This window comes from Scomber japonicus, chromosome 11 (assembly GCF_027409825.1).
Source record: "Scomber japonicus isolate fScoJap1 chromosome 11, fScoJap1.pri, whole genome shotgun sequence".
In the NCBI taxonomy this organism is placed as follows: Eukaryota; Metazoa; Chordata; class Actinopteri; order Scombriformes; family Scombridae; genus Scomber; species Scomber japonicus.
The window spans coordinates 10,176,565-10,248,472 of NC_070588.1; the positions used below are offsets into that span (position 1 = coordinate 10,176,565).

Genomic DNA, 71,908 nt, shown 5'->3' on the forward strand with positions numbered 1-71,908 from the left:
GGTGATCCCGGACGGCAACTAAAGATTTACAGAGACACATTTTGAGAAGATCTGGAGAGGAGTCGAGAGAGACAAAGTTGGATGAAAATGTGCAGCAGCTGTATGGAGACGTTGCAGCTGTGACCTCTTTCGTTACCCTTGTTCTCTTTCTCAGAATGATCATTCTCAATGTGTTGTGTAATGCCATCATAAAGTTACAGTATGATTTGCACACATAAGCCTAAAACCTCGCTCAGACTGCCCAAATTTCACAACTCAACCTTCGCTCTCCCATTTTCACTCACTACTCTCCCGCTGTCTCTTTAGATTATTCATACCACTTGTAATCTTGAACTCATAATGAAATATTCTCCAGAGATTTCAACTGTTCAACTTCAACTTTCTAGCTTTAAAACTTTCTTTATCTCTTCTCGTAATTTCTTCCATGGACTTTTTCCCTCTCATTTCTGTTCCTCTTTTTTTCTCCTCCCAGTTCAGTTTCACTTCAAACATCCAAAAACAAGACTGGAAATTGTATTTTTGTGAATAATAAGGGTCATTGTCTGCATCCTCTATTCTAAATATGATAGTGGAGAAGTTTACTGCAGTCAGGACAGACATACGCTGTAAATGCTGCACAACAAGAAACTTTGACACCCTCTGCATAAGGCCACCATCATGGAAAGGTTTAATGTAGATAGGTTTTGTAGAGTCTCATTTGACCATCTTTTCCTAGCTTGGGGTTTTATTGTTTCAGTCAAATGGAAATAATTGTTGTAATTACCATTGTGACCATCCTGTGTGATCCGCTTCACTTTCAAATCACCTTTTAAAATCTGTCTATTTAACCATAAGAATGTTTGTGTATTTTTTACATCAAGCCACAGTGAGCAGTTAACTTGCACAATAACCAGATAATGACTTTAAACTGGGATTTCCAGCCTCATGATCATTCATCACAGCACTGTAGTAGCAGATGTGTTTTGGAGATGGTAACCACAGGGGCATGTTTTGAGTTTGGGGCACTCATGAAGGATAGAAATGAGAAGAATTGATGTATATAAAGGATTAAGCTTTAGGGGGAAAAGCTGTAACCACTACTATGTTTTTGACAGACTTAGGAAGTCAAAGTATGAAATTCTGGTATTAGATGAAAGAATCACTCACAGAAGCCACCAACCAGGGAACGTATTTAATCTGGTGGTTCAGTGTGACAGTTTTTATGTAACATAACTATCTCACTACATAAGTTTGATATTGGAGTATGATTACTTCATCATTACAGCACAATTGCGTGACACTCCTGTTGTTTTCTTCTCCCCTGCTATGAGGCCTGAAGTTCATTGTCCCTGTGTGGAACTAACTATGCAATTTTCTGCTCTCACAAGTTTTAAGTTCAAGTTCAACACAGAAATTTACTGTCACCGATTTCATGGGGGATGAAAGATGCATTCAAGGTGTGAAATTGCTGTCAAATGACCTTTTCACCTCTTCACCTTTGTGTAACATCATCATCTAACAAACATGTCCATATATAGGAGTTATGGGTTTAGGGGGAGATAAATGGAAAGATACAAAGATTCACCTCAATAGGAGGATACTTGTATATGCAGGTGGTTAGATAAGCAGAAAGTATCTAGGCCTTTGATTGGAAACATATGTGGAGGACCCCCGCTAAAGCTGAATACTGGTCAGGATGAGTATGTACATCTTTTGAAATAACATGACCTATTCATATTGTATAACAAGAAAATATATGATGAGTCTTAAACATGTATGTCAGCCAGTACCACCAACAAATTTCCCAGACATACAGATGGACAAAATACAACAGATGGGTCCTCACACTAAGGCGTATCAAATTAAGACATGCCCCCGTAACTGATCATTGTCTAGCGTGGAGCAAATGGTCAATAAAACACAGTGTTAAAGCCAAATGATGTCAATGTAAACTTCCTCTAACACCTTGTGTGTATCACTCTCATAGATTTCCTAACACATAAGATAATCTAGACAGCCTCTGTAGGAGAGCTAGCACTCCCCTCTCACCACAGCTCCACAAACTTGATTTAAGAGCTGACTGATGATTAATCTATTTTACCGTTGAGCTCATGCCATAGCGGAGGAAATGATGACACCCCCAATGTGCTGTTCTTCATTATTGTTATAATTGGATAACTTTGTGAGCAAATTGCTTTAGAATGTGAACTACACATTAAATGTCAACACCAAACCGAGTAGTGTCTCAAGTTCTTGTTCGTCAAAGGCGTCTCTGTTGTTCGTCTCCTCTGTTTGAACAGTATCAAGTTTGAGTAATTCAAATCCACCATCAGATCTACTTTCTGCTGCTGATGGCATTTCTTTCTTACAGTCATCTTGTGATTCATAAAAACACAAGACATCATGAGCTGGAGGTCTGGAGATGATGATGAACTTTTTTTCTCCTCATACTTTGATGGCATAACATGATTTCCAGATCAGTTTTAATTGAATACTCAAGTGAACACTCAATAAAAGCTTGTTACAACTGAATGAAATGTAGAATAGCTGATGTGAATAACAAGGAAACAGTAAAACAAAGAATTGCTTTTATTAGATTGTACAATTGGTAAAGAAAACAAAACTGTAAATCAGATCAGATGATTTTTTTATGTGTCATACAAAACCCTGTTTTTAATGACATCACATGTTTTGGAAACACTACAATATACAGTATGTTTTTTTCCTCTCTTGGGTTTTGTTTTCAGTTTGTGTTTGACTGTATGATATTGACTTGTCAAAAGAAATTCAGGGACTGACTATAAGCGAGGTGCCTGACGACATGTTAAGTTACAAGAGACATATGAGTGATTGAGTAAAATAGAGGCATTAGGTTTTCATTTATTGGTCCCTATTTACAATATTTACAACAGAAAGTTAAACCAAAATGTAATAAAGAAAATTCAACCTTAATATTCCAACTGATAAAACAAAACATAAATGCTTAGCTGACATAACAGGGCTGCCCCCCACCCCCCACCCCACCAACAAAAAAAAAGATAGCGCTCCAACCTGTGGAAATGCACAAACTTTGACTGTACAAGTAGTAACACTTGGAAGTACATATCATAGCGGTTGCTAATGAAAATAGATAAACAGATGAGGAGCAGCCCTCTTGCTTAATATGGTGTTGAAAACTTGAACAGGACAAGTACAGTGCAAATGAGCCAGTGAGGGGTGCATCTGGCATACGAAGGGGTGAGGAATCAACAGATGATAACTGAACAGGAAGGGCAGTGATGAGCAAGCAAGAGAGAGGAAGACAGCATGAGTGACAAAAGAGTGGCCCCTTGACTTGGCATATTACACAATTTTGTATCACAGAAGAGTCACTTTAATAAAACCTTTAGACATGTAAACGCTCTCCAGGCATTGAAACTTAAGGCTACTGGAGATTTTCCAGACGCTGACGCCATGTGACCTAATTCTTGCAGATCACATACCCCAGCTGTGTAAAACCTATAGGCCAATATTCTGCAGAGTATCAACTGCAGCAAGATTTGTTACTTAAATGAGCATGGATCAATAATGAAAGATGACTAGATGATGTCATTTAGTAACCAAGACACAGATATGATTGTATGAAAACAAAGTGGTAAACAAAGAGGCTTTTTAAAATCATTATCATTTTACATCCTGTTTAATGAAATATCAATGGGGTGGTGGAGCGTGGTCTGATAACTATCAACAGTGAAATATTTGACCTTTGAAAATGGAAAAAACACAAGAAAGACATTTAACTAGGGCTTCAACTTTTGATTATTTTCTTGATCACCATTTCTGAAAGGTCAAGATGCAACTTAAGATGTTTTGTTTTGTGTCAATCAACAGCCAAACATCCAATGAACTATCATAGAGGACTAAAAAAACAAAAGAAATATTCACATTGAAGAAGCTGGAATCTGAAAATTTAAGCAGTATTTTGAAAAATGACTCATCAATTGATCAGTTATAAAAATAGTTGCAGATTAATTGACTTCATGTGAATCATTGCAGCTCTAAACCCATTCTGAACTCACAGGTCCTTTTACTGTAGGTCATTTTCTGCATAAACTATTACAATATTAAAGCACACCAGATTTTTCTTAAACAAATTTTAGGTAAACTGAATCCATGTCTAAGATAACAGTAAAGTTACTGGTTGTTTGTTTATTGTATCCATTGATGACATTCTGTAGGTAGAGAAAGGGAGAGTCAAGAGGCCAAGAGGTTAAATTAAATCACTTTAAAGTGAACAGTTTGATTAGTGGTGGTGAGGGGGGGGGGGTCAAAATCTGCTATGGCTTTTATGGTTTAAAAGTTCCTTTACCTTAGCATAGCAAGTTGCATGGGAGTATTTTACTGTATGTGACTACCACAAATTTTGACATAACATTTGTTCAAACAAGGCAAAGTAAGAACAGAGTTTACAACTTGGAATTTGCGAAACCATCTTTGTCTGCTTCACTTCATGCTGCGTGGGTAGTCTGTCTCTTTTGTTGCACCTCCCTCCTCCGGCACAAAGTAAACCATGCCCAGATAAATCACTCCCACAGACTGGTAAACCTGCACACTGGGGCCGCAGACTGGAGAGGAGCACACTGAACGGGAAGATCAAGAACGAGGCATTGATTAAGAGCTAAGATTTGCACCGGAGCCGACCTCTCTCCGTCTCTGAAGAAAATTAACTTTGCACAAGGAGAACCTGTAGTAAACCGCGCTTTGCATCGATCGAGTGCATTAAAAAGGAGGCTATGTCCGGCAGCACCATAGCCAGGGTGCTTGTTGCGCTCTGTATCGGGAGCGCGGTGAACTGCATGCCCAAAGGGACGCACAGGGATCGGCGACAGTCTCAGCAGCATCACGTCTCCTCAGTATCTCAGGGTACGTTTGTTTTATTCAAAGTTATAAATCAGATGGATTTCATGCAGCAAGGGTACTGTTTCCAAATCTTGGACAATCGGAGGTCATTGGGGGGGGCTTTGTGGTGTTTTAACAGTTAATTAGAAAAAATGTATTTTTGAAGAGTTAATTGCCACTTTTTGTTGTTGCCATGGGATACAGAGTAATATGATACAGTAACTACAGCAGAGTGGTAAAACGTTTAGAAACATCATAGTGTAGGTGATTCATTGTGTAACCGACTTATAAACATCACGAAATCATAATCATAGTTTTTTAAAAGTAATCTCGGATTTTAGGGGCAGTGTTGGTGTAGTTTCCATTCCAACAATTTTTCAGATCTCATCTGTGTGAATACTGTAAGGATCAAAGCTGCACAGAAAAAAAGGGAGGAAAGAAAAAAAACCCCACTTGGATTCCAGTTGAAGCTTAAAAAACGAATAGAATAAAGGTTTTGGGGGGAAAGGAGATGTTGATGGCATGTGAAGTCCTGAGATGTGAACAAAGAACATGCCTGGTAGGGGGGGGGCAAGTGGATATTATTCTCCACTTTGTGCAAATGATTTATTACTCAGGGTGGGGGCCCTTTGATGTCAAGTTAACAGTTTCACAGACAAGAGTGAAGTCCTGTCCTACAATGAAATGTTGATTCCAAATGGGATGAATCTGCGTTTTGTCTTTTAAGCAATGATAATGGCTGGCATGTGTTTTTATTGTTTGAATTAGACCATTTTTTCCAGTAGCTGCATTTGGTTTTTCCAGTTTGTAAAAGGACATGGTAACCAGGTAGAGTGTTTGTGGGTGTGTATGGGTGGAGAGTGTTTTTTTTTCCCCCTCACATTTTCCCTGTGCTGTGTGTGTGTTGGTGTAGGAACAAGCAGAGTGGGTGCTTTTTTAATTTGATCTCCTGCTGCTTTATTCTAGCTTGTGTCAAACTAACAGCATAAAAAAAAATCTGTCCTCTCCTTCTCTCTCCTGCCAGATGGCTGCTTAGAGAACGGTCTTTTCTATGGCCTTAATGACCAGTGGGAGCGTCCATACTTGGGCAGTACTCTGGTCTGTACCTGCCACGGAGTCGCTGGTATCAAGTGTAAAAGCAAACCTGAAGGTTAGTTTGTGTGTAAAGATTTAATGTAATAAACTTCTTCCTTTGTATCATTTCCAATAGTGTGTCCCTCTTCCTTAAACAAAACCACACATATCCTTTTCCTTTTTGTTTTCTCCCTGTAGCAGAAGAGAGATGCTTTGACAAGATCAACCAGCAGTCCTATACTGTGGGAGAAACCTACGAGAGACCCAAGGATGGCATGATCTGGGACTGTACCTGTATTGGATCTGGGAGGGGCAAGATCAGCTGCACCATTGCCAGTAAGTTGGTGTGTTCGTGTGCCTACTCTAGGAGGAGCTGCCCTGCTGGCTGCTGCCATTAACTGTTCCAACCCCAGACCACACATCCTAGCTCATGTGTTTCTGTGTATCCCCTGGCCTACCAGACTGATGCCAGTAAACTAGTTAATCTCCATATTCTCCATGGCTGATTAACGACTTGTGCTGTGCAGCTGTGAGTGGTTAAATAATGGTAGAAAATGTCTTAGTCTGTGTTTCTTTTGTTTATCTTCTTTGGCCTTCATTCCCTAAACTAATCCTTTTTTCCCTCTGTCCACCCAGACCGCTGTCATGAAGGTGGAGCTTCATATAAGATAGGTGACACCTGGCAGAGACCCCATGAAACAGGAGGCTACATGTTGGAGTGTGTCTGCCTGGGTAACGGCAAAGGAGAGTGGACCTGCAAGCCTGTCTGTGAGTCATTCAAACTCTTAACTCTTAACAAATGACTGTACCTTCCCAGTTGGGTCATTGGCTAAACATTTTGGATATACAGGGGTTTGATTAGTAAACATAAGTAGTTCAGTGAGTGTCTTGTTCCCTACAGCTGAGCGTTGCTATGACAACTCGGCGGGAACATCCTATGTTGTTGGGGAGATGTGGGAGAAGCCGTACCAGGGATGGATGGTGGTGGACTGTACCTGTCTGGGAGAGGGAAGTGGCCGCATCACGTGTACCTCCAGAAGTAAGAAACCCTTTATTTATTTATTTATTTATTTATTTGCATTGATCCATCGCCTCCTTATGATTTATTTTTCCATATTTGCTTTTTGTGGAACAATTTGGTTTGTGTCATTGGACAGATTAGAGTCACTTGGACAGATTAGAGTCACACAGCATTTACTTTTTGTCTTGTAAATGCACACATGTAATTCTACCTGTCAAGAACAAACAAGCTGAAACATTGCTGTTGCTGAACAAGTCACATGCGTCTACATGCGTATCAGTATAATCCTCCTCATCGAATGCCACACATATATGCTCTCTAGCCTTTACTGCCAGGTCTAAAGGCAAGGTGTGGCTGATTTGTTGCAGGACTTTAACAGGCTGTGGAGGAAGTGTTTGCTAGTTGTGTTTCTAATTAGAAGCATTACTTACATCCTTAATGGGACCAGCTGATGTAACAGATGAAAATGAATGCAATTCCCTATTGGCTAGTTGTCACATGCATGGCTTCGGGGTGGCCTTAGAGTTTTTTTTGTGGGTGTCATCAAGAGATTGTTGTCACACATGTGTTCAACAACTTATCAACAAAGTTGCAAAACACAAACTGCTGGCATTCAAGAGGAATCATTCCCCAAATAATCACTGCAGACTTTTATGCAAGCACCACATTTCCTTCTTTGTCATCAAAACAATAACTTCATGATCTCTTTCTAATTAATTCATCTTATTCCCTCCTCTCCTAGATCGTTGCAACGACCAGGATACTATGACCTCCCATCGTATTGGAGATACCTGGACCAAGAGCGATGCCCGAGGCAACATGCTCCAGTGTCTGTGCACAGGGAACGGCCGCGGGGAATGGAAGTGTGAGCGACATGCCTCACTTCACACCACTGGCCTAGGTGAGAACTGATAACGTGCTAGTCCTGCTGTCTGTGCGGAGAGAAGAATGTATACCAGAGACAGATGCTGGGAGAAGCGGGGGGTGTGAAGTGCCAAGTGTCCAAGTGATGAAGTGAGAAAGACGGGTCTTGTAACTCATGATTTTGACTGCATGAGAAAGAGAGACAGGAGTTAGGGGAATGACGAGGGAATGTTATAGGGGAAAAATGTGCTTGAAGTGGCTTGAAGTGATTATTGGGTGCCAGACAGAAACACATGCTCATAGTGACTCAGGGACAGTAAAAAAAACGGAAATGGAAAGCATATTTCTTTCTGTGGATGTGACATTCCCAGCGAAGGTCTCGTGCAGGCTAAATGAAACTAAGGCAATACATAGACATTTTGCGAGTTATACTTTCATATTCAAAGATGTTTTTTTCAAACATTTGAGAAGATTGTATGTGTTCTTTGATATTATTGCTGCCTATGAACCTAATCTTACATTTCATTTCAGGAACCGGATCTCGTGTTGTCACTAACATCCAGCCTGTGGTCTACCAGCCATCCACTGTGTCTCAGGTTCCCCAGGATGGACCCTGTCGGTCAGATTCAGGACTGTCATACTTTATCGGCCAGCGCTGGATGAAGACCCAGGGAACCAAACAGATGATCTGTACCTGTCTGGGCAATGGAATCAGCTGTGAACAGTGGGGTAAGAGATTCCCTTTTGTCTTACAAATTACAGATGTCTTCAACAATGGCCATAATTGACAAAAATGTGCCTATGTTGTCAAAAGTTGTGTAATATTTACTATGTTCATGCGTGTTCCTGTCTTTTTCTAGATGGACCAGCTCCAGTATACGGTGGCAACTCCGGCGGTCAGCCCTGTGTGTTCCCCTTCGTCTACAAGGGAAAGACCTACCACTCTTGCACCTCTGATGGACGCAGTGACGGACAGCTCTGGTGTTCTACCGCCTCCGACTTTGAGGTCGAGGAGAAATATTCCTTCTGTACAGAGAAGAACGGTGAGCTGACGATTTGTGCTGAACTGCGTGATTTAAAAAAATGGTGGTTGACTGAGACAGAGTCTTCCACTTGATGCGGGAATGCTAGCTAGCAGCTAAGACTGAAAATAAGTTCCTAACTTGTCAATGTTATTTGAGTGTAAATGATCAACAGCTGGTCGATAGCAAATCTCCCAATTCATTTTTAATTATGTCTTATCATATTTTTGTGATGTCTCTGTCTACAAAGCTAATGTTAGCGCAAAGCTAACATTAGCATTTTAGCATTAACATCATTACTACAGGGGTCGTCAGTAATATAAAAACCTTTATTTGTTGTCAAACCTCACTTATCATTAGTTTATATGATAATTAACCAAGTATACCACTAATGTAATAGCCTATTCAGCGCAAGCTAAATTGGTTTTTCATAAAAACAACAGTAAACAACCACATCACATTTTACATTTAGGATTATGTTTGGCTTAAACTTAACTTGTTTTATACAAAGTGAATCTTAAATATAGGCATGGAGTTTATACATATTTGAATACTGATCTTGTTTTCAATAGCGATGGTGGCAACACGAGGCGGTAATTCTAACGGTGCCCTGTGCCAGTTCCCCTACCTCTACAACGGCCGAAACTACACCGACTGCACTGCAGATGGACGTAGAGACGGCATGAAGTGGTGTGGCACCACAACAAACTATGATGAGGAACAGCGTTTTGGGTTCTGTCCCATGGCTGGTAAGTGTGTGTGTGTGTGTGTGTGTGTGTGTGTGTGTAATGGAGAGCTGGGGAGGAACAGAGTCCATATGTTGGGTATTGAGGTGCTGTTTCAGGGTGTGTGGTTCTGAAAGACATTTTAGGCCATGCTGTCTAAAATGTATTTTAAAATGTCATTTATATATTGTATATTTGGAACAAAAGAAAAACTTTAAATGTCTTTTTTTTTAGAATATTCGTTTCAAAATAGTAAAGTAAAGTAAAGTAAAATTTCTAAAAAATTGGCAGTGGGCTCAACCAAATGTCATCAGCAAAATGGCCAAATGTGGATCAGCTCAGCAGTTTACTAGTCATGGGGGCAACTAATGTGATAAGCACAGCTAATTGCAATGGCCCTCCCAATCTTAAGTCAAATGTCTCTCCGCCCAGTCTGAGGGAGATGACATGGCCTTTGAATTAAGACCATTCTTTGACAATGAAAAGATTTGATGAGTGACTTCATTTGCATGAAAGCTATTATCAAAGTGATGTTAAAATGGAGTCAGGCCTGATGGCACAGACATAATCTAATTTACAGTTCTTACACCTTTATTTATAGGGTAGCCAAACTTGCCTTGTAAGAAATGTGTTGTGTTGAATTGGTGTCAATTAGGTCTCCATGAGTAACAAAAGGGGCTGAAGCCAGTGAAACACTGGGGGGTCATTGACACTGCACTAGTGTTTGTGAAGGAGTAATGAAATGGTAATGATGATGCCAACAGGCTGTAAAATGATGAATGCAAACTGTATACTGAAAATATACAGGACGGCTGTAGATATCAGAGCTATTGCATGTTTATGTCTTAGTAATCTAATTTAGAAGCCACATAATTATGTCTGTTGTCAATAGTAAGTCAGAGTTTCTTGTAGGTGCGGTGCCAAAGCCTCTTCACGTAAACACAACTGAGTGGTCCTAACAAATGCAAGTCTTTGGATTTACTGTGAAAGTCTTCAAAGGGGAATCCAAGCTAGAAAATGCCTAGAATGCCTAAAGTTTAACTCAGGCATTGCATGGATTAAGTTGTTGAATGGTGTATAAATAATCTGATTATGGTTAGATATAGTGACACTATGACAATATCCACAAACAGGAAGGAAGGATTGTTCCAATTTATGCAAAAAAATCTTCTGAGTTACTGATAAACCTCTTTGTTAGACTTTAAAGTAAACAGATGGAAGATGGTCTCATCTGTTTGGCAGCAGACTGTTAAATGTGGATGGTAGACAGTGGGAACATCTACATGACTTATCTGAGTCTTTGAACTCTTAAGAAAAATGGAGTACTTTGTTTAATCTTTTAGCTCATTTGTAGTGTGGCAAAGCAGATTGAGCATGCTCTAAGCAATTCACATGTTTGAATCTTGCTGAAGTCTTAAAGTCTGAAGTCAATGGATTTAACTGTGTGCAGATGTTTTCAGTTGATATGATCACATCTAGCACAATAAGCCTACAGAACAGTAATCTTAATACGTTATATGATCTACTTAGCAGATGCATAGCAAGTATTTGTTTAGGGTATAATTCACTTTAGGATTCTTAATGTGCCTTCTTTGGTCCTGTGACCTTACTTTGGGCCAACACCCTATTGTTAAAAACACTCCGTCAACACATAAAGAGGGAAAAGACAGCACGCATGCCTTTATCAGAGCAGGTCGTTTGTGGTAAACAAGTCCAGCAGTTAGTGCACCAGGGGGTCTTTGATATTGACATTAATGACTTCACAAGGATTGTCAAAACAAACATGGTAGTTGAGATGTTAATGGTGACGATTAAACTTCTCCTCCACCTGTGGCAGTCTTCTGCAGAGGTGGTTGGAAAGGCTGTTGTGGTGTCTGCCATGTTCTCTTGGGAGGGTAGAGAAACAGTCTACAGCCATCAGCCCAAATGCAAACTGCCCCATTTACATAATTAGATCCACTGTTTTCTCTCTACTTTGAAAAAACTCAAAACATGAACAAAATTCCTCCTCAGAATCAGTGGGGAGGTATCAGTTTTGCACCAAGAAATCTCTTTCTCAAATTCAGCCAAAGATGTCAGCAACTCTTGATTAATCTGCTCTGTAACTCAGTTCTAGTGAGCAATCAGTTTTTCCTGGAGAGAATTGTCGAGGCCCTCACATATGTTATCTGAAATGTCCAAACCAGCCAGTTAGGTTTTAACTTAGGACTTAAATCTATATTGACTTCGGGTTCTCACAACAAGATTGAGTCCAGGCCAAATTTATTCAGACCCTAGATAACCCTTTGTAACTGGAACAGATTAAAGCAGGTTTAAAGGCTTTCCGTGTCTGGAAAACAGACTGATTTCAAATTGTACAAAAAGCAGCAGATCACCCTGAAGCCATAGGGCGGGGTGAAAGCATATCCAGACATAACCTCCAATAACTTCATCACAAGTGGTCAAGAACATTGAACACACGCCATACTGGGCACAAGAGAAGCACTGTACAGTAATTAAAGGGGAAAATTCACTCTCAAACAGAAATCGCATATGTTTTTCACATAACGTTGACATTTATATGTAGGGGAAAAATGAGCACAATAAACATTTAAGGAGATATTTTAAACTTTCTATTAAATTACTTTTGTACCTTGTTATCAATGAAAATATGTTGAAACTCAGCAGCATTTGCTGTGATAATTCAAAGGTCTAAATAAGGTTTAGCCCTGGACTTGACCAGTTCATATCTTAAATTGGCACTTGACTGTCCTACACTGTGTCCTAGATATCTTGAGTCTCATCATTTTCACCACAGCCATGTTGCACAGCTACCAAACAGTCCCAAGGATCTTTACTTCCAGGAACCAGGTGGCCTGGCTCTCACCCAAACTCTGCCTGTCACAGAACAGCCCTGGCTTGGCTCCAAGATAGCAGATCTCCCCTCTACAGTATCTCCTCCTGCTTCTCCTCCTTTTCAAATGTAGCCTCTATATAAGTTCATGCATGCATGTCAGTTTTGTCTGCTCCTCTACCTGCTCTACAGGACCTCCATTAGAGCCATATCAGTCATTTAATCTACAACTTTCTGCACTTTGTTTCTGTCACATACAGATACTCGCACATAAGTGCAGGTCTCTGCTTGTCCCACCCACCTACACAAACTTTCTACCTTTCCTGATAACAGCTACTCAATTTTAATTAATGGAGAACACATGGTGAACACACACAGTCATTCCCCAACACAAGGGCATCTGACAGCTGTTTCTGGCTTTACATCCAGGGAAATTTTCTTTCCTATCGACACAGATGTTCACTGGTGGTTGTATCCTCTACAGCCTTATAAGTGTAGGGTAGAATCAGTGATCTGGAAGGGGGATCATTCATTATAGTGTGTTAGTGTCTGCTTTTATCTTGATGCTGGTATGCACTGCTTTTAGGCGTGTACGATGTGTTATGATGTGAGCTTGAGTGTCTGATTATTTTGAGGTGGTGAAATTTGGTTTGTGTTTTCAACTAAAGTTTTAAAGCTTTCCCCCAAAAGTCCAAACTTTATCGAAAAATGTATCCAGCACTTCAGAATAATTAAACACTGAAACAGAAGTGAAATTTGCTTCTCCTGTTGTCAGAGTGAATCGAGATCCCAACACTCTTTGCCTTGTGTGTTCTAGCCCATGAAGAAGTATGTACCACCAGCGAAGGGGTGATGTACCGCATTGGAGACCAGTGGGACAAACGCCACGATGTTTTGGGTCACATGATGAGGTGTACCTGCGTTGGCAATGGGCGAGGAGAATGGAGCTGCGTTGCCTACTCCCAGCTTAAAGGTATGTGCGTGTGTGTGTGTGTGTGTGTGTGTGTGTGTGTGTGGGCGAAAGAGAAAATGAGTTGCCAAGAGGAAGAATAGGTGAATGAGAGTTGTTGAGGTGGAACTGTTTATGTCTATGTGTCTGGAGTGGTACAGTGATTTTAAAGTGTGGGGGTTGTAGGGGTGGGACATGAACACTGCAACCTTCCTTGCCCTCAGCCCATGGTCTAGACTCCACAGCACACCAAATCAAAATGAATGCCATTCACGACCATATGCAAATAATATGGAGTTCAATGTAGGTTGTAGCACCAAGCCCTCATTGTAGTAAGTATAGACTTTCGGCTTTTTAGTGTCTTTTTTTTAGAGGCTTTTCATAAAAATAGAAAGAATAAGACAAGATGTACAACAAGGTGAAAACTTAGATAGTTTGTCCAATTTGACCATACTTATTACTCAAAGCCAGTGTTAGTGGGTGAAACTGGCAAGAACACAGTAGCTTTCACATTACAAGAGCAGTACTCTACTCAAAACCAGTGCCTGAAATAAAGAAGGGGATTAAATAGCCATTTCATACCTCTGATCTGTTATTCCCTAATATGTTATCACAGCCAGATGAAGATGTGATTGGCTGGATCGCCGTTAAATCAATCTTGACCAGTAATGTAGGTTTTCAAATATGGGGAACTCAGTTTAGTTTCATCAATGACCACCTAAGAAGAAAGTGGGGGTGGGTGGAATCATGTTTCAGTGAAAGTGCAGGTATCGTAGCAGCCATAACACCTGCAGCTGCGATGTGCCTGCTGTGTGTGTGTTGTTGTAATTAGAGAGTAATATTAGACTTCTCTGACTGAAGAGGTGAAAGGTCATGTGTGATATAATCACTCACCTGCCAAGAGGTTAAAGACGAGCCTGCACACCTGTGCTTTATGGGGCTCCACTTGCACCTGCACCACACACACATGCACACACACACAATAAAAAGAATGTTTGTATTTGCTCCTCCATGTCTTTGCATGTCTTCCTATATCCGTATTTGTTTCTCTGTCTGTTGCAGACCAGTGTATTGTGGATGGTCTGACCTACGAGGTGAACCAAACCTTCACCAAACAACATGAAGAAGGTTACACGATGAACTGTACCTGCTTTGGACACGGGCGTGGCCGCTGGAAGTGTGATGCCATTGGTGAGTTTACCTGGTTACAGGTTTATGTCTTAGCATTTGTTTAATGTTTCCTCAGTCTTGACTAATACATCAACATACAGTATATTTGACTGAATGATCCAAATTTGTGAATGTTTTTCTTTCTATTTTACTCATCCACTTATGGAATAATCTTCACTCAAGCTACATATTTAACCATGGGTTTGATAATTCAGTATATTTACGTGTACCTGTTGCATTACTTGACTTTCTGTGACTCTGCCCTCAGATCAGTGCCAAGAGCCAGAGACACGAGCCTTCTATCAGATCGGAGAGTCTTGGGATAAATCCATCAATGGAATCATGTACAAGTGCTATTGCTATGGCAACGGCATCGGAGAGCTCAGCTGCGAGCCCCAGCAGTCCTACCCCGGTAAGATGTTAAATATACACTGATATGGGATGATGTGAGGGTGTCAGGGTGTGTTAAGCTATGATGGGCAATGTTGCAAATCAATCATCAAGACAGCTCTATGACAGTATTGCATTTTTATATGATTTTTGCGTCAACGTGATGATGGAGCTTCATTTATCAGGTATGTTTTCTTTCTTTATTTGTATTTAATTCTCTGCATTAGCCTGAAACAGACATTCATGTCAGGTTATTTTACCCATTAAAAGCTCCTGATTTGATTTCCCCCCTCATGAGTAGATGTTTTAATCCTCAGTAAGGATGTGTTCAATACCATGCTACCACTGATAGTAAAAATAACTAACTTCACAAATTAATGTGAAGAATGAACAGTGAAAAATGTTTGTTTAAGTCACCTTTTAAACTGAGGCCCTTGACTTTGATGTAAGACAGACAGAGATGGGAGGGGGTGTGATTTCCTCTTTTACAAATACACTCCGACTCTCAGCCTTTGTTCTTGCGAGCATGTGGTACATCCCCTGTGCTGTTACCACAGCTGTACAAAACACTACGATGCATACCACCCCCTTATCACTCACACACACACCACACACACACACACACACACACACACACACACACATCACGTGAACGGGCACATCTCTAAAGCCTGTTTAACATCGGTTTTCAATTTTGTGGATTTTTAGCAATCACTTCAAATCTAACCTCATCATGTCTTTGAGTTTTATTTTCTGTTTAGCCTTTAGCCAGGATCATGCAGTCAAGCTTCATTACACAACATTATGTATCCATGATAGTCATGTTACCTCATTCATGCTGACTTGAAACCTCACTGCACACCAACATTTACAACAAAATCTTCCTAACAGTTTTGTCTCGACTGTAAGTTCTCTCCTGTTTTGGTCTGGGTCCACTCAGACACTTTTGATTACAATTTACAAAAAGGCTACACAGTGAGCACTTTGTTCAAACTTTTAGCCACTTTTCTTTCTGGATTTTGCAGTTAGGATTAGTTAAGTCAAGTTATAGCTTTTTGTAGGTCTTTGTAGCTCTTCTTGGTTTCTTGTTAGGGCATCCCCAAATAAAGCAACATGAAATGTTTTTTTCCCCCTATTTTCCCATAATGCATGATGGGCTTTTGTGGTATGTATTTGCTATTTAAAGGACCCTTAAAATCTCCCACAACATGCATAAATATGTCATTACAGCCCCAAGAGAGGCTGTGTAGCTGTGCTAGTGGAAACAGAGCTTCAAGTTTGACAAGTCTTACGCAAAGGAACATTTGAATTCTTACTCATTTGCCGTGTGTTAAGCAGGTTGACGAGAGAGTCGAAATGTAGGGCACTATTCGGCTGTAAGTGACTATAATAGCAACCAGCTGTTAAGTTGCTACGTGTGTGTATGTGTGTGTGTGTGTGTGCTTGTGTGCCTAGGCATACAAAATGCAGCATGCTAACATTTACAGACAGCAAGAGGCAGATCCAGACTCCAAGTTAGCTTACTGAGTAAAACACCATAAAAGGTAAAAATGGAAACTCAAGTGCAGGATTTTTTTTAAAGGTTTTCACTAGTCTCAGATTTAGTCCCATACTGATAAGATCTTTTTTTAAGTGTTGTTTTCTTTTCTGCTGTCTGCGTTTATCTCACTTTGTCTGTGATGCATTTTAATCTTTAGTGGTATTTCTTATGGTTAGGAAGGTTCCCTCCGCATTACATCCCTGTACTGTCGTCCTTATCACCATTTTGTGGTGCATCTGTCTGAATCAAGTATGAATGTTGTGTCTATGCGTTCAAAGCAAAGGTGAATGTGTGCATGCATGTGTGTGCTTGTAGGTTACACACATCCATATGGAGTTCTGGGAGAATGTGTGTGTGCATGTTGTATATTCACTGCAAGTGCGCGCATCCGTTTTCATGCGCGCCCCACATCTGATTCTATGTAACCCTTACCCCCGCCAGTGGCCTGTGGGTCTGTAATAGCCAGTAATTGGTCCCAGATTGTTTTTGAGGTTCGCGTATCTGCGAGCAACTTCTGGTTAACCGAGCCACTTGCTCAGAAACTTTGATTACAGGTCTGCTATTTGGAAAAGTGGTTAGGAAACCTCAGTTCTTTATAGAAGCTACCAGTTTCTATCAGCATAGCTTATGTCAGGGGTCTGCTCACCACATGACTTGTGTTGTTTACATTAAAAATGACTTGATACCCTCTTTTTCATTTCTGAAACAAGAACAGATACTGCAGTGTTGAGCTTTTTCTTCTTTTTGTGTTTAACCTGCAAAGCCTTTAATACTCATCAGCGCACCACTTTTGCAGTGTAAAACAATCAACTCTATCCAGTGTGCGGTCAGATGTCGTAATAACACAAAACACACATTTGAGCTCCTGTCAGTTACAAAGCTAACTGCTGCAAGGTATTCAAAGCAATCAACTGACTTGCACAGACGTGGTACAGCTGTTTAGAGTGTGTTTGGCAGCGTGGCAGTGAGGTTTGGCGAGTTCAGTTTGGCACAAAAAACCATGTTTGTAGGACTGAGAAGGGTTTATCAGTACAATAAATGCCATTATATTCCCTGTTATCAGTTTGTCTGTGTTGTTGTCAGAAGGGGTTTTCTCACACTGGAGGAGGTTCATTATCTCCAACAATGTCTGTTTTTTCAGCATGCTTTTTATCTTCACCTGTTGATTCATTCAGGCCATACACGTATTTCCATTATGTTTCAGGTTAAATTTAACAAAAGGACGTAATTGTATCGTAAATACATTTTTTGTTGATATTTGATCCAGTGTTTTTATTATCATGTTTGATTCATATGTTTAAGGTTTCCTTATTTTTATAATTAGGGAACTTAGTTTCATTATGAACATTTTTTGCTTTTTCTGAAAATAAACTAAGATTGACAGTTGTGTCCAAAGTACACAAATCTGAACTGAGGTTAGAGCTCCAAAACTGAAGGGCAGATTATGTCTGTCACAGAAAACTGGTTAATATAGGGAGCTTTCATTTAAGATTATTGATTGATTTTCACTGCATAGTTATTCTACTATTTGTGTCTATTATTTGTAAAGTGTGTTGCTCTTCTGGCAATGAACTGTTCCTACAGCAACGTAAGAATTGCAAAAGGGCAGGGAAGGTGAGGGGAGAAGGTTAAAAAGCAGAGAAAGTAGAGTAAAAGTCTTCTTTGCTCCATTTGCTGAAACCTAGGTAGGAATCTCGCAGGGGCGTGCTAGTTTGCCCTCAGTCTTTCTGTGTTCTGCGGCACACTCACTGCTAAATAGTGGTTATGTCAAAGATTGTAGAGGAACTGTGTGTAGCCATGTTAGATGTTGTTTCTTCTTATCATATTAAGATTTAATAAAGATATGTGGCATCTACAACATACAAGTCCTCTTCTTGTCTAATATCTGTGCCTACAATCATGTTTTGATGATGTGTTCACAGACTGTGAAACTCATGGCCTGGTCTGGTCTGGTCTGATCAGCTTTGCTCTTTATATCTACTCACCCCTCTGCCTCTTGTCTCAGGTGGTCAGCGCCCCGTCCAAGTCCTCATATCAGAATCAGGAAACCAACCCAACTCCCACCCCATTCAGTGGAATGCCCCTTCATCTGCTCACATCACCCAGTACGTCCTCAAATGGAAAGTGGTGAGTTTACTTAATGAGCATCCAAGCTACAGTAATGCTAACCTTAATAACTCTGGCACACCTCATTTTTCTAACATCCCATCATCACATTTTACAGAAAAATACTAATACCCCATGGAGGGAGGTGATGATCCCTGGTCATCTTAACTCCTACACCATCTCTGGTCTGAAGCCGGGCATTACCTATGAGGGTCAGCTGATCAGCGTGCTGCGGTTTGGACGCCGAGAGGTCACGCGCTTTGACTTCACCACCACTTATGGATCACGTGAGTTGAAGGAATCAACAATACTTGCTTAGTTGACACAACACTGTTAAACCAGCGTGTTAAGTATGTCCTGTTTATCTGACCACCCTTTCCATGGAAGCAAGTTTAGGCGTGGGTGTTTTTTTTCTGCATGTCACTGCTTAATGTTTATCTAATCCTACCCAACTTTCCACCATGTGCAAGGTACAAAATATGAAGATGTGTTTGCAATATAATAAAAAATATTTATTTATGTTAAAATTAACCTTTTATTAGACCAGGAGTTCCCCATAGTGATATAAAATCTTTAATTTGTGTGTCTTAGCCAGTGTTGCCAGTTCTGATCTCAGAGGCCGCAAGTAGCCAACTCTTGTATTTTCCATCTTCTTTCTTTTTCTGTCCCTTCTGTAGTGGCTACATCTCAAGGCGAGACCACCCCACCTCCGGCTGTGGTTGACACCTCAGAGTCTGTGACAGAAATTACCTCAAGCAGCTTTGTCATCTCCTGGGTTTCTGCCTCCGACACGGTCTCTGGTTTTAGAGTTGAGTATGAGCTCAGTGAGCTGGGACAGGGCACTGGACAACCCATAGTACTTGGTAAGTGCAGATGTATAGACGCATATATATGCAAACATATGTATTCAAATAGCTGAGGTGCATTTAAGTTGAAAAAAGATATTCACTCTCATTTCTCATATTTTAAAAGCCTTAATTCAACAGATTTTTTGTTTTAGAAATGTTTAAATGTATATTAAATATACATGCTTTGTTTGGGTGCTGATGTATATACTCAATTTTAAATAATGCATAAAGTTTATATTTATATGTTTTTTTCTCCTATCAGACCTGCCACGTACAGCTACCTCAGTGAACATTAATGAGCTTCTGCCTGGGAGGAAGTACACTGTTAATGTCTATGAGGTTACAGATACTGGGGACGACAACCTCATTCTTTCTACTTCACAAACCACTGGTGAGCACACAAAACACATGCTTTCTCTGATTTCATTTTCCCATCTGTCTTATTGCTGCTAGACTGAAATACTGTTTTGGACCTACAAGCAAAGTCATGAACTTGGGCCAGGGATTACAAATCAAATGATGCAATAAAAATGAAAAGGTTTTTATTTTCCTTGTCTTACTTACTCTCCATTTATTCCAAAGCACCTGATGCGCCTACTGACCACGACGTGGAGGATGTGGGAGAAACTTCAATCCTGATTAGCTGGGAAAAACCACTGGCTCCCATCACTGGTATGTCATGGCAAATGGAGCTGACAGTATTATGAGTCCCAGCCAAAAGTCCATCACCATTCTGTTGTTAATATATGGTCGCTTACTCCATGCAGGCTATCGCGTTGTCTACACACCATCAGTGGAAGGGGAAAGTACAGAGCTGACTCTGCCTGATACAGCAACATCTGTGACTCTGAGTGACCTGCGACCTGGGAAATTGTACAACATCAGTATCTACGCTGTGGAGGACAGCCTGGAGAGTGAGCCTATCTTTGTACAGGTCAACACCGCTGGAGATCCACTGCCAGGTAAATGACTGTGATGTGAACAAAGATGACCTAATGATTATGTAAAAGGTTGTTTTTTCTGTGAGTGTATGTTTCTGAGTCTGTGTGAGAGAGAGCAAGACACAGGTGATAAAGAAATAGCTTGTCCAGAAGGAAAAGTCTTTGGACTAGTTGGATGGATTCCTGGAGGAGCAATCCATTATATATATTTATATATATGTGTGTCTTTTTCTTCTTTTAAGCCCACACTAACAGTCTCCATGTGTGTCTCCAAACATCAGTCTGTGTATTCATGCAGTCTCTAGAGAACCACTGTTCTGTCATGGGCTTATATTTGCCAAAACATTGTCTTGGCCCAGTAGAAAAAATGACTTCCAAGAGACCACAATATATTTCTTGAGAGAAAACTGTTGCCACTTTGGTGTAATCATTGCCATAGTATCTGGAGAGGTTGTTGGTGCTTTCAAACATGTAGAGATTAATCAGCTATGGGAAATCCTATCCCCTTTGTTCTGTTAGCACCACGAGTGATGTGCACTGACCAAAAATTTCCTTTTTAGTAATTTTGACCCTCTAATATCATCTCTTGATTATGTGTCCACCCTGTTCTGCTGCACTGTTGGTTGAATCATATGAATTTGACTTATTACTGTTGTCATAATGGCACCCTCCAGAATCAACCTGCAAATCATCTTGTGGCCCATTTAGCGATTTAATGTAGAAGTTTCCAATTCCCAATACTAGAAGTAAAAGAGTTTTCCAATGGAAAGTGAAGTCATTGAGTTCACAGCTGTTGCGCTCTCATTCTGCTCGACTGGAGTTATGTAAAACTTTTCAGTCTGCCAGGTCCAACATGCTGTTGGCCCAGTCGTGCAGATGCTGGAAATGTGTATATGGGAGTGTGTGTGCTTGTTTGTGCAGCGTGTGTGATGGAATAAAGAGACATGACCTAGTTGAGAGTGTGTGTGTGCTGCCATCTTTCAATAGACAAGTGAATCTTCCTCTGCTGTGGCAGATGTACAAATGGCAAATGGACAGAGTCTGAAACCTGGCCTGAATCGTTTGTAATGACGAAAAGGTCATGCACAGTCAAGACATCCCCATTCATCTTAATTCTTTTCTTTTTTGATTTTTTTTTTCTTTTTTATCCCCTGCTTCCTCTCCATATCGTTATCTCATTTTGCCATTTGCTTCCATAAGCCAAGGAAGTCTTTTTACTTTTCTGTGGACTCTGCTTTATGAAAGTTCTACCATCCAGTCTGTCCAAAATATAATGCATTGTAATGGATTGACACTTTGTGGTCATGCACCTGATATATTATGTAATCCATAAGATAAAAACACATCAATGAGACCATAGAATTATTTTATCTACGTTTGAATTTAATTTCCACATACAGTATCTAACATTATTTAGGAGATAATATTTCAAATAGGACCTAATTACTTAGGAGTGTCTGTTAAATGTGACACAAGGCATCAGCATTTCTGTTACATAAAGGATTTATACAGTTTGACAAATCTTGCATTCATATCCTGATACTAAACAGCTCTTACAGAATCTAAACAGTAGGCTCTAATCTAAACATATATGTTATATTGTGGTGAGCTGCGGTTCCTCTCTGAGAAATGACATATTGACTTTCTCCATGCATTCTCAACTTTATTTCTAACAGCTGCATGAGATTTATTCCAGCTATTCCAACTATCCACAGTTGGGATTTAGACTAACTCAGCACTAAGCTATTACATGGACATAAGGAAACATGCATCTACTCAGATGCATGTTTCCTTAAGTCAGAACAAGTGAAACACATTGAAGGTGCAATGTGTGGAATTTAGTGGTGTCTAGTAGAACGGACTTGGCAGAGATAAAATATAATATTCATAAGTATGTTAATTTGGGTACAATCATCTGAAAATCACTCGTAGTGTTTTTGTTAGCTTAGAATGGGTTGTTTTTATCTACATAGGGAGCAGATCCTCTTCCAAGGAGCCTGCCATGTTGCACCACCATGTTTCAAGTAACCTAGAACATAAAAACCAAATACTGGCTCTAGAGAGGGCCTTGCACGTTTTTCACAAGTTTTCGCAGCCACCATAGGTTCCCCTACATGCTTGGGTAGGGTTGGGGGGCATTGTAGATTCCACTAGATACCACTTAATCCTACACTCTGCACCTTTAATACGCATGTATTAGGTGTATTCAAGCATGCACATGAAGGCTTGTGATACACAATTACTTTACAATGTCACTTAAGTCCTCAGAATTTTTTGTTTTAAATTTGTAATAATAAACATGAACAAATGTTGGTCATTTTCTTTCATCTATATGGACATTAAACAATTAATATTTTAATAAGCGTTTTCTTTTTTTCCCCTGTCCACAGAGGAAGTGGTTTCTCCCACAGACCTGCAGTTCTATGAGGTTTCAGATAAAAAGATCGTTCTGACATGGACTGGCCCATCCACTGTAGTGTCAGGTTACCGGGTCACGGTGATCCCTGTGGAAGAGTCTGGTTCCCCCCAGAGAGAGATGACTGTGCCTGTTGGCCAAAACTCCTACATTGAAGTGACACACCTACAGCCTGGAACACTCTACCGCTTCAACGTGTACACCATTCACAACGGAGAGGAAAGTTTACCACTGATTGGGGAGCAGACCACAAGTGAGTATGACAAACCACCCCCCAGCCTGCAGGGAAATTAAGACAGTAGGCTATACACGAAAAAAATGAGTTGTAATTTAGAACGTCATCAAACTTGACTGACAGATTGATGGATCCATCACAGTGAACATCTCAGTCATCTTTGTTCATGTTATAATTGTGTGATGGTGTAGTTTTAATGAAGGATTTTTTGTCAGTGCATCAAACCTGGAACACAAACAATGAGCAAATGTGGACATTGTGAAAATAGCAACTGTGTGGAACGTAGGACAGTAATCTTGAAATGTGTAGCGATGTTTGAAAGAGTTGTTGCTATGGTCCCAAAAACCTTAATGTATCCCTCACTTTTAACACTAACGGTGATTGACATGTCTTTTTTCAGAGCCTGATGCCCCCACAGATATCCACTTCAAGAACGTGACTGAGGACAGTGCTGTGATGCTGTGGTTTGCCCCCCGTGCCAAAGTCACCGGCTACCGTCTCTTCCTCACTCTTGAGGGCTCCACCCCTAAGCAGCTGCGCCTGCCTGCTCGCCTTACTGAGTACACCCTCCTCAACCTGAAGCCTGATACAGAGTACACCGTTACTCTACATGCAGAGCAAGACAATACACTGAGTACAGGAGAGAGTGCTGTGTTTAACACTAGTGAGTATCTGAGTCCTTAACAAATGAGTATTAAGTACTGTGGTCACTGTATATGGTTAAGGGGTAATGTGTTTGACAAAGTACAAATGGGCTATTGACATCTGACAGTAAATCCCTAAAATATTTGTAATGGTATTGAGTATTTTGTGAATTGAACGCCCACATATACATGTAAAAATTCAAGGATCTTCTTGCATATCATGATACAAAAACTGATACGAACACATGTGTACTCTCTGCTTGTAGACCCACCCATGGGCAACGCTCCACATTTCAGCACTGATGTGACTGACACGTCCATTATAATCTCCTGGACTCCAGTACCCCGCGTCGAATACAAGGTACGCTCACTGCTTATACACAGCATGCAAAGTTAAAGATATGAGGAGGTAGTGTATAATGTTCTCACTAGTCATGATTTTTTAGATTCTGCAACACACATTCATAAATCTGACTGTGTTTACCATTCTCTCTCTTAAAATCAGCTGCTGGATTTTTTGATTGCCCTTACATGCAAATTATGTTTTACCATTTGCTATTTAAAGCACATCCCAGTTATTCTTGCCTCAGGATAGGCCCCTTTAGAGTTAGCTAACATTGGAGCTACAAACCTCAGGGATGGATCTGATTGGTCAGAATATGTCACACTCGAGATGAGAATGTTCTGCTGGTTTCCATGTTCTTGGGAAAACATTGACCTCTGACCTTTACCTCCTGTATCCCTCCTTTTCTCCGTCTATTTGCATTAATCTCAGTTGACAGTGCGTCCCAGTGAGGGTGGAGAAGCCCCTAGGGATGTGACCTCTGACTCAGGAAGTATTTACGTTTCTGGTCTGACTCCGGGAGTGGAGTACACCTACAGCGTCCAGCCAGTCGTTAATGGCCAAGAGCAGGGAACCCCAATCACACGCCGCATTGTTACACGTATGTATAAACCAATAAATACTGACTGTCACTTTTTATTATTATTTTTTGCTTTTAGGTTCTCTGTTCCTCCTCTTTTGTTTTTGTTCCTCTGCTTCTCCTCTGACTTATCTCTTTCTTCTTCTCTCTAGCTCTGTCTCCTCCTACTGACCTCAACCTGGAGTCTAACCCAGGCACTGGAGAGCTCACTGTCCAATGGAACGGAGCCAGTACACCAGGTACAAACACACCAGCATACCCAAATGTGCATGAAAAAGAAATCAGTAGTTCACACTGACCATAGTATGAATAAGCAATCTGTGTATCGCTTATGTGACCTTTGATTAAATATTTTTATTTGATTTATTGCTCTTCTTTTGTTGACTGATTTATCCATCTGTCAGTGAGGCACAGTCTCTGAATATGTTGCTAATCTGATTAGCCAATCTTTTCAGCATCCCATATTTTCTCATGTGATGCATCCTCTCCCTTTTTCCCCTTAGACATCACTGGTTACAGAGTAACATGCACTCCCACCAATGGGCAGCAAGGAAACAGTTTAGAGGAGTTTGTGGAGGCAGGGCAGAACTCCTGCACCCTGGAGAACCTCAGTCCTGGAGTGGAGTACAACGTCAGTGTTGTTACTGTTAAGGATACTATGGAGAGCACTCCAATATCAACTATCATTACACCAGGTGGGTTTGAGAGATAAAATGTGTGTATTCAACATGTGACAGTCAAAAGAAGCATCATTTCAGAGATTTTCATGCAACTCTGCAAAATGCTGACATAGATACTATTTACCGTAGAAACAGCATTTCTAAAATAACACATTATGTTGAAAGTCAGTATGTTTAAATGGCACATCAGCTTTCAACATTTCAGCGATACTAGCTCAGTTTTCTCAGCATTGCCACTCTAACAGTACTAGAGAAACAGTACTAGGACTGTTTTGCAACACTAACGCTTGATTTTCTAGGTATATATTACGATTTTTTAATGGAGATGCTTCATTGAATAACAGTTGAAGCCTCACCAAATTGTAATATGTATCAGGAAAATCAGCAATAGCATTATCTCTTCCATTGGTGTGATATGTTGAATATCAACACTCCACTGGAAGTTGACAGTTTTTCGCTGCTCTTCTTGACCACTGCTTCTACTTTTTTTGTCTGTTGGTTTCCTCTTTCCGGCCCTTGTGTTCAACCACTTCCCCTTCCTCCCTCCCACAATTGCCTTTTGTTTGTTTGGTGTTTCTGCTGTCCTTTCTATATCTTTCCTCTTCCCTACGCCCCCACAATCCTTGCTCCACCTACACAGAAGTCCCACAGTTGACCGACCTCAGCTTCAATGACGTGACTGACAGCTCTATCAGCCTCCACTGGTCACCGCTGAACACCACAGCCATCACTGGTTATAGGATCACGGTGGTGGCAGCCGGCGAGAGCGTGCCCATCTTTGAAGACATGGTGCTGCCAACGACTGGTCAATATACAGTCTACGGGCTGGAGCCTGGTATCGACTACGACATTAGTGTGATCACTGTGACGGAGAACGGCGAGAGCGAACCCACCACGGTCACACAGCAGACTTGTAAGCTCTATGTTTCTGCCTAACCGAAAAGATTTCCTCTATAATGAATATTAATAAAACACACACATTTTTAAAATGAAATATTAGCTTGAGAGTGCCCGAACAGCATGTTCTTTAGATGCTATCTGAGTTGCCTGTGATGACGTCACAATCACAAATCACAGTGTGTGTGTGTTGAGAATAAATACGTAATAAGGTTCTTATTAACCCGATGACACGGTTCTTCAAAGCAAACCTTTAAAGTTGGTGATTTAATTGCACTGCATGCTGTGTTGTCAGTTTAATAATCCTCTGTCTGTGTGTGTGCACGTGTGGAGCATCTGGTTTTAGTTGAGGGGTTTTATCATACTGAGACTCATTTTGTCCCCCAATGCAAACACTGCATGTTCTTTCACTTTTATAATATCGTAAAACTTCAAACGTGGATTTACACTGACATACAAACATAAAAAACGAAAGGGTTTTCCCTTTAAAAGATGACAGTAGGAACACTTTTATCTGTTAGTTATATCATTATCTTCTTTTTTCCCTTTATTTGGTTTATTCTTGACAGATCATTTGTTTATAGAATGATTACATTTCTCTTATCACCCTTCACTTGAGCATTAGCAAATCTGTACATCTCCCATGACCTTATGAACTTTTTTTCCCCAATAGCTGTACCAGCCCCCACTAACTTGGGCTTCGGCCAGGTTGAGTCAGACAGTATAGAGGTCACCTGGTCCTCTCCTCAAGTTCCCAACAATGCTAACATCAACAACTTCCTCATTAGGTAAGAGAATAAACGTAAAGTGCTCTAAAAGCACAATATGGTATATGTCTAACTCAGATGTTATATTGAATGCACGCTGATTTTTAGTACATTCTTGTAGAAAACACATAATTTAACATCTCCTCCTCCTTATTTTTCAGGTATCACCCCATTGATGATGAAGACGATATTACAGAAACCAGCACAGGAGGCAACGGTGTCGTGCTGAGGAGTAAGTTCTAGCAAAAAATGGTGAATTCACAACAACACACACATACAAACAACTACATTTGTATTTATGTCTTCTTCACTGTTCACAGATTTGCTGCCTAACACTGAGTATCTGGTGAGTGTGGTGTGTGTTTACGAGCAGAGGGAGAGTTCACCAGTCGTCGGCACCCAGAAAACATGTACGTCTTACCTGATCTGGTAGTATCAGTAGTATATCAGTCCAGAAAAAGGCACTGATATCTTAAAGCAAATGAGACCCTTCAAAAAACATTTGCTTTGTGGCTAATGATTTTTTTTTTCTTCTTCTTTCTTCAGCTCTGGATTCCCCAGTGGGTCTACGTTTCTCTGAGATCCACACCAACTCCTTCACCATCCACTGGCTGGCTCCCCAGAGCAGAATCACAGGTTATCGTATCCGTTACCAGATGGTCAGTGGTGGAAGGACCAAGGACGAGAGGCTGCCCCCCTCAAGGAACCACTTCACTCTAACAGGACTCACTCCAGACACTGAGTACCTGGTCAACATCTTCGCAGTGAGCGGATCGCAAGAGAGCGTGCCACTCAATGGAAAACAGAAGACAAGTATGAACACTTTCAATTGTTCACCATGTTTAAATATAAAACCAGTACTGTCTTGATTTGAGTCATTATAATGTTGTAAATGTATTCTGTTTGCGTCTGTGTTTTTTTCCAGTCTCTGATGCTCCCACAGACCTGGAGGTGCTAGACTCCTCTCCCACCAGTATCACTGTCCGCTGGGATGCCCCTCCTGTCAACGTGCGCTACTACAGGATCACTCATGGAGAGTCAGGTGGGCTAGTAATGGAGAATAAACTAAAGTAACATGGGAATCAGTGCAACAAACTGTGGAATAGGTTCCTATGGTTTGGTAGTGGAGCAGCATGATGAGATCTAAGGCTCAAAAGACTGATCTGCCAAAAAAACACGTTTTTCATTCCTTTTTGTGTTTTTGTTGTTTATGTATTCTTTTTTTGTGTGTACATTTTGTACTTAAGTATTTTATTCTTACTTAAAGAAAATTACATTCATGATTTTTTTTTTCAAAGTAAAGATTCCCATCACTGTATGTCTGTGTATCACCAGTATTCAAATACTGACTTCACTTAAATGTATCACTTTTTCAATCTTTATCAAGGAGGTCACAGTAATCCTGAGATGTTCACAGTCCCTGGCACACAATCCACTGCAACAATCAATAACCTGAAGCCAGGCACTGACTACACTATCACCGTCTACGCTGTAACTGGAAGAGGAGACAGTCCGGCATCCAGCACTCCGATCTATGTCACGCACAGGACAGGTACACACAAAAGTAAGAAGCAAAACAATGTCAAGTATTTCCTCCCTATGTTTCCACTCATAGCTTTCTCCTCATCATCTCTCGATCCTTCTCTCGCAGGCGTTGACTCTCCCCCTGACATGAAGGTGATGGATGTGAATGACAACAGTGTCACGGTGAGATGGAGCCCAGCCCATGGCCCGATCAAGGGATACAGGGTGACTGGGGTCCCTAAAAATGGACAGGGTCCGTCTTTCACTGAGGTGGTGGCTCCAGGTATTGTATTTAATAAAAATCTTCAGTATGTAGTGATTTGTCCGTACTTTAGAGCTTGATAAGCAAGAAACAAGATGAGAAGTTTACAGCTACTCAGTTTAATAAAGTCTAATCAATGTTTTTTTGTATTGATTCTCTTTTCCAGACCAGACAGAGATTACTTTCTCAGGCCTGATGCCTACAGTAGAGTACACTTTGAGTGTTTATGCTCTGGGACAAGATGGAGAGAGCTCTCCAATGGTGGTGAATGCTTTAACAAGTAAGGGTTTACCATGTCTAGAGAGATATTTGTAAAATATTGTTTCAGTTTGTGTTTGTTTGGCAAAACAGCCCAGTTCCTGTTCTAGTCTGAAGTGACTGTCTCAAAATATGGAGCATTTTAATGTAATTGAATTTGCAGTATATAGTTATTATGTAATCTCTCTAAACCCTTAATCTCCACTCTCCTCACATGTTTAGATGTAGACCGTCCCAAGGACCTGACTTTCTCAGACATCGACTCCGCCTCACTGAGGATCACTTGGGACAGTCCTGAGGGAATTGTTACCTCATACAGAGTCTTGTATTCAAGTTCAGAGGAGGGCGAAAGAGAGCTGCGTCCTGCTCCTCGAGGAGATGCCGAGTCCACTATTATCTACGGCCTGCAACCAGGCACTGAATACACTGTGAAGGTCATTGCCCTGCATGATGACACAGCCAGCACACCATTGGTTGGAGTACAAGCTACAGGTAAGAAAGAAAATTATTTTCAAATATTTGTGGTAAACAATATGGCACATAGAGTGTGACAAAGTTCAGACACTAAATGAAAATGTGATTTTGGGCGGTATTATATTAATATGCAAACTCTGTCTTTCAGTACTAGTTTTTGATCAGTACAAAAAAGTACTGAGGTTTCATACCTCAATACATTCTTAAAAACTGCAATAGCTATTATTTTTCTTGTTTCTATGGGGTGCACATGGCATAGACAGGAACTAATTTATATTCTTTTGCCTCAATCCTGCCAAAATAGAGCCCTGCTTCCCTTCTTCACTCTCTCTCTGACCATCTCGTCCATTTCTTTTCTTTTTTCCACCCAGCAATCTCACCACCCACCAACCTCCAGTTCTCCCAGGTTAGCCCTAGCTCTTTCACTATGCGCTGGGCTGTGCCGGGTCAAGAAAACCGACTAACTGGACTGACAGGGCTCACAGGTTACCGTGTGGTGGTGAACCCTAAGAACAAGAGCGGACCTACCAAAGAGATTAACCTGGCCCCAGACACCACACAGGCACATATCTCTGGACTCATGGTGAGTGGGGTGAAGGACTTGTTTTTTCTTTGTTGTTGAAAAGAAGTCAATAGAAAGTTTCATGAGTTCATGAGAATCATGGAACCCTGAGGGAATTGGTGCTACAGTTTCAATACTTAAAACTGTAAGGCATGCTTTAGACTGATAATACAAAACATAGTCCTTGTTTCATAGATGTGTGCACTTATTAATCCACTACCATTACTACACTTGTAGACATAAAACAATACACACGCATAAAGTTATGATTGTAGCTGTGGTCAGTATACTTAGACTCAGTGCAGCTGTAGACTGCAAGACATTGTGACTGACTGAAGTCCTTCTATCTCTTTTTTTCTCTATTTCTCTTAGCTGGCAACTGTCTATGAGGTGCATGTTTATGCCTTGAAAAACTCCCTCACCAGCAGGCCACTCCAAGGAGAGGTGACCACACTTGAAAGTAAGTCTCTAGCTCCAATATTATGACAGTCTGACAAATAACATTTTGAAGTTGACATCCTCTGTTGCAGAAAACACTCATGTATACATCCAGTCATTAAAAATATATATACCCTCTTTCTCCTTCTCTTTTCTCTTGTCCACCATCCCACCCCTTCGTTTCATTACTTTCTCATCCACTTCAACCTCAAGATATCAGTCCCCCTCGTCGTGTACGTATCTCTGACGTTAACGACTCCTCCATCACTCTGACCTGGCGCTCCAAGACAGAAGTCATCTCTGGCTTCCTGGTTGAGGCCACACCCATTTCCTCTACAAGCTCTTTACCCATTCAGAGGACCATCGACGCTGACTCGCGCTCATACACTATCACAGGTACACAAATACGAAAATGTTAACATACAAAATATAAACTCACAACTCTAAAAATGATCTAAAATCACAGGGAAACACAGCACGTACACACCACGGATCCCTCATTTTCCTCTCTTCTTGTTTACGCTTCAGGTCTGGAGCCTGGCACCAATTATAAGATTAACATGTACACCTTGAAAGGAAATGGGCGTAGCGCACCTCTCACACTCACCGCCTCTACAGGTAACCATTAACCATTATTCTGATGCTTCAGTCAAGAATTGTAGATGTAGTATGTGTGGGGTTTCTGCTGATTATCCAAACATGTTGCTCTATTTGACACGTTTTTCTGCTTGTCTGTCTTTTCCAGCCAAGCCATTGGTCATCCCGCCCACCAATATCCGCTTCACTTCCCTGAACCCTAACAGCATTTCTTTCACCTGGGAGCCATCCCGCAGCCCAGGGGTTACTGGTTATTATATCACCTATGAGGAGGCTGGTGGTTTGCCCAGAGAAGTCACCCCCAGGCCCCATGCAGGCCAGAGCTACGCACTTGTCAGTGGTGAGTGTGGAACACTTAACATGCATCCAAATACATTGATTAAAACACATGACAAATGTTAATAATGTTTTATTTTGAATTTGTTGTTTGGTCGTAGGTCTGAAACCAGGAACAGAATACGTTATTAAGATTGTTGCTCTGCAGAATGCTTTGAGAAGCACACCTCTAGTGGGCAAGGCCAGAACCCGTAAGTACACCATCCATCCATCTCTAAAACAAGCTGCTATTAAGGCATGCCACAAAAATGTTGACTATAAAACCATTAAGTCCAACATTATAGGCTGTTTTTATTTTACCCACATTAACAAATTGTTCCAAGAATTGCAACATAGTGCTTAATTAGGTGAAGTAATCTTGTTTGTTTGTTTACTAGGTCTGATTACGCTTATTTGTCATGACTGATGTAATGGATAATTTCTCTCACAAATAAAGCACTTTTCATCGGATTTTCTTGTTTAAATGCAGCCATAATAGCACTAATTACTCCCTTTTGCAAAAACATTCTAAAAGTAATGAATATCTCCTCCTGCAGTTTGAGTACTGTGCTGCCACCTGCTGGCTTTCCTATATAATTGCTTTGAAAGTAGAATCCATTTATATTCATCAGTGCTTCATACATACATACAAACATGCATACATACATACAGGGGCACAGTTTGTGGATGTATGCTTTTGTTTTACCCTGCTTGCTTCTAACAACCAATATACCTATGTTTCTCATCCAATCAGAGCCAGCAACAAATCATCAACTACTGGTCCCAGAGCTGCCTCAGCTTCCTGTTCCTCATCGACCCAGCACTGACATCCTGGATGTTCCAGAGTCCTTCGATGACAAGATGTAAGAACGTGTATTATTATGCTAATTTCTGCTATTATTATTTAGGCACATAAAAAGTAAAAAAAAATCATATGTAGTAAAACACTACTTCAAGGCCAATTTCATCATGCTCTCCCCTGTTTGTATTTCTCATCTTGTTTCTTTATCTTTCTCTGTGTGTAGCTTTGACACCAACCAAGTCCACTTGGCTGGCACCAGTGGTCAGCACCAACCAGGCCAACAGGGCCAGCACATTTACACAGAGTACCAGAGCCTTGGCCCCAATAATGGATTCCTTAACCCCCATGGTGGACCAAAAGAAGGCCAGAGACCCACTCTCAGAGAACCCCTGGTCTACATTCCTGTAGCAGGCCCTGATGGAAACAGAGTGCCCCTGGTCAAAGTGCGTAAGACTTATATTATCTGTTGTAAATCTTGTGTACTTGATGTTATCTTAATGAAGATATGTGAAAGTATTCTATTTGTCCACTTCTTCTCAAGTGACTTTACTGTCTGGTGAAAACTGTTAATTTAAGGTAATGTTAATTATTAGGTAATGTCATGTACGTGTTGCTGAATTATAAAATGTATTAGTATCTTTAGTTCAGGATTGCAGATGAATCATGACCTTAGCTAATCTGGAATCAGGGTATGTAAGCAATAGCTGTCACTGCCATACAAATTGAAAAGATGGCGGGTGGTTAAGAAATGTAATTTTAAAAGCAGACCAGTGTGAGCTTCAGCGCAAGTCCAAAAAACATGTCACACATTTTTAAAGTATTTTATGACCTCACACTATCTGTATTTTGTGTGTTTGATTTTGTAGGTGAGTGATGGTGGACATCTGCCAGGTCTTGCATTTGGTTTCCCTGACAATGAGACAGAGATCCCGCAAGAAGCACAGACAATCACAACCATCTCCTGGCAACCCATACCTCAGACTTCAGAGTATGAGGTGTCCTGCAATCCTATTACACACCTGGAGGAGGGGGGCTTTCAGGTATACACACTCAAATATGCACAGTCAGGCACACACATGGCTTCTGGGAAGGAAGCACCACTTATTAACTATCTCTCCCTCCATATAGATGCGTCTTCCTGGCACCTCCAACAGCGCCACACTGATTGGACTGACATCTGGCGCCTCCTATAATGTAGTAGTGGAGGCCATGAGGGGTGGGGCTAAAGAGAAGGTTCTGGAGGAAGTCATAAACGTTGGCAATGCTGGTACAGTAGTCCACACTGACTTTCTTCACATGAAGCTTAAGTGTAACATACATTCCCATAAAGAATGTGTACACACAAAGTTATCAGTATTGCTAATTTGATACAATTTCTTTAAAATTGAATTGTCCTCCACTGTCAAAATAAGTCAGGACAACATAAATCACATCACTATGTGCTATTCTTAATATCTTTTTTCTTTCACCTCATAGTTCCAGGTGACATCCCCATTTCCACCAACCGGGATGTGTGTTATGACACATTCACACAGACCTACCACGAGGTGGGCTCAGAATGGGAGCGCATGTCTGAGACAGGCTTCAAGCTGTGGTGCCACTGCCTGGGCCTGGGCAGTGGGCATTTTAGGTGTGATTCATCCAGTGAGTGGCTTCATAACCCCATCCCAGCATGCTTTGCAAACACCCAACAACACACCATGGAATTAGAAGTGAAATAATTCTATGTGATTTACTCAAGAGGAATTTATATAATAGACAAATCACAGACAAGACTTGGTGTAGTTATATGGAACACAAAAATCTGCATCTGTCTGTATAATTTGATTGATTATGTACAAAGTGGTACAAAATATTTCACCATCTACATCAACAGAATGCCAATACAATGATGTACCAATTTCTATAATTTAAGAGATTTTAGATAAATAAATTTTTATTATACACATTATAAATTCCTAAGCTATAGTTCAAAGGCCATAGAATTGTAAGTTCATGTTCTATGTGCAGCAGTACGCAGTAATAAGATCACAACATGGGCAGCCTTTTGATAACTAGATCAAAAATCAACTTTCCTGATACTATTCCATACACAAATACATTATAAGGATTTGTGTATGAGATATTACATGTTATAATCAACTTCATAATAACTGAAGCAGTTCTGCCTGTAGTCTGCCCATGTTGGTGTCTGTGCTCTATCCCTTTAAAGAGGGCAGAAAGCTAAGCTAACTCATTCTCAGTTATTTGTATTGTCAACATTGCTAACATGACAATATCAGAAACTGAGACCATCATCCATCAGTGTCTGTATGTTTATGTTTATGATTGTGTCCCTGACTGGGACAATGTGTCCACACAAACTCACTCAGGCTGTGTCTATTCTTAATGAGGTGTTCACATGTTTGAAATACGAATATATTTTTCACAATGAAGATGAATGTTTTTTTGCTGCTTTCTACATAAACTAATGAACTTCTTCCTTTCCTCCATACTCTCTTTGTCATTGACATTTTCCCTTGATCTACATCCTGCCATCCCTTCCTCATGTATTCCTCTGTTCCTCTCTCCCTTTATCCCCTCTTTCTCTCTTTTCCTTTATGTTCCCTCCTTCCTTCAGAATGGTGTCATGACAACGGTAACAACTACCGCATCGGTGAGAAGTGGGATCGCCAGGCAGAGAACGGTCACATGATGAGCTGCACCTGTCTGGGAAATGGCAAGGGAGAATTTAAATGTGAACCCCGTAAGTAATGTCCAGTACACACACAAAACAAACACAACTACACATATAAACACTTACATGTCAAACTTGTGATACTGTGATCCAGGATTATTCTGTTTAAATTCAGCGTGTCACAAAATAATTGACACTTTTCTTATGTTGTAAGTAGTGGTAAATAGTTTTAAATAGTTCTGTTTTGTTGTTTTACTACACATCTGATTAATCATTTCTCATGGATTAACACAACAACCATAAGTAGTATCTGTTATTCATTGATTTCAAGTGTGCATAAATTTATACACACATTCTGGACGCATGAACTTAGTCATCAAACCTGTATGTCAATTCTTTAACAAGGATCCTTAATTATGTGAATTTGATTAGTAGACTCCAGATCTTTAATATGTAACTATCATCCACCAGATGAGTCCACATGTTATGATGATGGCAAAATGTACCAGGTGGGAAACCAATGGCAGAAGGAATACCTGGGCGCCATTTGTACCTGTACCTGCCACGGAGGACAACAGGTAAGATAACACTGTCTGTGTGTGTGTGTGTATGTGTGTACAACCGCCCCCCCCCCTCCCCCCAGCTATTTCATTAATACATTTTCACATTCTCTGGTCATATTTGTCTCTCTTTTGTTTGTACAGTACCAGTCAAAAGTCTGGACACACCTTCCCATTCACTTAAATGAGAAAGTGTCTCCAATATTTTGACTTGTACTGTATGTCTGCATGTATTCAAGTGTTTTGCTCCGTTCAGATGTGCATGATGGAAACCTTGCTGTTAAGTTTTTTATGTGTACACTAAACTTTTTCCACCCCCTGTTTAGGGCTGGCGTTGTGAGAACTGCAGAAGGCCGGGAGGACAGACCGATGTGGATGCTGACCTCCTTCAACCTGTTCACTCAGATGCTTTTGACCGCTACAGGGAAAACGCTCTACGCAAACTGGTCAGTATCACATTAGAGGTTTAACTTCTATTATTCTGTTCTGCTAGCTTCATTTTATCTCTCTTATTATCTCTTACAAAATAATGAAATTAAGAATATAACAAACTATTAAATTATTATAAATATTCATTAGAACTCAAAAATCCAGTAACCTTTCCTCCTTAAATCCATTTCTGTCCTCTTCCAATACACAGAAATGTCCCTCAGTTATCATTTTGCAGATTAAAAGTAGTCTAGAACGTTTCCCCAAACAGTTGCACATTAGTTCTAAAAGTCTGTTTTCGCCACAGACCTGGTCTTGTTGGTAGTTAAGTACTCCTTTAAATGTATGAAAATGTTTTAAAAAGATTTTTTGATTTAAGAAGTAAAAATGAAATATGCTAATGTAGATTTTAATGGGCTTAGACATCAATTTTTTATGTAAACACATAATAGGTTAGTTTTGTAGATCTGTTGTTTCTCATAGATTTTGTGAATGTTGCTTTCCATCCAGCACAAGCTAATAAACTGAAAAATGCCTTTTCCTCTCTTCTTTTCTTCTGTCCTTCCCTGCTCTCCAGAACATCCAGTGTCCAATTGAATGTTTGAGGCCGGAGTTGCTTGCAGACGCTATCAGCCCCTCAAAGTAGAGAAGAAAGGAGGACGAGTAAAGGAGGATGAAGAAGTGAGACCCCTTACAGCGTAGCCACCACTTCAAGAAGGACACTTCCTCTCGCTTTTATTAAAAGAAGGCATCAGACCCGTGCCGTAAAAGTTGTCCTCTCTGCAAATTTTCATGCCTTAACAAGACTTTTCTAAACCAAACCTCTGTGCCTTTTGCCCATACAACTTTTTTTATGCTGGCTGTGATTGATTTCATCAGATTAATTTCTTGACACAAACTTGCCAGAGCACAAATCCTGCTGCTTTATCACCTCAAACCTGCCTACCCCAAACATACTGTAGGCTACACATGTGCACACATACACACACACACACACACACCAAATGCCATATCGATGTGTATTCTTATATACTGTGGCATCAAGTATTATTTTTCCTTTTATTTGTCATTCCATGACAATTCGCTTCTTTTGACAATACACACCACTCAAAATGTCTGTAAACTGTAACAGTAATGACAAGACTTAATATAATTGCCATGTTTGTAGCCATAGTTGTCGCATTTCCCCTGAAATCGAGTCTGACTGTGTTTATATTTTTTTAATGATACAATGCATTTTGTGGATCTTTAAGCATTTCCAAATCAGGAGCGTATTAGTTTTATTGTTATGAAATTCCAAAGCCGTACAGTGTTGACCAAAGGTGTTAAAAACACACTCCGACATCTACAGCTCTAATCTCAGCTTGACTCACCTCGACAGACACAACAGTCACAGTCAATAAAAATATCAAGGCAGTTTTTTTTATCAACTTGCATCAGATTTTTTTGTAATGAAGGTGATTACAGCCATAAAGGCTGTGCTGTAAGATTCCTGTCTATCTCCTTGTGGTCAGTATTCTGCTTTCATGATGAACAAAGCAATTGGTCACTAGAATTTCTCTTAAATCTTCCTTAAAGATAAGCACTGCTACTTTTGAGTTAGTATTAAAACCCTTTGCCTTGCTATTATTACAATACAGGCTATTGAAGTCACCCATGTGTGGGTGTTACATAAGTTCGTAACGCCTAACAACTCTAAAGCCAAAGTTGACTGACCAAAAGTTAAACCTGTTGTCTCAAAAATGTATTGGAAAATTCACCAGTATTTTCAGGTGAGATGTATTTTAATTAACAAAATGTTTGTAATTTTTTTTTATTATTAATTTTTTTTTATTTATCCCTTTTTATTCAGGCATTTTGTTCAATGCTATTTTGGGGTGTACACTTTATTTTGATTAACTTGTTTTTTTATGGTTGGTGCCAAACTCTGAACTACTGTGGACTGAATCTTTTTAATAAACAGAACAAAACCCATGCCAGTTTGTTGTTATTGTTGTTGTTTGGGGGGGCTTTTTAATTAGTTTTCCAGTACCTTAGGCCTAGATGTATCAGGACAATATGGAGAGTCAGTGTTTTTTTGTGACAAACAAAGGAAATTCTATCAGGAAGTGTCTATACCCTGCATAGTCTCCCATTGATCCTGCTGCAAATATTTCTGGTTAAAGTATCTTTTTTTTTTACAGAGTGAAAGTTCAGAAAATCATACAGAATTAAAAGGTGCAATATACAACATTCATCCGCATTAAAGATGTCAACAAACAGCTATTTGTTATGTAGACATATATTTTGATAGCTAATCCTGAGATGCTCTGCCAGTGCTCTAGTGCGACATCTAGTGGGGCTGAATATTGTATGCTGCAACTTTATAACAGCTTGTGTGCCATTTCAGACTATAATAAATAATCTACTTTTTTTAGGAAAGGAAAAAAAACTACAACTCTGCTGAACTGTGAGACCTCACATATTTAGATTTTAATGGGCTGTAGTATATTGTTCAAAGATTATAGGCCTACAATGTTCACTGCAGAGAGTTACTAGTGTTAAAGCAGCAAACTAATAAAACATTTGTTAACGCCCATTATACTGTAAATCAGTGGCAGGCAACTGGGCCCTCCAACAAAACTATTTGGCCCCCTAAAAGAAAAAAAACTGAAGTTTGACATTGTTTTCTTTTTTACATGTTTCTTCATAAATCTTCAGTAGATAACAATGTAAACTCATGTAAATCACAATAGATTTGATCTCCTAACATCTTATAATATAATTCATATGATATATAATAATATGAATAATACAAAAAACATAACATCATTTGGTTTATTTGAGCATAAACAGATTTGTGTCACTAACAGCACTTTGCATCCACCATAACTGAAGCAGGAGACTGGGTAAGCTATCAAATACATTTCTAGTCTTGTAGTGTAACACAGAAGATATGCCAAATTAGTCTATGCTCTTGTCACTTACTTTATCACTTACTTATCGATGGGAATCGTTAAATTTGCCCTATGATACTGCCCTAAAACTACTATATAAATGAATAAAATAAAATAAACGTATAGAAAGTTTCTACTGCACCTGTATGTAGCCCACCCCAATAGTGCAATGTGGAAAAAAACTGGCCCATGGCTGAACCTCATCGCTGATCCCTGCTGTAACACTGTGGTCACATATTGCTGACGGTGCAGCTCTGACTGTGGCAATGACGCTTTTATTCCAAAGAAAGTGGAGGAGAAGTGGTGACTGTTAGAAGGCAGATTAAAAAGTGCTGTGGACAGTGGGAGTAGTCACGTTAATGTAAATATTAGTTAAGTGACAAAGTGGTGACTAAGTAGTTAATCAAAAGGAGGTTGCAGTATGAATGGAAAACATGAAGTAAAGGAAGATATCTTTTTAAAAAGAAACCATTAATGAGAGTTTACCATTTGGATGAAGAAATAGGAAAGAGGAGAGTTATAATAAGATTAAAGATTGGTTATACTGGTCTAAACAGTTCTCTCTTCATATTCTGACTCATGATTAGTCTCTATACCAATTCACATTCACAAATTCCTGTGTTTATCTACGGGGGAAAAGACATTCATAATCACTATTTTATGGTCCACGAGAACCTTTTATAGAATATGAAGAGTACACAAGTCAAATTTGGATATGGTGTTTTTTGTTTGTTTGTTTGTTTGTTTTTTGTTTTTACAGCTTTCAAATATAAAATGGGTCAAACTTGCCTCTGAACAGTATGTAAGGGTTAATAATGGAAAATGTGAATATTGTGAGAGAGTAAGAAACAGTGGACTCTATTTTAAAATATTGCCAGAAGTGTGTTTCATAAAGATAAGAAGATTAGAAAACACATTATCAGTAATATTAAAAAGATAAAAATGTTATTAGTGTTGGAAACTCAGACTAGAGTAGGGGAGAACGGGGTCAGTTGTCATATTCATTAGAGGCTCTGTTCTTAATATTGAATCAATTTTGTGAGCATTCAACATACAATTTAACTTTTTAATCAACTTTTAAGACTGCCTCAATTTTCCCCTCCATTAAAATAACATAGGGACAACCAACCCCATACCGTGTGACTAGCAACCCCACCATGGAGTGCACAAGACATAGCCTATTTGACAGTCCACATCTTTTGAACAGAATAAGCTTAAGAAGAGAAAAGCCATATTCAGACCAAATCAGGCGATGCAGCGAAAATGCCAGTCCTCCTATTCATTTGAATGGGGTTAGTGAGTTTAGGCTGCGGGGACTCGGCTATAGCAGGTGATCATGGTTGATCCAGAGTGAACTTTTGGAGAAACACAACCTGACGTCATGTTGTGTTGGCCAGTCACAGCCGGCAATCAGTCTGATCAGAGTTGTAAAATCCTGCCATGAGGGAGTAACAAAGATTACTATGAGGCGGGGAGGACATTTCTCTTCACTTGTTTACCATAAAAGTAAACTTAGGCTTTCCTGTTGGCTTCCTGATTCATTTTGAAAAAAAAGATGAGATGAAAAGAGAGAGATAGAGCTGAGAGCACCAGCGAGTGAGAGAGACACAGAGCAGCTGTGGTCGAGCAAGCCAGAGAGAGTGAATGAAAAGAGGGAGCAGTGGTGTGCTCCTCTGATTTGGTCCCTGCTTATCTGACTCTTTAGCCTTTCGTTATATATTGAATGGAAATCTATTAAGGACACAGTTTTTTAAAGGGATTCAAATAAAAGTTAAAAGTGTCTCTACCAACCCTGCTCTCCCCTATTTAAGATCATCATGATTAATGAGATGAATCTGAGACATAGTAGATGTTATTTCATTTTCATTTGGTTCCCTTTTATTAAGTTAATCATGACATTTTATTTAAGTGTTATGTTTAGAATTGTTTGCAGTGCTGGGTAGTAACTAGTTACATGTAAAAGCATTACTTAAAGGGAGTGTTCGAATGTTGGCGGTCCTAGTGTTAATGTAATTACATAATAAATGTAACTGTGATCTGTTACAGTTACTGAGAGAATTACAATAACTTGAAAATGTTTACAAAGGAGGTTAGAGCTGAATTAAGACTTTGCTCTGGGGAAGGGTTTTTTCCTCATTTTTTTGATATTCAACATGTTACTGACTAGGCCTACTTTTGTTGCTGTTTTTTTAAATTATTTGAAATCAATATTTTTCATATTTTGTAAATAAATCGTGACGTGACACACTTAAATGCTGGCTTAAATGCTGTCACAGTATAAATTAAACCTATGCCAGACTTTTTTCATAAAATATCTTTATTCCAAAATCTACATGAACTAATGAATACATTTTCAAATGAGGGATAAATCTAATGGGTACACTTACCACCCTGTAAACAAGAAAAGTAATCAAAAAGTAATCAAATGTAATTACATTATTTTGTTTAAGTATTTTAAATAGTTACATTATTTAATACATTTTAAATAAGGTGACTAGTAATCTGTAACCTATCAATATTCCACAGTAACCTTCCTAACCCTGATTGTTTGTTTAGTGGCAATAGGACAGAGCTTCTTTAGCCCACACTCCAGTCCAGCAGGTGGCGCTAATGCACCTGAAAGCGGTTTGCCTACTGCCAATCAAATCAAAACCAGCAGGGGAAGAAAAAGAAGAAGAGGAAGGAAGTGGAGAGACAGTATTGGAGATAACTCAGAGGAAGCAACTAGAAGCGGAGGGAGTGCTGTGTGTAATCTGTAAATGAACGACAACATGGAAAACGTTTGTATCGACAGTCTGATCCTGAAGCTGCACGATGTGGGCGCAGTGAAGTTTGGAGAGTATAAACTGAAGACTGGCATGCTGACACCCATTTACATCGACCTGAGGGTGCTCGTGTCCTACCCCGCGCTCATGAACCAGGTAAACACGTGCTAGTGCTGCTGTCGCTCCTACCGCGCGAGACCTAATGCTGGACTTTAAATGGTGTTTAATAAAGGAGACAAAACTAAACACAACATGCACGTTACGAGGCTTATATATATATATATAGTCACGTTTTAATATCAGCTTCCTCTGCTTTTTAAGGTTCTGTGATTACTTTGGTGTACACATGGAAGTTATTAAGTTCATTTAAAGTTTGAAAGTCCAGAAGTCCCACTTAAAATCAATTCAGGGAATAAAGCGAAGATGCTAGTTTATTCCAGAAAACTGTATCTTTAAGAAATGTGCAGTTATTTAACACGCCTGTCAATATATTGCTTGCACTATAATCTGTAAAGTCCCATCAATATAGCAATGTACTGCAACACTAAACCACTTACTCAGCCTTAAAAAATGATTAGCAAGCTGAATCTACATCTCTTTATCACATTGTGTTTGTTATTGTCTCTGCAGGTATTCAGTTATTTGTAGGGCTTTATTTGCACTCAATAGAAGTTGGTGCAACAGGTTTATTTAAAACTGGTTTAAAACTCTTTGTACACTTTCATAATGCAACATGTTATGATTCAGTTAACTTGTAAGTTATACCTGCCAACCTGTGTTGGTTAAACAGGTTACAGGTACCCATAAATGTCCCCTTTTTTATAGAGTTTAAAACATTATCAAGGACATAAAATCTGTTGGATGTTGTAGTAAGGGTGGAAATATATTAAATCAATATAAGTGTAAGTACAGTGGATGTTCTGGTGTGACTTGTTTAAGTCATGCATTTATATTGTTTGTCATTTGGCAGACACTTTTAACCAAAGTAGTTTATAAGTGAGGCAACACAATCAAGCCTTAGAGAACAGTGACTCAGAAAAAAAGCTGTATAAGTTCTGAAGTAGCTGACCAGATACAAATACTGAGACAGAAAAAGTATTAGTCAGAACCAACATTTTCTGACTAGTGCTAGTAGAAGGGTGCATAAGAAATACCATAAAGAACAAGAAAGTAGTCAAACAATCAATAAAGAGCTAAAGGCCCCACTGCCACTTAAAACTCTTGATCCTTTTTAAAAAACATTTCTCTCGTTATATCTGCAGGTGTCAGGTCTCATCTACCAGAGAGTCCAAGACGAGGGGCTGCAGTTTGACTCTGTGTGCGGTGTTCCATACACAGCCCTGCCTATAGCTACAATTATCTGTTCTAGACATGAACTACCCATGCTCATCAGGCGAAAGGAGGCCAAGGACTATGGTAGGTGGCAAGAAGGATACAGAGGCTTTATCAAGCTTTCAGGAATGCTGACCTTGTTAATCGCAACAGAGCTCAAGGCTGGACAAAGGAGGGGAGATGTGAGTTGTTATTAGAAATAGATTCATTGTTCATAACTGAAAGATAAATGAAACTAAACACACCCAAAAAGCTAACATGACAGAAGCCAGAGGAGAGAGGAAAAGTGCCTGACTGCTAGCAGCAATGTTTGTGTTCAAGAAGTGTCCCATTGTGAATCACTTGTGACTTTAAATCTGGTTAGTGACATCTGTCGTAGCAGAAGCTTATTTAATAAGGAAAAACCTGATCTTCATGAACACTCACGAAAATCAGTCTGGCCACACGTGATTGAAGCAGTTTCAGGAACTTTTTCCTCTTGGTTAATGAGAAATTGAAAAGGCCAAAGAGGTCCAAGCATGTCTATTTGTACTGATAAGCTTCGTTATCTAACCCTGCTAGGGACCAAGCGTATGGTGGAGGGCTCGTGTCGTGAAGGGGACACATGTCTGATCATTGAAGACACGGTGACCAGCGGTACCAGCATCCTGGAGACTGCCGAAGTGCTTTACAAAGAGGGACTGAAGGTGGAGTAGCAACATGAATACAGTTGTGATGAAATGATGGCAGCTTTGGTTGGATGAAGACCAATGAGTTCTTTTTCCTGATGTTAAAAACGGAGCTCTTTTAACATATTTGGTTATTTGTTACAGGTGACAGACTCCATCGTACTTATGGACAGAGAGCAAGGCGGGGTGGAGATGTTGAACTCTAAGGGAATCAAGCTCCATCCTATCATCTCCATGTTTAAGCTACTCAACGTGCTGTTGGCTGCTGAACGCATCGACGCTCAAACCTCACAGAGTGTCCGCAAGTTCATCCTGGAGAATAACACTTTCAGGTAGAGAATCTGCTTTCTGGCATTTGATGCTTCAAGATTTGTTTAGTTGTTACTGTTCATGTTCAAAGATTGCATTTTACAGTTATCCATATAAAGAATTTGAATATGGCTCTTTCAGCCCAAAAGAGGAGAACGGTAATGGTGATCCTGCCCCCAAGAAGCCATGTATGGAACAGAACCTGGAGCTGAGCTATGCAGACAGAGCCAAACTACCAAGTATGTATCATTCTGTAAAGCTGTCTTAATATCACAGACAAGTGTTTCATAGTTTCATATGAAAATACACTCCACTTGAAAATGTTACTGCAGTTTTATCATCAAGGCTCCAGACAGATACTTTAATCTTCAGGCTTTTTGAGTGATACTTTTCATTTGTTGCCTCATTTCCTGAATTAACTTCTTCATATATAATTTCTCTTTTCCTCTTGTCTGCAGATGTTCATCCTCTGGCGTCAAAGCTGCTGAAGATCATGGAAGAGAAGCAGTCTAACCTTTGTGTGTCTGTTGATGTGACGAGCAGCGAGGAACTGCTCCAGCTGGCCGACACTCTAGGTCCGAAGATGTGTGTGCTGAAGACCCACGTAGACATCCTGAAGGTAGGAGTGAAGCAGATCTGTTTTGCCTCAGGGAGGAATTTGTCAGGTCAGGTCAGGACAAATAAACTGATGAAGTGACTTTCCTTATGTCTACTGAAAGGACTACACTGTAGCCTTCAGCCAGAAACTACAGGCTTTGGCTGAGAATCACAACTTCCTCATCTTCGAAGATCGCAAGTTTGCTGACATTGGGAACACAGTCAAGCATCAGTATGAAGGTGAAAAGATTATTTTTATGATTCCATGTCTAATATCTGTTTTTAATAGACTCTTACACAATGGGTATTCAAATTTTAACGGTATGTACGTGTGTCTCTTCTGCAGGTGGTATGTACCAAATCTCGTCTTGGTCCCACATAGTTAATGCTCATGTGGTGCCAGGGCCTGGAGTTGTGAAGGGTCTGGGATCTGTAGGGAAGCCTCTTGGCCGAGGCTGTTTGCTCATAGCACAGATGAGCTCCCAGGGGTCTCTGGCTACTGGTGAATACACACAGGCTGCGGTAAGCATGTCTCCAGCATGTCAAAGTGTCCTTGAGCAAATTCCTTTCCTCGAGAGCTGCTATCCATTGATCATTATACAACACTAGTTTCTCTGTTATCTGTCCTTACAGGTGAAGATGGCAGAGGAGCAGTCAGACTTTGTGATTGGGTTCATCTGTGGCTCAAGGGTCACTAAGAGGCCAGAGTTTATCCACATGACCCCCGGGGTGCAGATGAAGGCTGGAGGTGATTTACATGCTTCTTAACTTAATTTCATTTGCCATTTTTATGTTTTTTTTTTCACAGAAATCTTGCATTGTACATATCCAAGTTAATGTAGGGAAATAAAAGGGAATGCTTATATCTATAAAGTAAAATTCCATCTTGTTAAATTCATACATACTTAACAATAATAAAAAAAATGTTTATATATAACCTCTTTCATAAACGAATAATACCAATAATCTTTAGTGTTCATGAATTTAAGGAGTTCATTGAAGACACATTGTGTGGTGTGCTTTTTGGTGTACCTACTGTGTACTGCACACAGGGCAATGATAAGGTTTTTTTTGGGGTGTAATTGTGCTTGATGCCTCAGAATCAGGGGACTGGTGCATTAAAGTATGGGTTAGATGTTAAATTATTGTTAATTTGATATGGATGTGAGCATCTTCTGACTAAACCTTGAGTCAGCAAATTAATATCATAGCCATTGTTTTAATTTAAATCCAATGTATTAACAATAAAATGTGTCTAAATGTCAGTGTTTACGGATAGATTTTAATGATGTCATTTCTCTTTGAAGCCTTGTGTGTGTTTTAATGTTGTGACACTTCTCGAACACAAGGTGGTGCTGCAGTACAAAAAATGACTGTTGACTTTGCTCTCAGTAGCTGGAGACCAAACAGTCAGCATGTACCTCCTACTTATCCATCACACTCTCCCTGTCTCCTTTCACACCAGGAGATGTTCTGGGCCAGCAGTACACCACTCCAGAGGAAGTTATTTGCAACAAAGGCTCTGATGTCATCATCGTCGGACGGGGTATCCTGGAGGCTCCTGACAGGCTGAAAGCTGCTGAGGCGTACAGAAAGTCGGCCTGGGAGGCTTACACAAAGAGACTGGAACAGAGTGGCCACTAGGAGCAAAAAAAAAAGCATCTTTTCGTCTAATTGACAATTCAAGCTACAGATGTAATGAGGACTTCTGCAGATGATCAGGATTTTCGTTTTTAGGTTTAGATTTTTTCAGGAACACCAGTGTGCACATAATTGTATACATAGAAATATATGTAGATTTGTGCGTCTCTACATCACACTGCCACATCAAAACACGGGTTCCTATACAATTTAACATGCAAGGGGCCAGTTTAGGGGAATCTGACACTTTATTGGTGAAGATTTTTATGTGTACTCTCGATTCTGTCCTATTAATAAGCTGCTCAACTTGACCTGGCATCTGGTTGGCTCCGCTGCTTCTGACATGGTGAAGTATTTTGGAAAAGGGTTCAGTAGTATTTAGAGATGAGTGAATTATTCTTATCCGATCCAACCATGCAGAGAGAGTTAAATCATTTTCTTTTTTTTAACCTAGTTTTTTTAAGAGCATGCACTGTTGGTGCATCCCTGAGGATTTGTGTGTTACAAACAGGAATATAAGATGTCATTCCCTTTTACAAAGATGACAGCTTCCAGCCAAAGTGAGGCTCTTCTTTGTCACAAACACACCATTCCTGGGTCTGCTTTCTTATGACTGCGGTATCAAGGTTAAAATTCAGGGTATTTTCTCATCATACAGCAATAAATATTGTGTATTTCAAATTGCACAATTGGGATTAGGATTAGGGTTAGGGTTGTCTGATACCGTTCAGACACATTTTATTCCTCATAATCTCAGTAGTTTTCTGGTTACATGAACATTTACAGTATTTAGAGCAGCTCGAACAGGTACAGTTCAGCAATGGATGATGGGTTTCTCACTGTGGTCTTCACTCAACGTTTTTGAGGGAATGCATTATAAACTTGATAGGTGCACTACAAAATGATTGCCTCTGTTTTTGCCTGATTGCTTGAGATTCCCTAAAACAAAGTATGTCAGGTATGTGGACCCTCTGAGCAGTGAACTGTCTATGTGATCGGTATTTTTCACCAGCTGTAATAATTTATATATTATCTCGAATGATCTGAGTGTAGCCTCATTAATTATAAGATGTGGAAGTGCTGATTGTGGCTGGGATAAACGACACAAGTGTCTTGATTACGTCCAATGTCTGCCGTCCATACTGATACCTTTAAAATGACAAAAAACTGATGTGAGACATTTGTTTTTCTGAAGAGAGATGAATGCAGTTATATTGTGATGTGATCAGTGAACCCACACAACCACTCTACAAGTTGTTCTAAAAAACTAAAAAAAAGACAGTGGATAAACAAGTTTCTACAGGAGAATTGCCGACCACTCCCTCAAATGTAGACAGAGGTTGAATTTTGCCAGCAGTGTGTCCTGGGGCCATGACTGTTGTGCTTTTGCTACTGCATGCAGTGATATGGTTCGAGTCAGTGTTTTTTTTTTTCTTCTTGATTTGTTGAATAAATGTTTCATTTTCTTCTGTGACAGGGACCTTCTTTGGTTTTTAGTTTCTTCTAATGATTAAAAGAAATGCAATGTCTTTTTTTCTGGCAAACAAAGATTAAAACCTTCAATAAATCCTAAATGTTGAAGAAAAAAGTCTTTATACTAAATATTGCTCACCTACTGACGATGCTCACTCTAATTCTAATTCACTTTAATTCTCTAATACTCTAATTGTTATTGATGTGTTTTCTCAGTTGACATTTTAACACTCAAGCACCAGCAATACAGTTGAATTGAATGTTTTGTCTGATAGTAATATATCTAAATAGGCCAGATATATTCAAAATACATGTTTAACTATTATGCTTAACATTGAACAAAACATTTTACATCTGTAAAAACATTTGCTGCAAATAATGTGAGTTAGTGGTTATATGATCTAACATAGTTGTCGTGTCAGTCCAGTTTTCAAGTCAGCAAAATAGTTTTCAGTCAACACTATATATTATATATTATTGCATTATAGATCTGTTTTTTAATGGGATATTCAGTGGGTTTTTTCTAGATTAATGCATAATCAATGGTCATATTTACATGTGATGCACACATTGTTCAAGACAATCATTAATTCAATTACATTCAAAGTTCAACTTAATTCAGTTCAGTGTATTAATGTGTGTTTTCTTTTTGTTCCTTCAGTTGAATGTTTGAGCTTCACTGTGCAGAGAAAGCTATTTTCACTCTGATCTGCTGAAAGTGGAACATTTCTCTGTGCTCGCCTTAAATCTGAGTTCAAGTGTCAAACGTATGATTTAAGTTGATGCAGAATGGTGAAATAGAAAGTTAGTACAATAGAAAACATCTTGTGTCCAGCAGTTCAACTTGATGAAATGAACATTATTAGCATAAAATATATTTTTCAGTCTATTGTTTTTTGCTTTTTGCTTTTTGTTTTTCCAGTATTTCAGTATTTTTATTTTTAAATGAGGGATATTACACACTGAAGTCTGTTTATGTAAAGCCTTTTTTTTGGCTGTGTGAACTCTTACATGATCTCAAGTGAATTTGGGGGGTGTGGAGTTAGAAAGAGGCGGGATTACCAGACCTCTGTAGCACACTCCTCATTTCTGTTTAAAGATAATGGCTGGAGGACACATGAACCTATAACATAACCAAATCTTTACAGTTGAGTGAATTGAGTTAAGTAGGATAATATAATTTAATGCAGGTGGTTTTGACAATAAAGAATGATGTATGAAATAAAAAAGATTACATCTTCAGTTCTGCTGCTCTGAATTTTGATCCTTTATTTTAAACTGTCAATTTATTTAATTGTATAAGAGTACAATGCTAAAACTGTGCTACTGTGAAACATGGACGGTCCAACCAGAGCAGTGACCTGAGCTCTGATCGGTCTTGTTGTGTGGAAGGAACAGTTTCTGTTCTTTCTACTTTTATCCTACAGTCATTTACAAACTTACTTTTTACCAATTATTTTCTTAATATTCATATAAAAGTATTATATTATTCATGGTCTGTTATGCTCAACAATTACATAAACTGATTGTATACCCAACAATTCAAAAGGTGATTTCTTTCCCCCTTTAGTTCAGTAAACTACAGACTACATAATTTTCTTAGTCAGAGTCCATTCAAATAGAAATAATTTGCTTAAATGTCTTAAACAACACACAGTCATACACTAATTTCATCAGATAATCTTCCTAACTGGCACATGATCATGTCATTAATTCAAATTTTGATCTTTTCTTGAGGAAATGGATGATTTCATAGAGTAATATTTCCTATGAGTCAGGGTGTATTTCCCCTTTTACTGTCATAGGGCCCTTGCCTGAATATATATTTTAAAGCCTGTCATTAATACAAGCAAACTGTTATATTTCCAACATGACATCATTTTTATTGCATCATTGGTTTTATGCTCTATCACTGTTGGGTTGACTATTTTATTCCATTATAATGTAATGTCTGAATTTTGCCTCATTCAGTCCTGAAATGTTTTCAACATGTGAAACACTTTTGCATAGTACTGTATATATGTATATCATTTGGCTGATCTCATTTTAACCCCAAACATGCTTCCTTTCAAAACACCAGGTTCATATAAAGAAGATTCAACAATGTACTTTTTCCCAAACTTGCAGGACAAAGTGAGTCACTAGCAGCAGAAATATAATTTGCAAGGCATATGATATGGAAATAATGCCCGATGAGGCGCCGAAGAGGCCAAACTGAGCAAGTCGGCAGGTAGCTACGTTACAAAGAGCTTTTTTTTTTTTTTTTTTTAAACAGATCACCGCGGGCACAAAGGTCAGACACGTTGCCTGGCACAGAGGAGGAGGGAAGGCGTTGTGGATGGAGAAAAGGGTTGGTAAAACTAATTCATTTCGTGTGTGTGTGTGTGTGTGTGTGTGTGTGTGTGTGTGTGTGTGTGTATGTGTGTGTGTACACCTCCCCCTTTATGTCAATATTGGATCAGAGCAACGCACCGTGCGACAGGTGTCTGTGCGCTAAGGATCCTCTCTCTCTCTCTTTCATCCAGGAGGGGTGGAGAGAGAGAGAGAGAGAGAGAGAGAGAGAGAGAGAGAGAGAGAGCATGTAGAGGTATAAAAGGTGTATACCTGTTACAAACAGCACGCATTCAGTGCGCGTAAAAGGTGAACCAAACCTGTTCCAGATTTGGCGCATATCCTTTATTGCCTTGCTTCTCCTAAAGGTAAGTTTAAAATGCTTTTCATTCATTTTTCATTTTCTTCATAGTATCCATTCTAACTACGATGCACTTTTCTTCGTTGTTCTAACTTTTCCAAATCTCCTCCAAAGGTGTTCCTGACAGCAGAGAGGCCAGCTGTTACGCGCTCAGTAGCTACATCTCGCTCTGGGTCATCTTCTCACTGTGATCGTTTTTGTGGCTTTTTCATGTCCGTATTTGCTTCACGTTGAGCCTCACGTACAATACCTGAAGATGAAGTTTTGTTCGTTCGGCTCGCGTTATGCAGGTACGGGTTGGCAACTGGAAAAAGGCACAAAGTTTGTGTTTCATCACTGAAGAACATCGTTGTTGTTAACACTGTCTAATTCAGACAGATGGTGGAATGTTAATTGTTTTTAAGGAGTCTGTTCTTAAAAGATCCCCCAATTAAACCTACACAAATGGTAAGGCCAGGTGTTGCTGCCATATTGCTGCACAAGTGAGTGAATTATTGTAATGAAAACAAAAGGAAAAACAAACAAACTTTAATACATTTTAAAGACATTTCCAAGAAAATACATCAACTATGGAATCAGGACCATTGCTCCAGCTTATATGACCTAAAACAATAACCTAGTTTCAGTACCTGAAGCACCAGGTGTAGAGAGCATTTCACTGAATAGGTAAATGGCCTTATTTGCATACAGCTGCTAACAGACAATGCTCTAAAGAAAGCAATGGCAGCCTAGGGGCCAACTTGCTGTTTGACTTGTGGAGTCACAATCATTTATCTAAAAAGAAAGAAAGACAAGCAGAGAGGAAAACGGCAACAGCAGGTGAAATACGTTAACAGAAACAGTGATGTTATCAAGGCTTAAAGTTTATAGTGAGAGAGAGAGAGAGAGAGAGAGAGAGAGAGAGAGAGAGAGAGAGAGAGAGAGAGAGAGAGAGAGGAATTAAACAAAAAAGGCCCTATGTTTTCTGTTTTTGGTTTATTAAAAAAGTAAAAATATGAATACCAGTCTCACATAAATCCATATGATCATCTAAACCCTGCTGGGTCTTAACAGACACACCTGTCTGTTCGGGTCAGTTGTGGTTCTGCCAATGAGACAGCAGCTCAGCGTCACTACTGATAAAGCTGTAACTGACATTGGGAGCGTTGCTTGTTTAGTTACCCCTGCATGATATCATATGATTCGTGTTCATCCTCACACAGGACTAAGGAAAAAGGTTGACATTTATAGTAAAAGGGATGATGATCTCGGTATCTGTCTTTGCATGCTCTTTGGATAATCATTTTCCCCATTGGCACATTCATGATGACAGCTTGTATTTTCCACTGGGGGCCTATTCATTACCGTCCACTTCCTACGTCATGAGCTGAGGCTGCAGGCTAACACCAGGGAGCAGAAAGATGGCTTAATGGAAGGTTATGTTAATCATTAACTAAACATTAACCACGCACACACAGCAGACATCTGATATGGGCCATCTGTCATGTCATTTGGATGCAATGATGCAGCATTCAGCCATCACACTTACCATTCTTTATTTTTTTATTGTTCCTTATATTAAAAGGCATGTACTTTTCTCTCTCTGTACTTAACTCTTAAATAAAATGGAAATGATGAACTCAGTGTTGCAAGTATTCACAGAAAACATCACCATGCCTTTTTACCAAAGAGTAAACAGTCCTTTTTTCATTTATCCTTTATTTAACCCCATGAAAGTCTCATTGAGATTAATATTCAACACTTTGATTTTTTCAATAGTGGAAATGATATGTGCCGAAACACTGTGAATACACCACATAACATAACCATTGGCTAATTGTTAATTGTCTCCCTGATAAATGCAGTTTGTTAAAATCGAAACACTACCTTATGTTTTTTTAACCAACAGTGACATACAAGTTCAACACAATCATGTAATCTCAATTTTCTGATCTAAAAAACTACAAATTTGATTAAAAATACAACAGATTATGTTACATGATTAAAAGTAATTTTGGATGGTGCCTCTGTGGCATTAGAATGCATGAATGATGTGTGACAGTTACTTTTTTTCAGTTTTGGGCACTTTTCCTTCACATTGTTTTTGGTAAATCCCTACCATTTTTTGTTATCCCAAAAAATATCTCATGCAATTTTTATCATCTTACAGGAGACATCATGAGAAAGCCTGTTGTACATATCACTCTTTACCTGAGAGCGTATTTGCTTCTGCTTAAAGCTCTGGTCAATATTTGTTCAAAGGCAGAGGAAGGGAAAGCTCACACTCCTCAGTATCCTGGTTACCTTACCACAATTTAAACTGACTGTCCCAACTGGTCCTGCTGCAGCTGCTACAACCTTCCTACCGACTCCAGCAGTCATATTAGCTCGCAGCTATTTTGTTTAGGATTAAACATGCGAGCCACCAGCTTCTCTCTGTGAAGTAGAAAAAGGTCTGAACTGTATAGTGTGTTCCAGTGAACACACTATACACCATTTCAAAAACTCACCACTTTTCTATGTGAGTTTTCAAAGCAACATGAGAGAATAAAAGAGCTCAGGTGTGTCGGCAGGGATACCATTTTTGAAATAATTCCTTTTTTGTCCTGCAGAATTCAGCTTTTATATACATGTACATTTCTCCTCTCTTTACTTTAGAACACACATAAAGAAACACCCACATTTGAAATAGATGATATCCTGCACAGGTTAGTTTAGTCAGTTTATATGTGCAGTACCTGTGAAGTAGCACATCAAAGCAAACACAAGATGAATCATATTTTTCCTATTAAGAATATTCGTCAGCTTAGTGCAAACAGAAAAAAACATACACACATTCAAAAGTGTTTATACAGTAAAATAAAACAGAGTTGGGAAAGAGCTACAAGAATCCACCCTCTGTATGGGACACTTATTACATGCCTGAAAGAGGGATCCCACTCCTAACCTGCTTCTCATCAAAGGTTTAGCCATCTGAGATGATTAGTGATTGTAGGCTATATAAATAAAATTGACTTCACTTGACTCGACAGCCAAGCAACCCCAGAATTTAGTACCTTGTCTTAATTCAGGACTCCTGCAGCCCCAGCTGTGACCCCATGAACTCTGCTCTGCAGAAATACATTTGTGTCCTCTTTGTATCAGAATCATTAAGAACCCGTTTTGTATCTGCACAGCAAAGACATGATTACATTTGTGGTGCCTGCCAAACAGTTTATTACTATCTGTAAATGGTGGAGTGAGTAGTGAGTGCTTCCCAGGGGCTATGTGTGTGTGTGTTTGTGTGTGTGTGCATGTGTGTGCGTGTATGCGCACCCACTGCCTCTGTAGGCTGCGTGCTGTTTCCTCTGACAGTTACTGATAATCAAGAGTCATGCAAATGCCTGAGGCTTATTCACTCACCAGGCTGACTACTTCTTACCTTCCCTCTTTACTACAGGATGAAAGTGATAACATTTAAGGTCTCAAAAAAAGTTAGCACAGAGAGTTGTGATGTTTTTTTTAGACACAAAGGGAAGATACATTTGGGTTGATACTTTGTAATTCACATTCCCTATTAAAAGCTAAATTTAGAGTATGTTGTTTATTGAGCAGCCATGAAAACAAGTTGTTTTTTGCCACAGAAAATGAAATTAGTCACAAATATTGGTGCCAGTGATTCTGTCTTGTCCTTGTCTAGTTCTCTCTGTCAATTACAATTATCATCAAAATTCATCATAGTTTATCCTTTTATCTGCTTCTCTACTTCAGCTCAGTGATAATTCACAGCCAGCACCACAAAAAACATCATGATCTTGATTTTCTTTCTCTCTATTTCCTGCAGGTCAATGCAGCTGCTTGGGTGTCCACTCAGATATCAGCGGAGAGACAAGTGGAGGTGGAAAGAGCAGATGTCCTGCTCGCATCTTCCTTACCTGGATTAGTCTCCACGGCAACCTTCCACCTGAAGAACAGCATTCAGTATAGATACACAAACAGTCACGTGTGTGTGTGTGTGTGTGTGTGTGTGTGTGTGTGTGTGTGTGTGTGTGTGTGTGTGTGTGTGTGTGTGTATGCAAACACGTTTGTATGTGTGTGCAGGTGCGTTCACTGACTATTCAAATAGTTCTTGCTCACACTGACACAGAAAACGACATCTCAGTTGGTAGTGTTAATGCATGTCCCAACCAACCAATCTATTCAACTACAACACACCACTGGCTGAATATCACAAAATAACCTGAAATATTGCATCCTATATTTGCATTAATAGATAAGGATGAAGTCTGTTTTTTATTCTCTGCAACTGAGGTGTGTACCAGAGGGTGTGCCTGTCAGTGTGTTGTGTTACAGCCTCTTAAAAGTTATCATGGTCATATAAAAATGTATTAGTGGCAATAAATAAATGTTATTGGTTAATAAACAGACAACGAAAGACATTTCACTAAATTCCTGGAGGATGAGACCATAGTTGGACAGCTACTAAACAAAACAAACACAAAAAACCCCAACCACAATTCAGCTCATTTGGCTACTGAACAGAGTAGAGTGTGTGAAAGTGAGAGAGTTCCCACTCAAATGTGAGTGCACTGTATGATAATAGAGTTACAAATTAAAATCATGCTATTATTTCAGTCTCAAAGAATTGGACAATAATCAAGATGAACAAGCTTGAAAGACCAAGACTAAACCTGCCCTAAATTCTTAAAATGTATTATTGTTTATGTATTGTTTGGTCATTATTGTTATGCTTTTATCACATAACAAATAAACCGTAAAGTTACATACTGTTATTCTATTCATATATTTAGACCCTTCACAGTATCCCCTCATAAGTAGTCTGAACAACAAATCTATCTTTCATTAACAAATACAGTATCAGTCAAATGTTTGGAGACATCTGTCTATTCACTTGAATGAGAAAGTGTGTCCAAACATTTACATGTTACTGTACCTCATCAGTTATTAATAAATGGGTGATTAATCATTAAGCTTTTACAGAGCAGAGACAGTGTATCCTTTTTGTTTTTAATCTGTTTATGGAGGAAAAAAAATTCACAACCACACTATATTATATAAATTATATTATATTATGCTGCCTCTATATTTGTACATACCCTCTATGTACAAAAATGTGTATCAGATGCAAAGATTTCTGTATATTCTGGGTCACTTTAGGAGAAGTCATAATATTTACAGCTAAACAAACAGTGTTCAGGGTGTTTTTACACCTCTCAAATATAAAACTGAGTCAAATATTTTATCTGAACAATATATAAGATGAAGAAATATCCAATTGAAACAGTGTTTGTACCTTACTATATGCACCTGGTATAGAAAATGATCTGATATTCTGTGACTGCTACACGACCATGGAGAGTAATCATCAGATAATGGCTCCCAGTATTTTGCTGCCTCAAACCATTAGAAAATCCCCACCCTTAATGTCAAATGTAGAGATAAGCTTTTGACCTGTACCAAATATAACTCCATCTGATCTCCAATCAAGCTGGATTACGAGTATTCTTATTAAAATAAAAGATGATGGGAAAAAAAATATCCTTGAACTGCTGATGCTAAACTGGATTCTGCTAGCTAGACATATAATATGAATGGGATCATCAGAGGAGTTAATGACCGCAGTAAGGCAGTCTGTCTTAGTTGATGTGCTTAACACAAATGAACACACACAGAGATCCCAAGTGTTATACATGGATAGTACATAGTAGTAGTGATGATAGTCTACCATCACAGGTTTATCAATCACACATATAACAGTAGCAATTGTTTTCTATGTCTAACTGTATAAAAACATTTGAATTAAGAGTCAAGTGTCCACATTTGCAGCTTATAGATAATTAAACACACTACCCTGTATGTCTGTGCGGTAGTACAGCATGATTTTAGTGTTGCTTCCAATGCTTCAAGTTAAATGTGAAAGTTCAGTAATAGGCTAATTACATTCATATAAAGATAATGAAAAATATAGATTGTGTCATGGTGACCAGTAGATATGCCCAGTTAGTGTCACATGACCATTGAGAAGAAATGAATGGATTTGTTATACGGTGAGATAAGGATTCAAAGCAGAACTGTACCAGCTGGTTGCTGGTCTGGACTACACTGTCCCTGACACATGCAAATACCAACCACTGCATTTAACAGGGAAATTAGTGTGTGTGCATGCATGTGTGCATTTGTGTGTGTGCGTGTGTGCGTGCGTGTGTGCATGCGCATGTGTGTGTGAGAGGTAGGGGGAAGGGTGGATTTATAGCTGATTCAGCTTATCAGGCCTGGAGAAGAAGGATGAAAGACCTTCTTCATGCATCCACCCACATACGTTTGTCTTTCTATAAGTGTGATGTACCCCACCCATGTTAAATACCAAATCCCACCCAGAAACCTAACTCTAACCTTAACCCTAAAACCAAGTCTTAACCCTCAAGTCTCTCTCTGTCTGTCTCTCTCTCTCTCTCTTTTACACACACACACACACACACACACACACACACACACACACACACTCATGTAGACACACTTACAGCTCAGGTAGTAGCACACTCATACAAACACACGACATCTGTGTCCATAAAAGCCTGTCCTTTCACCTGCCCATCACCTGCTCTGGGTGGGTGACACGAACACTCACACATGTATAGAGAAGAAGAATGAATAGGTTAACCGAAGACAATGACAAAGCTGTTCACACACACAGACACACACACACAGTCATAACCAAACGATCCTCCCACACGGCTGGTATTATCACTGTCATGAATGTTTTTGGCTTTAGTTATTTCCATCAAAATGTCATCTAAGTCATTTGTTACCACCTGTCAGTGCTGTGCTGCAAATTCAAACTTTTGGCTGCTATCTAAATGTTAAACTGGTTTATCAATGTTTGTATTATGACAATAAAGATTAACATTATTTTAAATAGAGTGGGCCCCTTTTCTTTGTGTGTGTCACTCTGAATGTAATAAATGCCTTCGCCACTAGATGTCACTCATGATGAAGGAAAAGGCACCACTAATATTTTTTTCTTGTTTGAAACATCACTCTGGGGGTTGTTTCATTTGGATTAAAAAGAAATGACGAAACATGCCATGCTGACAAGGAATGCCTGATTTTTAAACCCCAGTTGTGATACTGCTGTATTGTGTGTTTACCAGGGTTCAGTGAATGAAAGACACAATATTTTGCCAGTGCTCACCAAAAATATAAATACATGTACATGTAATATATTTGTTTGTTTTTTGTTTACTTATTGCGGTTATAGATATCAAATATTGGATTACAGAATTGAAAATACATATCTAAAAGTTTATCAGCAAGAATTTACACAAAGACAAAGAAACAGTACTGACACACAATAAGTGATCCCACAAACAGATGGTACTGTACAGTACTACATGATAGTGTGATGAGTTTCATTTATAATGATACAGTGTTTCAGTGTGAGTTTTAATTTTAGTAGCTAAAATGTAAAATCTGTAATCCGTGTAGAAATGTATCCCCAACAATAAGAATAGTAAACCCGTATCACCCCCAGTTTAATTCACAGATATAATAATACAATATAATACAATATAATACAATATAATAATACAATGACAATCACTGTAAAACATTTAACTTAATGTAGTTAATGTATTCTGCTGTTGTAAGTGGCTTCCTTAAATGACATACATCTGTAAATACAGTAGAAAATTGATTAGTTGAGAAAATTAAAAAATTCTATATTGTAAATAGTCTCAGTTCTTAAGAGTATTTTTTCTCTCAGTCAGTTTTTATGTTTAAATATTGTGATTATTCTTGTTAAAGGTCAATAAACATGTTCGTTGTTTGTATTCTTTTCATGAGTTTACATACATTACATTTATTGTTTGAGCATGGATGTAGCTGGAGGTGTATACTAGAACACACCTGGGTCTTTCTTTGAAAAGAAAAGAAAATACACCTACCTATATGAATTAGTGTAACATATTTTTAAAGGATAGTATTCCTTATATTTGCAGTCAAAACTACATCCATTTATTGATATTGGTTATGTTTTAAAGACTGACATATGTGTGGGTATGTAAAGAAGTATAGATCGAGTAGGGCTGGTCAGGAAGTTCTTCTTTTAGTAGTTCTGGAAAAGCTGCTGTAGTTACACTTTAAGCATCTGACTCTTTTACACATTAGAGGAGAAGATAATGATAAGGAGGGATCCTTTCACCAGGATCCCTCTGGATCAAATTGCCACAAGTCATGGTACTTATTGTGTGGAATGCCTTGTCCCTTTTACCCACCTCTCCTCCAGCTTTCCTACTGTGTGTGTATGTGTGTATGTGTGTGTGTGTGCGTGTGTGCGTGTCTGTATGTGTGTGTGTGTGTGTGTGTGTGTGTGTGTGTGTGTGTGTGTGTGTGTGTGTGTGTGTGTGTGTGTGCATGAGAGAAGAGAGAGAGAGAAGGGGGATCAGCTCCCAGAATGTGTCTATTATCCTGCCACACCAATCAAACTGTTGTGTCAGTGCGTTGCCATTGTATAGTCCTGGGTCAGGTTGCTACTGACCATGGCTGCCATAATGATGACTAAGTCAGTTTGGGGCTCTGAGGACAATAGTGCTCTGGAGCCTCCACAAAGCGCGATCTAATGCTCCCCTTTCAGCCGGTCGCTCAGCTGCTGAGTGTGCAAGGCTGGTGGGCAAATGGAGTGGCGTAGGTCCAGGGGGCCTGGCCCTATAAAAACACAGGCGAGTTTCTCTTCCCCGACATTGATTATACTGGATCTGTCCCACCTCAGTACTGTCTGTAAGTATTTCAACACACTGCCTCCGACACAGCTAAGAAACAGCGATCAGGGGTGTGTACTGGGGTGGAGCCCAACAGCCACCAAGATGCTGCTAAAAACCATGTTCTGTTTGATAGATAGATGGATAGATAGCTATGGGTGCATTGAAACAACATGGCTTGATTTGCTACTGGTTTGATCATGGAAGCCACTTCATGCTTGTGCTTTTGGGGTGAATTGGTTTAAACCTCACCAGCCCTTTTAACAGGGAAAGCTGGCAAGATGATACCTTACTGTTGTGCTTGTATTTGGTCTAAACACATTTATTCTAGCATTTCTCAAACCAATAATGTGCTCATGCTGTTTTTAAACAAATTGGCTGAGGATGGTTGTAAACTCTTGTTAGAAACTATACTACATTGGCTTCAGGCTTTCACTTGCAGATGATTATGTGGTTAACTGTAATGTAGCACTGGTTCAGTACAGTTACAATGTACAATTTATGGGTAGGGAAACACATCTGTGGTTCTGGATTGTATCTCTTCAATGAAAACAGAGACCATTTGTACTGTGGGGAAATGAGTAGAATTATTCACTGTTTGTGACACTTTTGGAGAGTGACTTTAACAGATTTTCCTCTCCAGAGTGAAGTCCTAATACAAGGGCACTGGCACAGCACATTTTAACCTTATTAAACAGTGTTTTATCTTCAAGCTAAAATAGAAAAATTGTACTTTTAGGATAGCAAACATCATGGTCAACAACTATGGTTAAATCTAATTAACTGTATCTGTTTTATTCATGATGTGGGCAGTCAGGAATTCCCTCAGTATGCTTGACATACAGGATTGTATTTTTAAACCCTGATGAAATTATTTGATTTTCCATCTGTCTGAACTTAAATAAAACAACTGTCTACTTTCTTCAGAGAGTAACCCCCAAGGGAGTAGCAGCAGCCATGAACACTCAACAGATGGAGCAGATGGGCCAGTTCAAGATCACAGTCTGGGAGGAGGAGAACTTCCAGGGAAAGCGCTGTGAGTTCATGCTGGAGTGCCAGAACATCATGGAGAGGGGATTCAACAAGATCCGCTCCATCAAGGTTGAGAATGGACCGTAAGTTGACCTTGTTATCATTCTTTTGCATCTCTTCACATGACATCTTTAGTTTTGCATATATTCTACCATACATGATCACTTTCACCTCTTGACCTCTCAGCTTTCCTGACCTGATTTTCTCCTGTGTGTAGATCCTAATCAGTATTTTGTTCAAGCAAAACCAATACAGATTTTTAAATTATCTTTATAAAGAATGAAGAATGACTTAAATGAAGGCATATTTCTGCATCATGTGGCCTTCCTCTAGGTTTTTATGAAATATACATGGCAGTACAAAAAACAAAACTGTATATAACAAAGACCAGTTTTTTCTTTGCCATGTAATAATATCTAATAATGCTGTATTATTTACTTCTCTTCCAATTCTCTTTTATCTGCTTGGATAAAGTCTGATTAAAGCACACATGATCAAGAAGCAGAAAAAGCAGAAAAAAACAAAACAAAACATCAATTACAGCCTGCAGTGTTATCATGCTGGTTGGCATGTACGGTTTGCATGTGTGTGTGTGTGTGCATGCATCCAAGTGTGACCTTATTGCAATATGAATTGGCTGTGTGCAGCTGCCGGCTGTGAGCCAGAATGGCTGGCTGACTGACTGACTAGCGATCAGATAAAAAGCCCTGGGTGCAGCAGCAGCAGCATTGACGGCGGTGGAGGCTGGAGCAGCAGTATTTAATGTTTGCTTTGTGCCTCTACTGACAAAAGAGGCTGCATACTGTTGTCACTCGAGGCCTTTCTGTGGGCGTTGGGCGGTACTGTTTAACAAAATTGAGAGTTTCAGTGTTGAAATTACTTTGCATTTAGTATTTGGGAATTTCTCTGGTTTTTGGTTTTAATTTCCTATTTATTTTCATACTGACTTTTTCTTTAAAATTCACATAACCTAAACATTTATATCCTATTCTTCCTCCTTTCTCTATCTAGCTGGGTGGGTTATGAGTACCCAGAGTTCCAGGGACAGCAGTTTATTCTGGAGAAGGGAGACTACCCTCGCTACGAGGCCTGGAGTGGAAACAGCAGCTACAGAACCGAGCACATGCTTTCCTTCAGACCCATCAAGTGCGCTGTAAGTTCCCACATCCTTCCACCTAAGTCAACCTCTGTAAACTGCCATTATGTGCTTTACCTCCCTGCCACACCCCTCCAACTGTCCCCACATGAACCTGTCCCTCCTCATCAAAGTGAAACCTTCAGATATGTTACATTTGCTACCCTTGAAAACAAACTATTAATGTCTTATTACACTTAATACACTTATTCTTTTCTAATTAGTACTTGCTTTTGCAATGTCTCCCATCTCCCTCACATTTTGCTGTTATCAGTCTCCACACTGACAGTCTCTCACTCTTTTTCCTGCAGAACCACAGTGACAGCAAGGTGACCCTGTACGAGTGCGAGGACTTCCAGGGCCGTAAGTTTGAGATGTGTGATGACTACCCCTCCCTACAGGCCATGGGCTGGTGCAGCAAGGAGGTGCCCTCTATCAAAATCAACTCCGGAGCGTAAGTTATGCACTTTCCACTCTGTTTATTGGTGTCTGTACCCTATTTCCCCCCTTTTCAGCATAAAATCATTACTTTGTCATTTCAAACATTCTGCTATCAGGTGTAGTTTAAAGCAGGTTGTAATGACTGTAATGTTTAAGTTACATATTGAATTCAAGTCTTTCTCCCTCTTCTCTCTCTCTCTCTGCAGCTGGGTGGCCTACCAGTTCCCCGGTTACCGTGGCTACCAGTACATCCTGGAGAGAGACAGACACCAAGGCGAGTACAGAAACTACAACGAGTACAGCACCCAGGCTCACACCAACCAGGTGCAGTCCATTCGTAGGATCCAGCACTAAGCCTCTACCTGCCTGACCAAACCTGAAAAAAACTTTTCCTGATCTCCTTCCTCAACTTGAACCCGGACAGACCACTGTCACAGACCCGTAGATGGACAAATTCTTTCTATCACTCTGTGGCTTTGCATGTATGGATATCTAAGTACCTACTTCTACTACCATGCTAAAGCATGTTCTTGAAATAGGAAATAAAGGCTTTTCTTCAAAACTATAGATTGTTTGTTGGTATTTTTTTACACTGAAATTGATCACCCTAAATAAATCAAAATAAAAAGCTCAGAAGCACATAGCAATAATTGGCTAAACTGAGCTATCACTCATTTTGCACCTTTGGTTTTGGAACCACAGATGCACAAATAATGCCCCTTATTCTCTTTTAGCTATATAGACCAGGCTGTTATCAGAAATAGTTATTGCTTTGTATTAATTTAAAGGACATATTTAGCCTTTTAGTAAAGAGACATGGAAAGATTTGATTCAAATCTCTCTGTTATAGGCTTTAGGATGTGTAATATTGTGCTTGTCGGACTGTATTCTTATTTCCAATAAACAAGAGCACGATATGACATTTGTTTCTATCATTTGTTGTTTGACTGCTTGACTATAATATGCCAACATGACCAATTAGGTGAAGAGCTGTATGATAAGCAGAAGTTGGCATTTGTGAAGCATTCAACAGAAACATATTAGCCTTAGGATAATCCTCTTTTTAGTAGAAAAATAGAATTGATAGAATATAATTAACTCAAATTGATGCTCTCTTGCTCTTGTTTGCTTATCCTCTTTGATGTTGCAAAAGTACTGTGCAGCCCTAACAATCAAAATAAAAGCAAACACTGACACAGAGGCACTAGAGAATGCACTGGCAGCTGCTCCATGCTGCTAGCACACATGCAACTGTCCTTATTTGAACTGTTTAATTACTCTTTGAGTCATTCAAAGAAAGGTCAACTGAAGTCCTCTGAGACAGAAATTACATCAATTTAATGTTTTTTAATTATTATTTTTTCTCATTATTATTACTATATTAATAACACAAGCACTGTCCAAGGTACTGAACCCTGTTTGAATTTTCAGCTTGTCTTCAGACCCACTGTGAAGGCATACTTAGTAATATTGTCGAATATACTGAATATACTAATATGACAGTAATGATGAGGTTAAATAGGGTGAATGTCATGATTCTTAACACTTTAATGTCTATAGATTAGTTTATGCTAATAGTTATATTGTATCTGTCCAAATCAAACAGGGGATAATGTACATATACCGTACTTTGCAAAAACCTTTAGGCAATAACAATAAAGTGACGATACCTTCAGACATAATGCCATCAAGAGTTTTTTATTTATAAAGTAACATCATATAGAGTTCAGTAAAGAGAAGAAAACTAAATGAAATGAATATTTTGTGTAAGCATGCCTCTCCTTAGCCTTTAAGACAGCAGCTGTTCTCCGTACTTGGCAGATTGGTTGTTCAAACATCTTTGAGAACCTACCACCATTCTTCGGTGGAATTAGGATGATGTAATCCCTTCTGTCTTTTCATGTAATCCCAAACCGACTCGGTGGCGTTGAGCTCAGGGCTCCATGGACTACTTGTTTTTCACTGAACATAGTTCTTTATTACTCTTACAGTAGGTTTAAGAATGAAAGCATCATCAAACATTGAGCACATAAATCTTTTGCACAGTACTGTATGCACATACGTGACAAATTACAGTAAATAATTAACAAAGAGTGTCTTAGTAAGGTTCAGTGTGCTTTGTTATTGTTTCTGAACTCTACTGGAGGGATGAACACCGTTCTTCCAAAAGATATTCCCTCTTGTTTTGGTGACAGTGGTGGAGAACTCTATCTATATAAGTCATTGGTCCAAATTCTCCCATAGGTGTCTAATTGGGTTGATATCTGGTGACTGTTTAGGCCATAGCATATGATTCACATCATTTTCATACTCATTAAACCATTCACTGACCCCTTGTGACCTATGGAGCAGGGCATTATCATCCTGGAAGAAACCACTCCCACCAGGATAGAAATGTTTCATCATAACATAAAGAAACAACGTTATATTGATTTGCAATGAGTTTTCCCTCTGAGAGGGACAAGTGGACCCAGACCATGCCAGCAAAATGCCCCTGTGGGGCCTATACTGTTTTCTTTCTTGAATTTCTCCACCATCTGTAGAGGTAATAAAGAGAGGCTGAGCACTTATACTGAAGACTTCATACCCTACAGTATAATGATTTCTAATTTAGGTATAAAACATAGTTTATATATATTATTGATTTAACCTCCAGCCACAACCTTGCACACTAAAACAGTATTCCACAAGTAAAGTTGAGCAGCTTAGGGTTTATTTGTACATGACACCATCATGTTTATCTTACAGTGACACGCCGGGATCCTGGAGTGTGTTTACCTCCACGCACACGCCTCCTGTTGTCCAGGACGTGGGATTCCGTGTTACACACCCACAGGTCTGCACCGGCTTACAGTCCCACACCCAAAAAAAACAGGATCTTTTGATAAATGTGTAACTGTGCGCACACACCTTTCTCAAATATACATTCCTCTGCAGGCTGATTAAAGCAGCTGCACCATAGCTTTTACAGGAGTGACACCTGAGTAGTCTGGTGAGCTGCAAGTTAAAGGTACTTTGGTCAGACAGTTCAGAGCAGCAAGGTAAGTTCCAGGCTTTACAAGGGAACTTTGATGGCAGCTGTAATTAAAGGGATTTTTATGCTTAATGGTTATACCACTAATATGAATTACAGTAGATTATTTTAGTCGGATAAATGTGACTGTACAAAATGTCTATAGATGCCTCTGACAAAGGCAAACTAATTGGATAAAACATTCTTTTTTTAGTAGTTTTTTGGGATACATGCTTTGAATTTTTAAATGTCTGAGTTTCACTTGCAGACTCCTGATAGATTTGACGTAACTATTTTTGATGTAAACTCTTCTATAAACCCAGATTGTTGTAAGTGACATAATAGTAAAAGAGTTCATAAAGGAATAAAACGTATGACTTTTTTTCTATCTGCTGATTTCTTCCCTCAAGCTGACTGGAGTTTAACCATCGATTTATCTACGTCTACATCAGTGGATACTGTCTCGCTTTCGAGGCTTGTTTTAAGTTGCCTGCGGCTTCTACTTGCACACAGGCAGCTAAAGCAAGTCTGGGACGCCAGAGAATCACCAACCATCCTGGTGGAATCGTCACCATATGAAGGGCTGATATTCACCTGTCACCCCATAAACATGGATCATAAAGTGTGACCAGTTATGGAAGATTTTCACCCTTTTTCTGGGGCAGAATGGTAACAATATGTTTCTGTAAACTACTGTAATAGGCCAATCAAATGCAGATAAAGGCCATATATTATTCATGCTGTTGTTGGCTCTAGAGTAAGAGAAAACACAATACCCTGTCATATGAATATAAAGCGTTAGACTCTGCTTTTTCTACACTATATGCATTTGTGCATGTCTGTGCTCAGTCAGGTGACACATCATGGAGATGATGAAAGATTAGCATATTCATTTTCAGTTCAGTCAATGCAGAGAGCTGAATGTACCAAGTGTGACTGAAACTATGAGTTTTTATGCTGCATTCATTTCATTTCTGAGTTGACTGTAAGCTTTTCTCACAAAATTGGTAAATGTTAATATTTCTTGTTAACTAATTGCATTGTAATTTAATTTCAAAATATTCAGAGTTGTAGTTTTAAAAGATGGGATTTATTGTTTTGGAGTTTTTCAGGTAAAACACAAGTATTTTTATGCAGTTATTCTTGGTCTCCCTGGTGAGACTCATATTCAAGGCATTTGTCAAGATAAAGCTATGAGAATCAAAGTGATCTCACAGAGAGATCACAGAGTTCATTTATTCTGATAGGTTAAGAATCCAAAACACAGGGTTGTAAATTATGCACAATGCTTTTTAATATCAGGATAGCTGACCTGTAGTATTACCGATGGATCTGGGTCATTTCTTAGGTCATGGCACAAAAATTATATTTTATAGATTGAAAACACAAGATGCCAAATCACACAGAAGCCCAGCAGAACACCACATTAGTTTATATTTTATCTTTGTAGAAAATGTAAGTTAATATCCTTTTTTCCTCTGTTAGATTGCTTTCAGTAGCACGTAGACAGACAGACATGGGGAGAGAATGCAGCACAAGTCTACATAATCAATCTGGGACGAGGCGTTTACACAGTACACATCTTAAAACATTACGTCACCAGGACACCGCCTCCTTTTATATGTTTGTTGGCAAGCTCTTATCATGCCACAGCTTTGGACACACTCATAAATAACATGAATTTCCAGTTTAACTTTATATTTGTCAGTTTTAAACATCTCAAAGGTACTTCAGCTATAGATTTCACTTCATTGTTTATCAGAAAATACACTTTAAACTGTAATAATAAAGACATGCAGTGAGTTAACTATCACAGTTCACAATCACAGTTCAAATTGCATTTAATCACTGTGATGTGTTGTACCTCATCACCCTCATGTTTTATGTGTATATATTGTTTATTATTTGCACCTAAATAAATGTTTATTGAGTTATGTCTTTGTGAAAGAGAAAATGTATCTTTAACTGTCCCACTTGTGTCATTTCTTTCATCTATTGGCCTAAATATTACAAAGGGTGTGTGGACTCTAAGTAAATAACATAATATATTAGTGACAAGTATTTTCAAATGGACTTCTACTAAATTTACAGTCCAACGCTGAATGTAGGCCTATGGATGGGACATCAACTCACAGTCCACTGCTTCTAAAAAACAAAATGATTAGAAAAATATGAGTCAATGTGTGAGCATCAGTGACCATCAGAAAGCATGGTTTTACTGTTACAACCTCATTACCTTCAGATTGAGGCTATAACCTTAAACCCACAAACAGAAGGTTGGGGGGGGGGGGGGTGAGGAGGAGCAGGGGGGGGTGAAATGTTCTTGTTTTCTCATGTGCACTGAAGCGTGTTTTTCAAGGTAAATATTCTTTTCCAACGTGAAATAGGTCTTTGTTGTTTGCAGAGAGGTAAAGAGGCGGAAAAGTGAGGAGGATCTGAACTGGTTTCCATGTCAAACACTTCAATTCACCATAGAAACTCAGATCTTAACGCGGAAACTTTATTAAACTGTGATGGTGGATTGATAAGGGCCGAATTTCTATCGTCCTCTTTTTATTGTGGGCACCAGGCGGGCTGACAGAGGTAAATTGCTCTTTTAATTAAAGCAATGCACCAGGGGAAATTGCTGTCTGAATATTGTCTCAGAGATGGGGGCCGGTGACAGTTGCCGGGAAACTTCAATCTGTCCACCCGCATTTATTCCAGATCACAGTTATGAGATAAAGTTTAATAAAAAATCTTTTCCTCCGCCACCAACGAAATGAAATCCAACCCTTTCTGAACAACTGAACACAATGAGACAGGACTGCGGAGGAAACCTCATGTTCAACATGTATCTCTCAGGTTCGTCATTTTGTCCCGTGAAGAATTATAGAAATAACCTGTTATGAGTCATTTTTTCTTTTTTCTTTTTTTTGTATAAATTGTGCTGGGTGTCCAGAGGCTGCGGTGCTGCTCCGCTGCCAGGGCAGAGCATTGTTCAGCCTTTTCAATCTGAAAGCCCGTCTGCTCTTTTGTCGGAAATCGGAAATCCTTTTTCCTGGACGCGTTTCCTGGCTTCTCGGAGAGGAGACCGCAATGAGAGAGGGAGCCCGCATGCTTCACGCATTAGACTCCGACTGGACGGGGAAGCCAATGAGGATTTTAATGTTCTTTTTTTTGTTGAGATATTTTAATATATATTTTAAACATTTAATTTCAGCTTGAATCCTCTGCAGTTTTAAACCATCTTAGAACAACTCACCTCTCTAAAACATTTTTTTTTTTAAATCTGTATTTCCTTGAACAGATTTCATAAGATATTTATTCCACCTTGTTCATTGACACTGTGCTGTGATTCAATTTAAACAGATTAATTATAAGACAATTTTGAATGTTTTCATTTTATGTTAGTATGTGAAAGCATTATAACGGTCTTGATCATTTATAGATATAGATATGAAATAGATAACAGGCCTTCCTCTTGTAATAATTGTATTAAGAAGCAGCTGATGATGTTTAAATGTGTCTGTTTTGATTTCAGATCCAACAGAAAATCTGTTGAAAGAAAGCAAAGGAACTTCTTGGGGTCCAATAAATACAGGAGTACAGAAAGGTAAGAAAATTAAGCCTGCCAGGAATTATAATAAACACCAACATCACCATGTAGTGCACAGTTATCTAATATTAATCAATTCATCTTATTTCATCTTTCAATTTGCTATATTCGATCACACATGTACTCATTGCTAGGTCATATTTTTAATAAGGAGTGTACAAAAAGAAAGAAAGAATAAAACCCTTAAAAAATAACAGCTTACAGATAGCCTACATCTCATCATAATAATATTAATACATATTACCGATGTCATATGTTTCATATTATTTCCTTAATTAATATATAATATAATCAAAATAAGATAGGTTATACCTCTTTATGTTTGGTCTTTAATAACAGTTTATGTATTAGTAATGTGCATTTTTTTCTTTCAGTTATGGCAATAAATATTTTTAATTTCTTTTCCTCACATCATTTTGTCTTAAATTTCGTCTCACCCATTAACAGACTGAAAAATGAATCATATCAAGAAATATATACAAAACAAATATATACAAAACTGAATAAAGATTTTTTTTTAAATAAACTAAAACCTGTTATACAGCATAATCCAGCTGTCATTCCTCTGCAGCTCCATAGACACATTTCATTAGTCTACACTGATGTGCTGCTGATGATGCTGAACCGATATGAACATCTTGTTATTACATTTTTTTAATTAAAACAGTTGAAAAAAATCCGAAAATGTACCTTTAGAATGTTAATAAATGTGTATCATGTAAGACTACCATTTATATGAGAACATATATTTAAAATAAACAATATATAGGTCCACAATCATATTGATAAGGAATAAAAAGCATATCAATAACTAAAACAACAATAATTTGAGGTTTTAAAACACTATTGGATGATGATGTCTGTAAAATACATTAAAACAATACAATGTTATAAAAGATAATTGAGTATTCATATAAACTAAAAATGCGTAAATGTGTTATTCATTTGCTGACAAAATTCATTTTGATGATTGAAAATGTATTATTTGATCAAAGAGATAATAATCTGTATGTCAAATGCCACCAAATACCATAATGTGCTGAATGCCTGTCGGGTATTGTTTCCATTGCTTTAAATATGCTCATTTCTCTCATCTTGCTTTGTGCCAATTGTCACAGTTTATTATTATTATTACTATTATTTTACTTCATTGTTATTATTTTATTGTATTTACATCAGGCAGTGGACAGATCCAGCTGTGGCAGTTTCTCCTGGAGCTCCTCTCTGACAGCAACAACATGTCTTGCATCGCCTGGGAGGGCACCAACGGCGAGTTCAAGCTCATAGACCCCGACGAGGTGGCCCGCAGGTGGGGGGAACGTAAGAGCAAACCCAACATGAACTACGACAAGCTGAGCCGGGCGCTGCGCTACTACTACGACAAAAACATCATGACCAAAGTGCACGGCAAGCGATACGCCTACAAGTTTGATTTCCACGGCTTGGCGCAAGTGTGCCAGCCGTCGACCACCGAGCAGGCCATCTACAAATTTCAGGGTAACTTCTCCCCGATTCCCTTCACCGGGATTTCCAAACTGAACCTGGTCGCTCCCGGTGTGGGGCCGTCGGGTTTCTCCTACTGGCCTGGCACTCCATCGGCGGCCCTTTATCACAGCCACAATCTGCAGACTCCGGGTCCCTTTGGCACCGTATCTCCATCCCACATCAGCTGTGTCAACAACATTAACACGTTGACTAACATTAATAATCATTACAACTGACTATTTTAGACAAACTGGGAGAAATAAAAACAGCACGAGTTAAACCGTATATTGAACGAGGTCAGATGGCTAAGAGCAGATAAAGTCGGTTTATTCATTTAGACGCTGGCGGAGTGATATGTAAGCAAAACGTCTAGATGTTTGTAGGTAAACAAACACAAAAATCATGTAGTCCGGTTTAAACTTTCAACTAAGACATATTTTCACCATTAAATTATTAAATCCATCAAGAGGGCCTTTCATTAAAACACACACATGATTTGAACTTTTACGCGCGGTGTTTCAGTCATTATTGTTTAATTTTAATCCACAAAGAGGCCAAATGTTTCATGATTTTCCTAAATGTCATGCCAGGATCGAAAATCAACAAAGGTCTCCTCATAATTAGACCAATCTGTTATAGAAATTAGCACATTATATTAAATTATTTGAAAAGAAAATGAAACATAGATTGTTTTATAGCTATTAATTCTCGTCTTTTTCTGTCCCTTTGCTGTCTGTCATGCTCCTCCCTTCAGTTCTGTGTTTGTTTTTACATACAGGTGGATGCAATTGTACTAACCTGGAAGCAAATATCCAGTTATTATTAGACTGGCGCCATCTCGTGGTTTTATTGAATATCCAAACGCCTGTTGGACTGCTTGATTTTTATTTATTTATTATTTACTAAATATCACCATCGCACCAGTCTGCTAAATATCCCTGTTTCTTCATGTTTGCTTTGAAATCAGATTACGCGTAACCATGACTCACTTGCAATAAAATGTATAAAACCATCGTACAAAGGCACAGAGTTGTATTTTGTGTGAAATAGGCTAAATAGTAAGAGAAACTGTGAATTCATGAACTGCTCTGTAAATACTGGCGTAGAGTCTGTTGCAGGCTGTAGATGCTTTTTAAGTGATTTAGAGGGCATTCATTCACAAGCTAAAACAACTGCATCAATAAAATTCAATGAGGAAAAAATTAATAAAAAGTGGATTGATGAATCTCTTTGTGAGCATGTGTATGAATTCTATCTGGAGGCATTTTTGTTTCACATCCTGCAAAACACCAGAGTGCCAGTAAACACCTCAGTTGTGTGTGTGTGTGTGTGTGTGTGTGTGTGTGTGTGTGTGTGTGTGTGTGTGTGTGTGTTTGTGTGTGTATGTGTGTATGTGTGTATGTGTGTTTGTGTGTGTGTGTGTTACTGATTGTGCTGATTGGCAATAATGCAATGATTAAAGTGATGCTAATGATGTTAAAAAGGTTAAGTGGAAATATTAGAAACCACATGGATGTTCTTTCACAGTGGATAATATTATGCAGTGTTATGCAGTTATTATATTTTCTAAGAGATTAAATGTTTTGCCTTTAAACGAACATTGTAAAAAAACAAAACCTGAAGCTTTCATTTATTTAGCTCAGCTGTTAATCGCCTAACAGTTTTAATTATTTCATTTTGTTTGTTAGAGATAAAAAACGATTTTAGTACTCCAATCATTCATATTTACTGTAATACATTTAATATAAATCCTCCACTGACATCCAGATGCCTTGTAGATATAGCTCTAATAAGATGAAACATATTTTATATAAATTATATATTAGGTTTGGAATTTCAATGTTGCTGTTGTGTCTACTTCGTTGTACAATTGAGACAGTAAAGCTATCAGCCACATGGGGGCGCTGTAACCCTTCCAATATTAGAACCCTGTTTATATAACTAGGTGTTAACAGCGCTATAGTCCAATATAGAACAGACGCATCTGAAAATAGCAGATTAACCCCAGACATCATTTTTATCATAGTGCAGGTCTACAGACATGTAGGTACAATATGTCTTGTACAATATTTCTGGACTGAACATTATCTCACAGGTCAATGGACACAAGACTTTCATGCTTATATTATTAAAAGATACAAAATATTGCCTCTACCTGTAGAATAACAGACATATCTAACTGGAGAGGTAATGTTTGATTTGATTATTGAAGAAACACAGCACGAACCAGCTGGATGTGATAGTGACAGAAGACAG

At 39.1% G+C, this 71,908-nt stretch overlaps 4 protein-coding genes across 4 annotated transcripts; all 4 read left to right on the plus strand.

Moving 5' to 3' along the window:
- The first annotated feature begins 4,600 nt into the window (after positions 1-4,600).
- fn1a (fibronectin 1a) lies at positions 4,601-37,215 on the plus strand. Its single transcript, XM_053328204.1, has 49 exons — positions 4,601-4,881; positions 5,882-6,007; positions 6,130-6,267; positions 6,568-6,699; positions 6,833-6,970; positions 7,695-7,853; positions 8,348-8,545; positions 8,677-8,859; positions 9,411-9,587; positions 13,214-13,369; positions 14,408-14,536; positions 14,784-14,927; positions 18,451-18,572; positions 18,670-18,838; positions 19,229-19,414; positions 19,662-19,790; positions 19,982-20,071; positions 20,167-20,361; positions 22,731-23,009; positions 23,392-23,655; positions 23,902-23,996; positions 24,411-24,579; positions 24,711-24,797; positions 25,062-25,253; positions 25,879-26,151; positions 26,809-26,923; positions 27,064-27,134; positions 27,223-27,312; positions 27,449-27,715; positions 27,828-27,944; positions 28,290-28,454; positions 28,554-28,709; positions 28,855-28,968; positions 29,169-29,438; positions 29,792-30,003; positions 30,355-30,442; positions 30,634-30,816; positions 30,949-31,038; positions 31,166-31,357; positions 31,455-31,544; positions 32,087-32,195; positions 32,358-32,577; positions 33,001-33,174; positions 33,263-33,401; positions 33,611-33,778; positions 34,755-34,880; positions 35,283-35,389; positions 35,698-35,817; positions 36,378-37,215. The coding sequence occupies exons 1-49, from the start codon at positions 4,752-4,754 to the stop codon at positions 36,444-36,446; spliced, it is 7,512 nt and encodes a 2,503-aa protein (XP_053184179.1). The 5' UTR covers positions 4,601-4,751; the 3' UTR covers positions 36,447-37,215.
- Positions 37,216-41,435: 4,220 nt separating this feature from the next.
- On the plus strand, positions 41,436-47,630 carry umps (uridine monophosphate synthetase). Its single transcript, XM_053328507.1, has 10 exons — positions 41,436-41,657; positions 42,764-42,917; positions 43,395-43,519; positions 43,646-43,833; positions 43,952-44,049; positions 44,269-44,429; positions 44,530-44,647; positions 44,754-44,929; positions 45,041-45,155; positions 45,873-47,630. Exons 1-10 carry the CDS (start codon positions 41,496-41,498, stop codon positions 46,049-46,051), a joined length of 1,476 nt encoding a protein of 491 aa, XP_053184482.1. The 5' UTR covers positions 41,436-41,495; the 3' UTR covers positions 46,052-47,630.
- Positions 47,631-59,905: 12,275 nt separating this feature from the next.
- cryba2b (crystallin, beta A2b) lies at positions 59,906-61,910 on the plus strand. Its single transcript, XM_053328559.1, has 4 exons — positions 59,906-60,063; positions 60,992-61,133; positions 61,427-61,569; positions 61,763-61,910. Exons 1-4 carry the CDS (start codon positions 59,906-59,908, stop codon positions 61,908-61,910), a joined length of 591 nt encoding a protein of 196 aa, XP_053184534.1.
- Positions 61,911-67,364: 5,454 nt separating this feature from the next.
- fev (FEV transcription factor, ETS family member) lies at positions 67,365-69,888 on the plus strand. The gene is made up of 3 exons (XM_053328831.1): positions 67,365-67,413; positions 68,093-68,164; positions 69,347-69,888. Exons 1-3 carry the CDS (start codon positions 67,365-67,367, stop codon positions 69,886-69,888), a joined length of 663 nt encoding a protein of 220 aa, XP_053184806.1.
- The last annotated feature ends 2,020 nt before the right edge of the window (positions 69,889-71,908 follow it).

Excerpts from the sequence above, each read along its gene's own strand:
- fev (XM_053328831.1), top strand. The coding sequence starts at position 67,365 with ATGAGACAGGACTGCGGAGGAAACCTCATGTTCAACATGTATCTCTCA. Across the intron at positions 67,414-68,092 it reads GTTCAACATGTATCTCTCAG|ATCCAACAGAAAATCTGTTG; the intron begins GTTCGTCATTTT and ends TTTTGATTTCAG. Across the intron at positions 68,165-69,346 it reads AAATACAGGAGTACAGAAAG|GCAGTGGACAGATCCAGCTG; the intron begins GTAAGAAAATTA and ends TATTTACATCAG.
- umps (XM_053328507.1), top strand. The coding sequence starts at position 41,496 with ATGAACGACAACATGGAAAACGTTTGTATCGACAGTCTGATCCTGAAG. Across the intron at positions 44,050-44,268 it reads AGACAGAGCCAAACTACCAA|ATGTTCATCCTCTGGCGTCA; the intron begins GTATGTATCATT and ends TCTTGTCTGCAG. Across the intron at positions 44,930-45,040 it reads GTGAATACACACAGGCTGCG|GTGAAGATGGCAGAGGAGCA; the intron begins GTAAGCATGTCT and ends CTGTCCTTACAG.
- fn1a (XM_053328204.1), top strand. The coding sequence starts at position 4,752 with ATGTCCGGCAGCACCATAGCCAGGGTGCTTGTTGCGCTCTGTATCGGG. Across the intron at positions 25,254-25,878 it reads ATCAACTATCATTACACCAG|AAGTCCCACAGTTGACCGAC; the intron begins GTGGGTTTGAGA and ends CCACCTACACAG. Across the intron at positions 34,881-35,282 it reads AGAATTTAAATGTGAACCCC|ATGAGTCCACATGTTATGAT; the intron begins GTAAGTAATGTC and ends ATCATCCACCAG.
- cryba2b (XM_053328559.1), top strand. The coding sequence starts at position 59,906 with ATGAACACTCAACAGATGGAGCAGATGGGCCAGTTCAAGATCACAGTC. Across the intron at positions 60,064-60,991 it reads ATCAAGGTTGAGAATGGACC|CTGGGTGGGTTATGAGTACC; the intron begins GTAAGTTGACCT and ends TTCTCTATCTAG. Across the intron at positions 61,134-61,426 it reads TCAGACCCATCAAGTGCGCT|AACCACAGTGACAGCAAGGT; the intron begins GTAAGTTCCCAC and ends TTTTTCCTGCAG.